Source organism: Triticum aestivum, chromosome 4B (assembly GCF_018294505.1).
Source record: "Triticum aestivum cultivar Chinese Spring chromosome 4B, IWGSC CS RefSeq v2.1, whole genome shotgun sequence".
Lineage (NCBI taxonomy): Eukaryota > Viridiplantae > Streptophyta > Magnoliopsida > Poales > Poaceae > Triticum > Triticum aestivum.
In genome coordinates, this window is record NC_057804.1 from 84,357,515 (window position 1) to 84,428,982 (window position 71,468).

At 43.5% G+C, this 71,468-nt stretch overlaps 3 protein-coding genes across 10 annotated transcripts; 2 read left to right on the forward strand and 1 right to left on the reverse strand.

Moving 5' to 3' along the window:
* The first annotated feature begins 25,289 nt into the window (after positions 1-25,289).
* Positions 25,290-28,716, forward strand: LOC123094519 (pre-mRNA-processing protein 40A). Of its 5 annotated transcripts, XM_044516506.1 has the most exons (10): positions 25,293-25,490; positions 26,016-26,057; positions 26,138-26,189; positions 26,500-26,756; positions 26,870-26,950; positions 27,100-27,161; positions 27,263-27,332; positions 27,906-27,958; positions 28,058-28,115; positions 28,205-28,716. In XM_044516506.1, exons 4-10 carry the CDS (start codon positions 26,553-26,555, stop codon positions 28,361-28,363), a joined length of 687 nt encoding a protein of 228 aa, XP_044372441.1. In that variant the 5' UTR covers positions 25,293-25,490; positions 26,016-26,057; positions 26,138-26,189; positions 26,500-26,552; the 3' UTR covers positions 28,364-28,716. The 5 variants fall into 5 exon arrangements, with proteins under 5 accessions (XP_044372439.1, XP_044372441.1, XP_044372442.1 ...); XM_044516507.1 differs by lacking the exon at positions 26,138-26,189 and having other exon boundaries at positions 26,006-26,057; XM_044516505.1 differs by lacking the exon at positions 26,138-26,189.
* Positions 28,717-30,534: 1,818 nt separating this feature from the next.
* On the reverse strand, positions 30,535-32,338 carry LOC123091157 (40S ribosomal protein S27). The gene is made up of 3 exons (XM_044512568.1): positions 32,097-32,338; positions 31,576-31,604; positions 30,535-30,910 (listed from the first exon to the last, which is right to left on the reverse strand). The coding sequence occupies exons 1-3, from the start codon at positions 32,199-32,201 to the stop codon at positions 30,784-30,786; spliced, it is 261 nt and encodes an 86-aa protein (XP_044368503.1). The 5' UTR covers positions 32,202-32,338; the 3' UTR covers positions 30,535-30,783.
* A 3,727-nt stretch (positions 32,339-36,065) lies between these two features.
* Positions 36,066-48,710, forward strand: LOC123091159 (exocyst complex component SEC3A). Of its 4 annotated transcripts, none has more exons than XM_044512570.1 (26): positions 36,066-36,352; positions 36,423-36,493; positions 36,611-36,691; positions 36,787-36,854; positions 36,935-37,037; positions 37,987-38,132; positions 38,239-38,356; positions 39,106-39,210; positions 40,636-40,737; positions 40,825-40,962; positions 41,688-41,816; positions 41,900-41,980; positions 42,077-42,151; positions 45,003-45,170; positions 45,274-45,388; positions 45,496-45,563; positions 45,696-45,866; positions 45,968-46,047; positions 46,164-46,242; positions 46,436-46,533; positions 46,694-46,802; positions 46,921-46,989; positions 47,466-47,531; positions 47,633-47,722; positions 48,009-48,148; positions 48,355-48,710. In XM_044512570.1, the coding sequence occupies exons 1-25, from the start codon at positions 36,148-36,150 to the stop codon at positions 48,117-48,119; spliced, it is 2,646 nt and encodes an 881-aa protein (XP_044368505.1). In that variant the 5' UTR covers positions 36,066-36,147; the 3' UTR covers positions 48,120-48,148; positions 48,355-48,710. The 4 variants fall into 4 exon arrangements, 3 of the variants coding, with proteins under 3 accessions (XP_044368505.1, XP_044368506.1, XP_044368504.1); XM_044512571.1 differs by having other exon boundaries at positions 45,992-46,047; positions 48,341-48,710; XM_044512569.1 differs by having other exon boundaries at positions 36,067-36,352; positions 48,341-48,710.
* The last annotated feature ends 22,758 nt before the right edge of the window (positions 48,711-71,468 follow it).

Genomic DNA, 71,468 nt, shown 5'->3' on the forward strand with positions numbered 1-71,468 from the left:
CAAGTTGATGGAGCGGCCTCTGATCATCCTGTGATCTCCTGATTTGGGCAAGAAGGTGCGCCTCAGAATGGTGTTCATGGTGGCCAATCCCGACATCAAATAGTACACTGAGCCTAGCTTATGTGTCTCCAAGGCTTTGTCAGGTATCTCCTTGTTACATGTTGGCCATGGAGTTGTGATCCTTCTTCTTCTCAGTATAAACATCAATGTCTTTTTCAGCTTCTTCAGGGGCATTAATGAGCTTGGCCCACTCAACAACAGAAGATTGGTACCTAGTACCTTCAGACATCCAGACAATCTTGCCATCAGGATAGAAATGAGCTGTTGAATAGAACTATATAATGAGTTCATCATTCCACTTGGTCAATTTCTAACCCACAAACTTGTCAACTCCATTGAGTCTGAAGCTTTCACGCACTCCTGGAAAATGATCTTCATTAGCATCAATGTATTTCCAGTCTACCCACTTCATGTCACACACAATGGGCTTCTTATCAAGGAGCACAGTCTCATAGAAGTCTTGTTGTTCCTTGGTGTGAAATTTGTAGTCCACATTAGTTCTTCTCCTCACAGCATAGGGATCTGCTTGTCTCCATAGTTTGAGACCTGCATCATTTCTCTCCTTCATGTTCTCTGCCACTAGATGATTGTCATTATGATCTGGTATCTTTTGCTTTAATTTTCTGAGCACTTGGGGAAGGCTAGAGATCAAGATTCTTGTGGTTGGAATGGAAAGTCTTGGTCTCAACACATGAGTAGGTGGTTCTCTCTCAGAAAATGAATGATGGAAGTGTAGGCACGTTCTGATGGCTCTCTCCATGAATGAAGAATGGGTGGAGGGGTATATATAGCCTCCACAGAAAATCTAACCATTACAAACAGATTCCCAAACTCGGTGAGACCGAATGGTGAAACTCGGTCAGACCGATTCAGGTCAAAATGTGAATGCTAGAGTTTTTGGTGGGACCGACATGAGTTGGTGGGACCGATGAGCTAGGGTTAGGGCATAACTTGATCTCGGTGAGACCGATCACATGAACTTGGTGGGACCGATTTCAGTAATAGGCACACAGGGAGTTGTTCGCTCATTTCGGTGGGACCAAAACGTTACGAAAAGGAAACAGGGAGTTTGCATTGCGAACTTGGTGGTACCGATCGCTCATTCGGTGAGACCGAAATGTTACGAAGGGAAACAGAGAGTTTGCAATCCCATCTTGGTGAGACCGAGATCTCTATCGTTGAAACCAAACAGATAAGTGTTTGTGGTAGTGGCTATGTCAAATGAACTCGGTGGCCCCGGATAGATCAAATCGGTGGGGACGAGTTTGACTTTTAGGTTTAGGACATATGTGGAAATGAGAAAGTGGTTGAGGGTTTTGGAGCATATCACTAAGCATTTTGAGTAAGTAAGCCATTAAGCAACACCTCGTCCCCTTCTAATAGTATTGGCTTTCCTATGGACTCAATGTGCTCTTGGATCACTAAAAAGAAAATGTAGAGTCTTGATCTTGTTGCCAATATATGTCCTTAGAATTTTGAGGGGTCCACATCTCTAGTCCATGCCATGCCAATCATTGAACTTTCTGAAATGATCATCTTGAAAGAGCATTGGTTCAATGAGCTATATGTTGTTAAGAATTACCAAAACCACCCAGGGATTAGTTGCACTTTCAATCTCCCCCTTTTTGGTAATTGATGACAACATATAGATCAAAGCTTCGGCAAATGATAATAAGAGTGAAAAACATCGTCGCTTTGAGAAGTATGTGATAAGCAAGAGCTCCCCCTAAATTTCTCCATTATTTAATATTTGCTTTCGAATGCAAATGCATAACCAATTAGGATCATGGGTTACTCTTCCATGTCACATACATCTTGGTGGAGCGCTCAAAATGGTAGAAATAGGAACAAGCACTCATCACCAAGGCAAAATGAATGATCATACAAAGTATCTCACACACACAATCATAAAGTATCAACCAAGCAAGCAAGAAAATAAGTAGAAAAAGAAGCAAAGCTCTCTCTCTCTCTCTCTCTCTCTCTCTCTCTCTCTCTCTCTTGAAGCCTATGATCTATACACTTTCTCCCCCTTTGGCAACAAGTTACCAAACAAGTTGAAAATGCATACTGCTATGCGGCTCTCTAAGCTTGATCTTCAGGAGGTGGCGTTGAGAGGACTCCAAGGATGAATGCATCTGTTGAAGTTGATGGAGCTGGCGGAGTTGCCACTGGAGGGGCAACTAAAGCTGTGGCTGCAGGCGCTGATGTAGTAGCTCTAGTGTCTGTCACTAGCACTGCTGCAGACCTCTGTGCCCTGGGCACTCTCTAAAACACTTCAGTGGTTGCTTTCCCTATGCTCTCTTCACCTTCTTCTTGGAGCTGCTCAACTGTTGTTTGTATTTCTGTCACCTTCAAGTCAAGATCATAGAACTTTGTTTCAATGATCCTCTCCAGGCTCTCTTGATTTTGAGTCAGGGTGGCCAATCCTTTCTCAATACTCAAGGTAGCTTGAATAAGATATCCAAGTTGGTCTTTCTTTGACTTGAGGAAAACTTGTGAAACCTCTTCAGCACTTGGCATCTTTGATGCCTTCTCAGCTTTTGCTTTCTGCCTCTTCTCTTGAGCCTCAGCTGGTGTGGGATCTTCAGCATTCATGACAACTGTGTTGTCCTCAAAGTCAGGCCTCAAGGGAAGGTGCTCTTTGTCCAACAAATACACTCCTTTGTTCATCTTGGAATTTATCAACATCTGGATGTGTGGAGCATACCCACATGACCTCTTCTGGTCAGCAGCTGTTCTCTTGATGGTCTCAATAATCAAACTCATCACTTTGAACTTCTGGGGCAAATCAAAGAGCTGAAGCAAGTTGATGGAGCGGCCTCTGATCATCCTGTGATCTCCTGATTTGGGCAACAAGGTGCGCCTCAGAATGGTGTTCATGGTGGCCAATCCCAACATCAAATAGTACACTGAGCCTAGCTTATGTGTCTCCAAGGCTTTGTCAGGTATCTCCTTGTACATGTTGGCCATGGAGTTGTGATCCTTCTTCTTCTCAGCATAAACATCAATGTCTTTTTCAGCTTCTTCAGGGGCATTAATGAGCTTGGCCCACTCAACAACAGAAGATTGGTACCTAGTACCTTCAGACATCCAGACAATCTTGCCATCAGGATAGAAATGAGCCGTTGAATAGAACTACATAATGAGTTCATCATTCCACTTGGTCAATTTCTAACCCACAAACTTGTCAACTCCATTGAGTCTGAAGCTTTCACGCACTCCTGGAAAATGATCTTCATTAGCATCAATGTATTTCCAGTCTACCCACTTCATGTCACACACAATGGGCTTCTTATCAAGGAGCACAGTCTCATAGAAGTCTTGTTGTTCCTTGGTGTGAAATTTGTAGTCCACATTAGTTCTTCTCCTCACAGCATAGGGATCTGCTTGTCTCCACAGTTTGAGACCTGCATCATTTCTCTCCTTCGTGTTCTCTGCCACTAGATGATTGTCATTATGATCTGGTATCTTTTGCTTTAATTTTCTGAGCACTTGGGCTTCATCTTCTTCTTCTTCAATCTCACGCACTAGGACCTTCTCTTCTCTGCAGCAGGAATGTTCCTAGTGCTTCTCTTTGGTGCAGACTTGGAAGGTTGAGCTGGAGCTTTGGGGGCAGTCTTGGGCTTTGAAGGTGCATCCCCAGACTTGATGGCATCCCCCATCAGCTGTTGAGTCTTGGGTGCTGGTGCATCATCCTCTTCTTCCTCTTCTTCCTGATCAAAGGAATGCTTCTCAAATTCTTCCATGGGATCTACTTTCTTGCACCATCTCCCTCTCTTTCTTTCCTTCTTCTTGCCCTCACCAGCAGCCTCTCCAACAGTTGATTTGGAAGTTTCAAGAGTTGAGGCTCTGGCCTTAGACATGGGCACTCTCTTGGCAGGAGCTTTCTTGTTCTGACCTAGCTTGGTGGTAGCAGCAACACCATATTCCTTCTTGAGGACCCTCTTCTTTGATGTCACTTCCTCAACTTCAAAATCCTCATCCTCCGAATCTGAGGTTTTCTTCTTTCTCTGCCTAGTTGTTGCCTTAGGTAGGTTGCTGGGAGTGCTCTTGCTCCCCTCATCATAGCTGCTAGAGGGACTAGTGCCCTCACTCAGATCCATCTGCTCCTCAGACTTATTCTGGATGTCACTCTGATTAGACATATTGTCACTGCAATCTGAGAGCTGACCCTGTGAATATTTATAGATGAGATAGAGTGGATGAGCATCACAAAGTGCAGAGTTTTTGAAAAACAAATGAGTCAAAAAATTAGTTTTATTTTTCAACAAAAAGCATTTTGGAGCTACTGATTTGTTAAACTCGGTGACACCGAAGCAACTTTGGAGTCTAAACTAGTGGAATCGGTCAGACCGAGACACAGCTCGGTGGCTCCAAGATTGCTAGGGTTACACTGAGAGTCGAACTCGGTCACACAGATTTGCAAGTTTCGGTCAGACTGAAAATTACAAGTGCAATGGCCTAAGCCAAATCGGTGAGACCGATTTCCACAATTCGGTCGATCTGAGATAAATTCGGCAGAAACCTAACCCTAAATTTTGAATCAAAACTAATCTAAAGGAAGTTTTCTCTGGATAAATTGATCTCATACTTGGTAAGAAACATTGCATTGTCTTTGTGCTAAGAATCAAAGGTAAAAGATTGCACAAAGTGTCGAACTCATACCCTGACCTGCCGATGAGCTTGCTACGGTGGCAACGGAGGTGAAGATTTCTGTTGACGGCGGCGGAGACCAGCGGCGGGAGGTCGTTGGCGACAAGAGGACGATCTGGAGACATGAGTCAGCAGAGTAGGACACGCGCGGACGAATAGGTTTCGGAGAAATTTCCAAATTTTGACCCGTCGGTATATATATCCTGACCCTATCAGTGTGACCGAGTGGAACAACTCAATGGCACCGAGATGCAGAATCGCAAGCGGTTACTGCAACTCGGTGTGACCGAATAGTTCCAATCGGTTGCACCGAGATTGAAAACCTAGATCAACTCAGTGAACTCGGTATGACCAAAAGGGATGAAACGGTCAGACCGAAATGCATAGAGAGGTTTTGGAAGTTTAAGTCTATGACAAATCGGTGACTCCGAGTGCTCCTCACCCAGAGGGTTCGAATCTGACTTGTTCAAACTTTGTGATGTAGCATGAATAGAGTTTGAGACGAGAAAAGCATAGATAGCTAGAGGAAGTTCTTAGGTATTCGTGTCCATCCATTTGGCAAAAGAAGAAGAACCAAACAATCAAAGCAACAAATGGATGTCCTCGAATGAGAAAAGTATGCATTCAACATGCTCACACAATAAAATGGCAAATGAAATGTGTGGCAAAGCATGCACAATCACTCTAGCATCTATCGAGCAATTGGCGATGACTAGGTCATCCATATATGAGTATATTGACTTAGGTGTCAAATGAGAACATTTCATAGGTCATACTCATTGTTTAAGCACAAGTGGGGTTACCACCTTTACATAAAGCATTGTTGTGTTCACACCACTAGAGTTGCTTTAGCTCAATTCTTAGAGTAAAGCTCCCCCTAGATGTGATATCCCCCCTAAGAGGGATGAACTAACCTTGGGTTTTGTCGATGATGACTTCATGTAGGTGTTGAAGATGTGGATGCTCATTGTTGATGTATATCATTTGGAGCAATCCATTGGAGTGATTTGAACTTTCAATACCTACATGGGTTAGTCCCAGAAGGAACAAACAAGGATGTCCATAGACATAGAGTGAAGCACACACATGATGATGTCCATGAAAGCATTAGATTACCTTGTCCCTTGTCTTACCAACAAGAGGGTTTGTGACTCCTTGAACTAGTGCAAGATGTGGAAGTTGTTTGCACTTGTCCTTGCCAAAATGAATATGAGTGAAGTATGTTGGTGGAGTCACCCTCAAGAACTCTCTAGTTCTTCTTCTTCGGGATCCACATCATCTTGATGGTAATCCTTGGGGTTGTAGATGTACTTGATGAAGTTGAACTTGATGTAGTCTTGGGAACCCACTTGACCAAGGCCTTTGGAGCATATTCAAATGCATCAATCTCCTCTTGAAGCTTGTCCTTGCCTTTTAGCTTGTGGTCTTGTGGTGGAAGATCATCTTGAGCTTGTGTTCCCTTGAAGGAAGTAGGATCATACTTCTCTTGTTGAGGAACAAACTTCGTCTTGGGGTATTGATCTTCTTCCCGCTCAACTCCATTGGCATTGAACTTTCGTTGAAAACCAACACCTTGATTCTTCCGATGCCTTCCTTGATTGCGTACAATTTCCTCAAATTGTTTACTTCTGGCAAGGCTCTTGTAAACACCTTTCTCTATAATTCCCTTCAATAAGCTATTTTCTTGCTCAAGTGTAACTTGGCTAAGAGAAGCATTAGTGGAATCAAGAGAACTACTAGAAGCAACAATATTGGATTTAGCATGATTATTGTTACTACTAGAAGAAGAATCTTTCTTACTCTTGTTGCTAGATTTTACTTGTGGCATGTAAGTGGACAAGAGTAAACGCTTGGCAATGTAAGAAGAACTTTTCTTCCGAAGATCATCATTGATGGCCTTTAAGAACCCATGTTCTTGCTCAATCTTGAGCTTCTCAAAGCGTAGCTTCTCATGAGTTTTTAAAAGTTCTCGATGATCTTCTAAAGTAGTTTCATGAGCTAACTTAAGAGTGTTTAGTTCTTTAGTTATATGCTCAATCTCCTCCTTATCATTGTCATTCGTTTCATCTTGATTAGCATGATTAATAGCATTTCCATCATAGTATTCATCACTAGAGTTGTCAACAAGTAAATCATCATCACCTAGCAAATCATCTTCATCACTATTGAAATCAACATACTCGGGGTGTGATACCTTGGGGACTTTAGCCATGAAGCATCTTCCAATTCCTTCATTTGGTGACTCAAATATGTCATAGGAGTTGGTTGACACAAGTGCTAGACCGGCAACACCTTCATCTTGAGTATATTTGGAGTCAGAGTGATAACTTCTCTCGGAGTGGTGGTCGGAGTCGGAACCGGATACCCATTCACCAACATGAGCTTGATGTCTTCGTTTTGTGTAGCTCCTTGATGACTTGTCCTTCCTTTCCGAATCCTTGCTTCTTCGAGAGGTTCTTCGTTCATAGCGATCATCTCTACTCCTTCTCTCCCTCGGAGGTGATTTTTCCCTTTTGCTTCTCCTTTTAGGTGAGTCTTCTCTTCTTTTGTATGGAGCCGTACACTTACCTATGGTCCTATGTACATAATTACATGCTAGGTTACATAATTACAAGGGGCCAACTAGGGCAAAGAATTAATCCAAAGCAACAGCAGTGGTTTTAAACTAGGCTTGAATCTGTGTGACAGCAATGTAATATCATGGATGAAATTCCTCCTCCATGCTGCAAAGGAATGCCTCTCATTCCTGAAGATTCTGCCATTCCTCAATAACCAGACATTCCAGGCAGCAAGATAAACAACCTCATTGAAGAAAGGCTGACCAAAGCTCTGCTTGGCAGCAATCAAACACTTTGATGGAGACAGATCAGCTAGCCACTCAATTTGCAAATAATTCCAGACCCTAGAGCTAAATTGGCAGGTGAAGAAGAGATGATCTCTGTCTTCATAAGCTTGAGCTGTTGAGCATGACACAATGGGCAAGTGTTGTCCTCCTGAGGTGATCTCCAGTGTCTCCTAACCAGCAAATCTCTAGTGTTGAGCCTATCATTAAGCATTAACCACGCAAAAACCTTGATTTTCATTGTTGACCTGCTTTCCCAAATCCCTTTGGCTGGCATATCAATAGGAATATGAGCATGCATCACTGTATAGTAGCTCTTGGTAGAATACTTTCCCTTTCCTGGTGTCCAAGACCAGGAGTCATTGATACTGTCATCAATATTCATGTCAAGCAAGCCATTCTGTACAGTGATCATTTCCTCCATTGCTTCTGGTGACAAGGGCAGGTGGAAGAGTTCTAACATATCCAGAGTGTTGAGAACATCTCTTACAGATACCTTATCATCAATGGCAAAGGAGAAAAGCCTAGGAAACCTGTCCCTGAGGGGAACAGATGATCCCAAGAAGATCCAAGCATCAGACCAGAAAAGGACAGAGTCTCCCCTATTTATAGTAACCTCACAGTGTAGCATGAAAGCTTCATTAAGTTTAATGATATCCTTCCACCAAAAAGAACCACACAACATTGTTCCATGAGGTACAACTCCATCGTAATAAGTGTTCCAAATGAGGGACACCCAAGGAATATCTGCTTTGTTATAAAACTTAGACAACTGCTTGGTAAGGAGGGCTCTGTTCTGGATGCTCAGATAAATAATCCCCATGCCACCTTTATCTTTAGACTAGACTTGTTGTAGCAATTTCTCTCACGACTAGAAGATCTTTTGCCATTGTAGGACCTTGACTTGGAACTTCTTTCCTTGATTCTACTCTTGTAGAATTTGTTGAAGTTCTTCACCATTAAGAGCAATTCTTCATTGAAGGCTTGTTTCTCACTTGATGATGTAGGAGCATCACATGAGGCTTTGTAAGCACCAATAGACTTGTTGTGAAGCTCTTCTTTATCCTTGAGTGACATCTCATGAGCAACAATCCTTCCAATGACTTCGATTGGCTTGAGATCTTTATAATTTGGCATCATTTGGATCAAAGTGCACACGGTATCATATTTTCCATCCAAGTCTCTTATGATCTTCTTGATGATGAATTTGTTGGTCATCTATTCTCTTCCTAAGCTGGCAATCTCATTTGTGATGAGAGCAAGCCTAGAGTACATTTCAGCGACACCTTCACCATCCTTCATTTTGAACTTGTCAAGTTGACTTTGAAGCACATCCAACTTGGATTCCTTGACGGAGTCGGTACCTTCGTGCATATCAATCAAAGTATCCCAAATTTCCTTTGAATTCTCAAGATGGCTGATTTTGTTGAATTCTTCGGGGCACAATCTGTTGAAGAGGATATCGCAAGCTTGAGCATTGTATTGCAACATCTTCAATTCTTCCGCGGTAGCTTCACGATTCGGTTCTCTCCCATCAAAGAGTTCACCTTGCAAACCAATACACACAATAGCCCAAACGGCGGGGTTATGTCCAAGAATATGATTTTCATCTTATGTTTCCAATTAGCAAAATTAGTACCATCAAAGTAAGGACCTCTATGGTGGTAATTTCGCTTGCTAGACGACATACTCTCCTAGGTTGTGAAACCAAGGCTATGATCACCAAAGCTATGGAAATCAAGGAAAATGGAGACCAAAGCTCTGATACCACTTGTAGGATCGAAAGTATGTCTAGAGGGGGTGATTAGACTACTTGGCCAATAAAAACCTAGTCTTTTCCCAATTTTAATTCTTGGCAGATTTTAGACACTTAGCACTAGTCAAGCAATCAACCTACACATGCAAATCAGAGAGTATAGTAGAAGAATGTAAATCATTGCTTATGAAGGAAAAGGGGAGGAGTTTGGAGGGAGCAAACGCAATGTTGACACGGAGATTTTTGGCGTGGTTCCGATAGGTGGTGCTATCATACATCCATGTTGATGGAGACTTCAACCCACGAAGGGTAACGATTGCGCGAATCCACAGAGGGCTCCACCCACGAAGGGTCCACGAAGAAGAAACCTTTTCTATCCCACCATGGCCATCACCCATGAAGGACTTGCCTCACTTGGGTAGACCTTCCCGAAGTAGGCAATCTCCTTGCCCTTACAAACTCCTTGGTTCAACTCCACAATCTTGACGGAGGCTCCCAATTGACACCTAACCAATCTAGGAGACACCACTCTCCAAAAGGTAATAGATGGTGTGTTGATGATGAACTCCTTGCTCTTGTGCTTCAAATGATAGTCTCCCCAACACTCAACTCTCTCACACAGATTTGGCTATGGTGGAAAGATGATTTGAGTGGAAAGCAACTTGGGGAAGGCTAGAGATCAAGATTCTTGTGGTTTGAATGGAATGTCTTAGTCTCAACACATGAGTAGGTGGTTCTCTCTCAGAAAATGAATGGTGGAAGTGTAGGCACGTTCTGATGGCTCTCTCCATGAATAAAGAATGGGTGGAGGGGTATATATAGCCTCCACACAAAATCTAACCGTTACACACAGATTCCCAAACTCGGTGAGACTGAATGGTGAAACTCGGTCAGACTGATTCAGGTCAAAATGTGAATGTTAGAGTTTTCGGTGGGACCGACATGATCAACTCGGTGGGACCGATGCGCTAGGGTTAGGGCATAACTAGATCTCGGTGAGACCGATCACATGAACTCGGTGGGACAGATTTCAGTAATAGGCACATAGGGAGTTGGTCAGGCAAACTCGATGGGACCGATTCACTCATTTTGGTGGGACCGAAACATTACAAAAAGGAAATAGGGAGTTTGCATTGCGAACTCGGTGGGACGGATCGCTCATTTCGGTGGGACCGAAACGTTACGAAGGGAAACACAGAGTTTGCAATCCCATCTTGGTGAGACCGAGATCCCTATCGGTGAAACCGAACAGATTAGGGTTTGTGGCAGTGGCTATGTCAAATGAACTCGGTGGCGCCAGATAGATCAAATCGGTAGGGCCGAGTTTGACTTCTAGGTTTAGGACATATGTGGAAATGAGAAATTAGTTGAGGGTTTTGGAGCATATCACTAAGCATTTCGAGCAAGTAAGCCATTAAGCAACACCTCATCCCCTTTTAATAGTATTGGCTTTCTGATGGACTCAATGTGATCTTGGATCACTAAAATGAAAATGTAGAGTCTTAAGGTTGTTGCCAATATATGTCCTTAGCATTTTGAGGGGTCCACATCTCTAGTCCATGCCATGCCAATCATTGAACTTTCTGAAATGATCATCTTGAAAGAGAATTAGTTCAATGAGCTATATGTTGGTAAGAATTACCAAAACCACCCAAGGATTAGTTGCACTTTCAAATTGGCATCAACTGTTGGCATCCAAGCAGGCTTACCCCCAAGTGCTGGTGATACTTTTCCACACTTGCCTTGCTAGCACACACCAATAATAGATGGTCGATAGTCTCTGGGGCTTGATCACATAAGGGGCATGTCGGTGGGTGCGGCAACTGTCGGTGTTGCAATCTATCGGTTGTCCAACATCGGTTCCTCAGCGCTAACCAAGTAAAAAACTTGCAGGTTGCCGGCGCCCGAGACCGCCATATCTGGGTTTCCACTATGCCCGCAAAGCATGCCCTATAAGCCGATCGGGTGGAGAATTGGCCCGTGTTTTCCCAAGCCCAAGTGATGTTATCCTCCATGCCTTCTAGCAATACTAGGTTTTGGGTCATGTCCACCAGGGATATGAATTTGAGTAGGGCGTGGGTGCTCATGTCAGGGAAGATGTCTTGCCACCAACCATCTGTGATCGCCTGCTTGACTGTCTTCTACCATGTCGTTTTTTTTACCATTTCATAGAGGTGATCTGGGACGACCGGATTGGCGATCACCAAATCTGGCTTGGGTGAGAACTCAAGGTCGCAGTCAAGATAGATGAGCTTGTGAAGTATACTGACTTAAGGATCCTTAACCCAAGAGATTCTGGGTGTTGAAGAATATGCCAACACTACTAGGGAAAAGCTTATACACAGAACCTTACCAACATCGCGGTTTAAAATAAGTCGCTACTGCTACTTAGCAGTAGCGCATGACAAAAAACCATGCTACTGATATCCACGTAGCAGTAGCGCGTCTGGGCAAAAGAGCGCTACTACTATAGTTGGCACGAGGTTGCCGCCAGACTAGGTGTAGTAGTAGCGCGTTTTGTGAAAGCATGTTGTTGATATTGTACTTAGCAGTAGCACTGTTCACCAACCCTCACTGCTGCTAAGTTTAGTCCCCTCCTGGGAACTAAATTTAGTCCCACCTTGCTCCGTGAATAGGGTGTTTACCACCTTAAATATGTTACTTCTCAAACTATCACAACCACTTGGTCTTCATTGAACTCTATGTGTAGGATTTGTTGCCGCAATATGAATCCTCACCGGTTCCTAAACCGGTGAGCATTCATACTGACAATTTAGATTCCACACAAAAAGATCATTGATGACCAATGTATTTTTTTACATTCTTAGCCTTAGCAGTAGCATGCTCCCTGGGCCGGCGCTACTGCTATGGGTGCCTTATCCCAAGTTCTATCCCCGCGCTCAACCTTCTTCTTCCTCCCCTTACTCTCCCTTCGCTATCGCCGCATTGTCGTCGCCACCGCATTGCTGCCGCTGTCCTTCCTCCTCCTTCCTTGGTATGCCCTCCTCCCTCCTCTCCCTCCTCCTCCCATCGCCCTCCTCCCTCGTCCTCTGGCCAAGCCCTTCTCCCTCCTCTCCTCCGCCCAAGCCCTCCTTGTTGGAAATATGCCCTAGAGGCAATAATAAAAGGATTATTATTATATTTCTTTGTTCATGATAGTTGTCTTTTATTCATGCTATAATTGTATTATCCGGATATCGTAATACATGTGTGAATACTTAGACCACAACATGTCCCTAGTGAGCCTCTAGTTGACTAGCTCGTTGATCAACAGATAGTCATGGTTTCCTGACTATGGACATTGGATGTCGTTCATAACGAGATCACATAATTAGGAGAATGATGTGATGGACAAGACCCAATCCTAAGCATAGCACAAGATCGTGTAGTTCATTTTGCTAGAGCTTTTCCAATGTCAAGTATCTCTTCCTTAGACCATGAGATCGTGTAACTCCCGGATACCGTAGGAGTGCTTTGGGTGTACCAAATGTCACAACATAACTGGGTGACTATAAAGGTATGCTACGGGTATCTCCGAAAGTGTCTGTTGGGTTGACATGGATTGATACTGGGATTTGTCACTCCGTATTACGGAGAGGTATCACTGGGCCCACTCAGTAGTGCATCATCATAATGAGCTCAAAGTGACCAAGTGTCTGGTCAGGGGATCATGCATTACGGTACGAGTAAAGTGACTTGCCGGTAACGAGATTGAACGAGGTATTAGGATACCGACGATCGAATCTTGGGCAAGTAACATACCGTTTGACAAAGGGAATTGTATACGGGGTTGCTTGAATCCTCGACATCGTGGTTCATCTGATGAGATCATCGAGGAGCATGTGGGAGCCAACATGGGTATCCAGATCCCGCTATTGGTTATTGACCGGAGAGCCGTCTCGGTCATGTCTACATGTCTCCCGAACCCGTAGGGTCTACACACATAAGGTTCGGTGACGCTAGGGTTGTATGAATATGAGTATGCAGAAAACCAAAAGTTGTTCGGAATCCCGGATGAGATCCCGGACATCACGAGGAGTTCCGGAATGGTCCGGAGGTAAAGAATTATATATGGGAAGTCGAGTTTCGGCCATCGGGAAAGTTTCGGGACCCGGTATTGTACCGGGGCCACCGGAAGGGTCCCGGGGGTCCACCGGGTGGGGCCACCTATCCCGGAGGGCCCCATGGGCTTAAGTGGGAGGGGAACCAGCCCTGGTGGGCTGGTGCGCCCCCCCCCTGGTCCCCCCTCTGTGCCTAGGGTTGGGAACCCTAGGGGAGGGGGTGCCTCCACTTGCCTTGGGGGGCAAGTTTCCCCCCTTGGCCGCCGCCCCCCCTAGAGATCCCATCTCAAGGGCCGACGCCCCCCTGGGGTCCCTATATAAAGAGGGGGGTGGGAGGGCAGCCGCACCCAACACCCTGGCGCCTCCCTCCCCTCCCTGCTACACCTCTCCCACCCGTAGTTGCTTGGCGAAGCCCTGCCGGAGCCCTGCTGCATCCACCACCATGCCGTCGTGCTGCTGGATCTTCATCAACCTCTCCTTCCCCCTTGCTGGATCAAGAAGTAGGAGACGTCACTCTGACTGTACGTGTGTTGAACGCGGAGGTGCCGTCCGTTCGGTGCTAGGATCTCCGGTGATTTGGATCACGACAAGAACGACTCCCTCAACCCCGTTCTCTTGAACGCTTCCGCACGCGATCTACAAGGGTATGTAGATGCACTCTTCTCTCTCGTTTCTAGATGGACTCATAGATTGATCTTGGTGAACGTAGGAAATTTTTTATTTTATGCAACGTTCCCTAACAGTGGCATCATGAGCTAGGTCTATGCGTAGTTCTCTATTGCACGAGTAGAACACAAATCTGTTGTGGGCGTAGATCTTGTCAACTTGCTTGCCACTACTAGTCTTATTTTGCTTCAGCGGTATTGTGGGATGAAGTGGCCCGGACCGACCTTACACGTACGCTTACGTGAGACAGGTTCCACCGACTGACATGCACTAGTTGCATAAGGTGGCTAGGGGGTGCCTGTCTCTCCCACTTTAGTTGGAGCGGATTCGATGAAAAGGGTCCTTATGAAGGGTAAATAGAAGTTGACAAAATCACGTTGTGATTATTCGTAGGTAAGAAAACGTTCTTGCTAGAACCCAATTGCAGCCATGTAAAAGATGCAACAACAATTAGAAGACGTCTAACTTGTTTTTGCAGCAATTGCTATGTGATGTGATATGGCCAAAAGTTGTGATGAATGATGAATGATATATTGTGATGTATGAGATCATGTTCTTGTAATAGGAATCACGACTTGCATGTCGATGAGTATGACAATCGGCAGGAGCCATAGGAGTTGTCTTAATTATTGTATGACCTGTGTGTCAATGATTTAACGCCATGTAATTACTTTACTTTATTGCTAAACCGTTAGCCATAGTAGTAGAAGTAATAGTTGGCGAGCAACTTCATGGAGACACGATGATGGAGATCATGGTGTCATGCCGGTGACGAAGATGATCATGGAGCCCCGAAGATGGAGATCAAAGGAGCTATATGATATTGGCCATATCATGTCACTACTATATATAATTGCATGTGATGTTTATTATGTTTATGCATCTTGTTTACTTAGAACGGCGGTAGTAAATAAGATGATCCCTCATAATAATTTCAAGAAGGTGTTCCCCCTAACTGTGCGCCATTGCTAAAGTTCGTCGTTTCGAAGCACCACGTGATGATCGGGTGTGATAGATTCCTACGTTCACATACAACGGGTGTAAGACAGTTTTACACATGCAAAAACACTTAGGTTAACTTGACGAGCCTAGCATGTACAGACATGGCCTCAGAACACAGAGACCGAAAGGTCGAACATGAGTCGTATGGAAGATACGATCGACATGGAGATGTTCACCGATGATGACTAGTCCGTCTCACATGATGATCGGACACGGCCTAGTCGACTCGGATCGTGTAACACTTAGATGACTAGAGGGATGTCAAATCTGAGTGGGAGTTCATTAAATAATTTGATTAGATGAACTTAATTATCATGAACTTAGTCTAAAATCTTTGCAAAATATGTCTTGTAGATCAAATGGCCAACGCTCATGTCAACATGAACTTCAACGCGTTCCTAGAGAAAACCAAGCTGAAAGATGATGGGAGCAACTATACGGACTGGGTCCGGAACCTGAGGATCATCCTCATAGCTGCCAAGAAAGCATATGTCCTAGAAGGACCGCTAGGTGAAGCACCCATCCCAGAGAACCAAGACGTTATGAACGCTTGGCAGTCACGTGCTGATGATTACTCCCTCGTTCAGTGCGGCATGCTTTATAGCTTAGAACCGGGGCTCCAAAAGCGTTTTGAGCAACACGGAGCATATGAGATGTTCGAGGAGCTGAAAATGGTTTTTCAAGCTCATGCCCGGGTTGAGAGATATGAAGTCTCCGACAAGTTCTATAGTTGTAAGATGGAGGAAAATAGTTCTGTCAGTGAGCACATACTCAAAATGTCTGGGTTGCACAACCGCCTGTCCTAGCTGGACATTAACCTCCCGGACAAGGCGGTCATTGACAGAATCCTTCAGTCGCTCCCACCGACCTACAAGAGCTTTCTGATGAACTACAATATGCAGGGGATGGTAAAGACTATTCCTGAAGTATTTTCAATGATGAAGTCAGCAGAGGTTGAAATCAAGAAAGAACATCAAGTGTTGATGGTCAATAAAACCACTAAGTTCAAGAAGGGCAAGGGTAAGAAGAACTTCAAGAAGGACGGCAAAGATGTTGTCACGCCCGGTAAGCCAGTTGCCGGGAAGAAGTCAAAGAATGGACCCAAGCCTGAGACTGAGTGCTTTTAATGCAAAGGGAAGGGTCACTGGAAGCGGAACTGCCCCAAATACTTAGCGGACAAGAAGGCCGGCAACACTAAAGGTATATGTGATATACATGTAATTGGTGTGTACCTTACCAGTACTCGTAGTAACTCCTAGGTATTTGATACCGGTGCCGTTGCTCATATTTGTAACTCACAGCAGGAGCTGCGGAATAAGCGGAGACTGGCGAAGGACGAGGTGACGATGCGCGTCGGGAATGGTTCCAAGGTCGATGTGATCGCCGTCGTCACGCTACCTCTACATTTACCCACGGGATTAGTTATGAACCTCAATAATTGTTATTTAGTGCCAAGTTTGAGCATGAACATTGTATCTGGATATCGTTTAATATGAGATGGCTACTCATTTAAATCCGAGAATAATGGTTGTTCTATTTATATGAGAGATATGTTTTATGGTCATGCCCCGATGGTCAATGGTTTATTCTTAATGAATTTCGAACGTAATGTTACACATATTCATAATGTGAATACCAAAAGATGTAAAGTTGATAACGATAGTCCCACATACTTGTGGCACTGCCGCCTTGGTCACATTGGTGTCAAGCGCATGAAGAAGCTCCATGTTGATGGACTTTTAGAGTTGCTCGATTATAAATCATTTGACACATGCGAACCATGCCTCATGGGCAAAATGACCAAGACTCCGTTCTCCGGAACAATGGAGCGAGCAACCAACTTATTGGAAATCATACATACAGATGTGTGTGGTCCAATGAGCGTTGAGGCTCGCGGAGGATATCGTTATGTTCTCACTCTCACTGATGACTTAAGTAGATATGGGTATGTCTACTTGATGAAACACAAGTCTCGGACCTTTGAAAAGTTCAAGGAATTTCATAATGAAGTAGAGAATCAACGTGACCGAAAGATAAAATTCTTACGATCAGATCATGGAGGAGAATATTTAAGTCATGAATTTGGTATGCACTTAAGGAAATGTGGAATCGTTTCACAACTCACGCCGCCTGGAACACCTCAACGTAACGGTGTGTCCGAACGTCGTAATCGAACTCTATTGGATATGGTGCGATCTATGATGTCTCTTACCGATTTACCGCTATCATTGTGGGGATACGCTCTAGAGACAGCTACATTCACTTTAAATAGGGCACCGTCTAAATCTGTTGAGACGACACCGTATGAATTATGGTTTGGGAAGAAACCTAAGTTGTCGTTTCTAAAAGTTTGGGGATGCGATGCTTATGTCAAGAAACTTCAACCTGAAAAGCTCGAACCCAAGTCAGAAAAATGCGTCTTCATAGGATACCCCAAGGAAACCATTGGGTATACCTTATACCTTAGATCCGAAGGCAAGATCTTTGTTGCCAAGAACGGATCCTTTCTGGAAAAAGAGTTTCTCTCGAAAGAAGTAAGTGGGAGGAAAGTAGAACTCGATGAAGTACTATCTCTTGAGCGGGATAGTAGTGCAGCTCAGGAAGATGTTCATGTGATGCCTACACCAACTGAAGAGGAAAATAATGATGATGATCAAGGTACTTCGGATCAAGTTGCTACTGAACTTCGTAGGTCCACAAGGACACGTTCCGCACCAGAGTGGTACGGCAACCCTGTCCTGGAAATCATGTTGTTAGACAACGGTGAACCTTCGAACTATGAAGAAGTGATGGCGGGCCCAGATTCCAACAAGTGGCTAGAAGCCATGAAATCCGAGATAGAATCCATGTATGAAAACAAAGTATGGACTTTGACTGACTTGCCCGATGATCGGTGAGCGATAGAAAACAAATGGATCTTTAAGAAGAAGACGGACGTGGATGGTAATATTACCATCTATAAAGCTCGACTTGTCGCTAAGGGTTATCGGCAAGTTCAAGGGATTGACTACGATGAGACTTTCTCTCCCGTAGCGAAGCTCAAGTCCGTCCGAATCATGTTAGCAATTTCCGCATACTATGATTATGAGATATGGCAGATGGACGTCAAAATGGCATTCCTTAACGGTTATCTTAAGGAAGAGCTGTATATGATGCAGCCGGAAGGTTTTGTCGATCCTAAGAACGCTAACAAAGTATGCAAGCTCCAGCGATCCATTTATGGGCTAGTGCAAGCATCTCGGAGTTGGAACATTCGCTTTGATGAGATGATCAAAGCGTTTGGGTTTATGCAGACTTATGGAGAAGCCTGCGTTTACAAGAAAGTGAGTGGGAGCTCTGTAGCATTTCTCATATTATATGTAGATGACATACTTTTGATGGGAAATGATATAGAATTCTTGGACAGCATTAAGGCCTACTTGAATAAGTGTTTTTCAATGAAGGACCTTGGAGAAGCTGCTTATATATTAGGCATCAAGATCTATATAATAGATCGAGACGCCTCATAGGTCTTTCACAAAGCACATACCTTGATAAGATTTGAAGAAGTTTAAAATGGATCAGTCCAAGAAGGGGTTCTTGCCTGTATTGCAAGGTGTGAGATTGAGCTCGGCTCAATGCCCGACCATGGCAAAAAGATAAAGAAGAGATGAGTGGCACCCCCTATGCTTCAGCCATAGGATCTATTATGTATGCCATGCTGTGTACCAGACCTGATGTAAACCTTGCCGTAAGTTTGGTAGGAAGGTACCAAAGTAATCCCGGCAAGGAACACTGGACAGCGGTCAAGAATATCCTGAAGTACCTGAAAAGGACAAAGGACATGTTTCTCGTTTATGGAGGTGACGAAGAGCTCGTCGTAAAGGGTTACGTCGACGCTAGCTTCGACACAGATCTGGATGACTCTAAGTCACAAACCGGATACGTGTATATGTTGAATCGTGGAGCAGTAAGCTGGTGCAGTTGCAAGCAGAGCGTCGTGGCGGGACATGTGAAGCGGAGTACATGGCAGCCTCGGAGGCAGCGCATGAAGCAATATGGATGGAGGAGTTCATCACCGACCTAGGAGTCATACCCAATGCATCGGGGCCGATCACTCTCTTCTGTGACAACATTGGAGCTATTGCCCTTGCCAAGGAGCCCAGGTTTCACAAGAAGACCAGGCACATCAAGCGTCGTTTCAACTCCATCCGTGAAAATGTTCAAGATGGAGACATAGATATTTGCAAAGTACATACGGATCTAAATGTCGCAGATCCGTTGACTAAACCTCTTCCGCGAGCAAAACATGATCAACACCAGAACTCTATGGGTGTTCGATACATCACAATGTAACTGGATTATTGACTCTAGTGCAAGTGGGAGACTGTTGGAAATATGCCCTAGAGGCAATAATAAAAGGATTATTATTATATTTCTTTGTTCATGATAGTTGTCTTTTATTCATGCTATAATTTTATTATCCGGAAATCGTAATACACGTGTGAATACTTAGACCACAACATGTCCCTAGTGAGCCTCTAGTTGACTAGCTCGTTGATCAACAGATAGTCATGGTTTCCTGACTATGGACATTGGATGTCGTTGATAACGAGATCACATCATTAGGAGAATGATGTGATGGACAAGACCCAATCCTAAGCATAGCACAAGATCGTGTAGTTCATTTTGCTAGAGGTTTTCCAATGTCAAGTATCTCTTCCTTAGACCATGAGATCGTGTAACTCCCGGATACCGTAGGAGTGCTTTGGGTGTACCAAACGTCACAACGTAACTGGGTGACTATAAAGGTATGCTACGGGTATCTCCGAAAGTGTCTGTTGGGTTGACACGGATCGAGACTAGGATTTGTCACTCCGTATTACGGAGAGGTATCACTGGGCCCACTCAGTAGTGCATCATCATAATGAGCTCAAAGTGACAAAGTGTCTGGTCACGGGATCATGCATTACGGTACGAGTAAAGTGACATGCCGGTAACGAGATTGAACGAGGTATTGGGATACCGACGATCGAATCTCGGGCAAGTAACATACCGTTTGACAAAGGGAATTGTATACGGGGTTGCTTGAATCCTCAACATCGTGGTTCATCCGATGAGATCATCGAGGAGCATGTGGGAGCCAACATGGGTATCCAGATCCCGCTGTTGGTTATTGACCGGAGAGCCGTCTCGGTCATGTCTACATGTCTCCCGAACCCGTAGGATCTACACACTTAAGGTTCGGTGACGCTAGGGTTGTATGAATATGAGTATGCAGCAAACCGAAAGTTGTTCGGAGTCCCGGATGAGATCCTGGACGTCACGAGGAGTTCCGGAATGGTCCGTAGGTAAAGAATTATATATGGGAAGTCGAGTTTCGGCCATCGGGAAAGTTTCGGGGTCACCCGGTATTGTACCGGGACCACCGGAAGGGTCCCGGGGGTCCACCGGGTGGGGCCACCTATCCCGGAGGGCCCCATGGGCTGAAGTGGGAGGGGAACCAGCCCCTGGTGGGCTGGTGCGCCCCCCCCCCCTGGGCCCCCCTCTACGCCTAGGGTTGGGAACCCTAGGGAAGGGGGCGCCTCCACTTGCCTTGGGGGGCAAGTTTCCCCCCTTGGCCGCCCCCCCCCCCCTAGAGATCCCATCTCTAGGGCCGGCTCCCCCCCTGGGGTCCCTATATAAAGAGGGGGGTGGGAGGGCAGCCGCACCCAACACCCTGGCGCCTCCCTCCCCTCCCTGCTACACCTCTCCCTCCCGTAGTTGCTTGGCGAAGCCCTGCCGGAGCCCTGCTGCATCCACCACCACGCCGTCGTGCTGCTGGATCTTCATCAACCTCTCCTTCCCCCTTGCTGGATCAAGAAGGAGGAGACGTCACGCTGACCGTACATGTGTTGAACGCGGAGGTGCCATCCGTTCGGCGCTAGGATCTCCGGTGATTTGGATCACGACGAGAACGACTCCCTCAACCCCGTTCTCTTGAACGCTTCCGCACGCGATCTACAAGGGTATGTAGATGCACTCCTCTCTCTCGTTGCTAGATGAACTCATAGATTGATCTTGGTGAGCGTAGGAATTTTTTTATTTTATGCAACGTTCCCCAACACTCCTCATCCTCCACCAAGCCCTCTTCCTCCCCCTCTCCTCCGCCCAAGCCCTCCTCCTCCTCCGGCCAAGCCCTCCTCCCACTCCTCTCTCCTCCCTCCTCCTTCCTCCTCCCACCCCCTCCCTCCCCTCTCCTCCCCTCTCCTCCCTCCTCTGATCCTCCTCCCTCCTTCGACCCCCCTGCTCCCTCCTCCCTCCCTCATCTCTCCTCACTCCGTTCTTGCATTATGTAGTTTTTTAATACAATAGAATGTAGATGATTTGCACTCAATAGAATGGAGATTATTTCAATGTAGTTCTTTTGAATAGAGTATATTTTTTTAGTAAATGTAGGTCTTTTGGATAGATAAGAAAATTAGTAAATGTAGGTCTTTTGAAATGAATATTTTCAATGCAGGTGTTTAAATAGAGTAGATTTTTTTAGTAAATGTAGGTGTTTCAATAGAGTAGATTTTTTAGTAAATTAGTAAAAATTCAAACATAGTTAATAGATTTAGTTGATATGTAACACTTTGATTGTAGAATGTAGGTTTTGTGAATAGTACAGATAGGTAGAACTTTTTGTGGAAGGTAGATATAAATTGTTTTTGTTTATATTTTGTTTTTGCATGAATCAAGGAGCCCTGCATCATCCCCGCCGTCGTCCCCATCACCTACCCCCTCCAACTTCGAGGTGAGATCAGTCAAATCCCCATGTTGATGATGATGTAGATGTTTTGATAGATGTAGTAGAGTAGTGGATGAGTAGCTATGATAATTTACATGGATGAGTAGCTGTGACATATCATATGTAGTGTTGTGTACTACTAGTGCTTGCCCAAGTGGCCTATGTTTGCAGGGAACACCTCAGAGTGGCCTATGTTTTACCGGAGTGTTGATTAATTTTTATTCCAGCAAATTTCAGGCGCTCGATATGTCCTTTTTAGCAAAGGTCATGCCGGATTTTTCCGTGAATTTTGGCATGTCTTGTGCTATAATATAGGAAACATCGAGTGCATTGGATTTGCTGGAAAGAGCATTAAACGACATTTTGGGTTGACTTTAAGTCTGCTGTGGCTGCATATATGACAGTCAAAAAACAGTGAGGGAGTGTCCACCATATATGAGAGAAGAAGAATGCCGATTGTTGTCGTGGGGGTCGTTCTTCCTCTTCTTTCTCGTGATAGACCTTTTGGTAATGCACGGGAAGGAAGAGAAGAACGACCATCACCGACGGTCGCAAATGTCAGAGAGGAATCAGTGAGGGAGAGTCTCCACCATATATGAGAGGACGAAGAATCCCGACTGTTGTCGTGTGGGTAGCTTCTTCTTCATTCCAAGGTGCTATTTTGGTGTAATGCAATTTGGAATGACAGGAGTAGCTACCATCGCCGACGGTCACAAATGTCAGAGATTGGTGTAATGCACTCGGGGACGAAGGGAGGAGCGACCATCACCGACGGCCGAATATATCAGAGTGGGAGTTCCCGCCATATACACCACGTGAGATGAGAGTTTTCAAGGAAGACTCGACAGACCGAAAATCCCCGTGATGAATATTCAGAAGATTAATCTTTGAATTATGAACACAACAGATGTCTGATGACGATAGGATCCCGGAGTGCCATTACTGCTACGATGACCAGGGTTTGTGCGACAGGTTTCCTCACCTGCAAGATGATAGGTTTTTCACCGTGAAGCTGGACGAGACCTTTGATGTTTGTACGATATGCAACGACAAGCATTTCATCGTAATTAATATCATCACTTGTTATTCTTTTGTTCAATGTGTAATTTCTTGATTTTTTTCAATTCGATTAGTACATCCCATGCCATGCAAGACCATATGTATTGCAGAAGCTCGGTTTCAAAGACTTTGAGAATATGGAGACGAGGAGGGCTCACTTAAGAACTAAACATGGTTATGCGTTTCGGGTTAAGCTGTACAATGTGATCAATCACTCCCCTTTCGGTTGCTCTAATTGGGAAGCTCTCTGCAAGGCATATGGATTTGACAAGGGTATGCAAATAACATTTGATATTCGTCCCAAAGATGATGATGATGATAATATCGACATCTGGGTGGATGTGGATACGCCTCCAGTTTTTCCTAAATGTGACTTTGTCAAACTAATTTGTTAAGTTAAGTAACTTATATTGTTAATTTAAAAATATTTGGTGTTCATCGGTACTAAACATCTTTATTTATAATTGTCAGCTTATTTCTTATCTTCCAAAAATACTTGTAAGGCTATAGACAGGACATACTACAGCTATGACTCCGAGCTTAATTATGAGGAGAAAGGTTATCTTGTCTCATTCATAGATGATGTTGAGGCCTTTAAAACCAATCATTCTATCCTCCCAAATTTTACTGGATACGTGCCACTAGTCCATAAATTGCATGATGGTAACTTCATTACCAAAAACTTGGTAAAATTTTGTTAATGATGGTAACTTTATTGCATACATTTTTCTTAAGTATATAAACTACATTGCTAACTAGATATGCTACTATTAGGGTTTTCAACAGAGGCTCCCGAAGGAGGTTGTGCCTTACATGCTGTTTACCAAAGGTTATATGCATATGGTTAGCTTACAACCAACTCCTTCGAAGGCTTACCATACTACATACTCGATTTCTTCAAAGGATGGAAGTCTCAATATCAAAGAATGGAGCAAAGTGATGAATGCGCACACAGAACTAATTGGAGACAACATGAATGTGCGCAAGCCACAAGTTGGACATAGGTGTATCTCCATTCTCCATTATGGAGATGGACCGGTTTATCTGTTTTATGGTATTTTATCTAGGAGAGAGGAATAGATCCTAGGTATTAAGAAAAATTAGTTAGTGTTGATTATGACTATGATGATGATGATGAAAATTAGTTAGTGTTGATTATGACTATGATGATGATGAGAAGTTGTTATCATGGACGAAAATGATAATGAGGAGGAGCTGTTATATGACAATGATGTATTATGATGATAAGTTGTTAATGATATGATGATGATGATGATGATGATGATGATGATGATGATGATGACGGTGACGATGATGAGTTATTACATCACTTGGTGAAAGAACCGTGGATTAGTTTCAAGTGGATGGGTCTACAGTTCTTTCACCAAGTGATGTAATAACTCATTATGATGTAAAAACAATCTCTAAATTGCTACTGTATAAAACTTGTACAATGGTGTATGAATACGACATAAAATAAAAAAGAAATATAATATGTAATAATAGTAGTAGCGTGGATGGAGAGGCGCGCTGCTAGTAACTACCAGTAGCGCGTTCTTTATAAAGCGCTACTGCTAAGTAGGTATAGCAGTAACGTTGGTTAACCAACGCTACTGCTAACATTTAGCTATAGCGTCGTAGCAGTAGCCCCCCCCCCCCCCCCCCCCCGCGCGCCACTGCTAGCCCAAAAACAAGCGCTACTGCTAGGCTTTTTTCTAGTAGTGCAAGATAGTCTAGCCAACGTGGCTAGCTTAAAATTTTCAAAGTCCTTGAACCCCAACCCCTCCATAGCTTATGGTTGTGCCATTGACTCCTAAGAGATCCAACTGGGTTTTCTATGATCATCCTTGCTGCCCCACCAGAATTTCCGAATCAACATGTTCATGTGTTCAGGAAGACCTCTGGGTAATTTGAAACAAGACATAGAGAATACCGGTACTGCTTGTGCCACTGATTCAACCAAGCCTTCCTTCCCTGCAGTGGACATGATCATTTCAATCCATCCCTGCACTTTGCTCCATAGCCTATCTTTAATAAGGTATTTAAAATTCTCCATTCTTTGAAGGGCCATTATCAGAATTCAAAAGGCATCCTTAAGTATTTCTCGTTTAGAGTTTCATTAGGAGCATTTAGAATACCTTTTATTCTCACATTCTCCAAACAACCCTTGTTGAAATAAATAGATGGCTTTACATAATTGATCATAGTTGATCCTTTGGCACCCCTCAAAAAAAAAGTTAATCCTTTGGCCTGATGACTGACAATATGCCAACAATTGGTTGAGTGTATGTTTTCTTGAGCGGTATGCGAGCATCTGTCTTTGTACTGCGTTGAAAAAAAAATTAAAATGGGCCGGGTTAGTTCAGTCCAGTGCGGCATGTCGACAATTTTTGCCGCGACGAGCGGCCAATAGGAGGAATTGCCACATAGCAGCGGCCCCGCAAAACTGCAGATACGTGTCGAATCCACGCGGCCCAGCTCTCCTCTCCTCTTTCGCCAATCCCTAGGCGCACCACCCTAAGCCACCGCAGGACCGCTGCGGCTTTGCCACCGGAGTTCGTCGGACCACCGTGCGGATCCCGGTCCGTCGCCGCAGGCGAGGGCCTCCGACGCCGATCGAAGTGCTGCTGCTGCTGTTTGGTTAGTTTTTGGGCCTCCTCAATTTGCAATTCATCCGTGCGGGGTCATGGTAATTCGGTAGTTTCGGTCCAGCTGATTACAGTACAGGGGCGCTTTGCAACAGTCGCATCAGGGGATAGTTAGATGTGCTGCATTGAGTAATTTGGTCGGTTTATTATAGGCAAGAGAGTTTCGGTAGCTTTGGTCTAGTTGCTCCCCCGGCTCCCCGCCAATCTATCTGCCAGGAGAACCGATTCTCACATGTATTTGAAGAAAAAGGAATGTTTTTTATGAGTAATTATGATAGCACGGCAAGACTAATCATTACTAATGCTTTGTTCCCTTGCCGCTAATCAATCAGTGAGCTGCATTGGACAGACCCAGTGCTAGAAGCTCCCACACGAGGTGGGGTTGGGGAAGGATTAGTGAGCTGCATTGGCAGATGATTAAATCCAATAATATGCCTAAAGATGCAATTGATTATTACTTTTTTTTGTGGTGAATTAATAAGTAACAGTCATTGTTTGCACTTGGAGACATGTGTAGGTGCAGTAGCCATAAAGGAGATTGTGGGCCAGTGATTTCTTGGTGAGTGTCTCCAAGTAACCTTTTTCCTATCACCTGTAAAACTGAAGCGTGAACAACCACATACCTGTTTTAATCGACAGGTCTGCTTCTGCAACATAGATATTTTGGTGATAGAGTGGCGGTGATAACAGAGTAAGCAGGAATTGGTTTTGCACGACTATAGGAATGTTGTTTGTTTTGTTTTACTGAGTGGGCATGGTTTGCTTAGATGGTCAGGCGGCTCAGCCTGAGCAGAGCTGGCAATGCATCGTTCTGCTCGAGAGATAGAGGCGCATGCATGACGAACCACTGTTTCTATATGGTTGCCCATTGTGGCATTATTTGTGGATATATCTCTTTTTGTATGATTCAGCATCTTTGTGTTAGTTGAATATAGTTGAGTTCGGACTTATATATCTCCTTATGTTAGGTTGCTTATTGCTATTTTGTGCTCTGTTTTCAGTTTAGCCTGGTTGATCCTCGACAACACACTCTTCAACTTGTTCAGTTCATGCAATGCAACCTGTGCGGCAACCGTTTCAACTTGTTGATCAGGACATGCCAGAAGCTAACATGGGGATGTCAGAGCAGATGCCACATTTCCCACAACTTGGGCACCATATGCCTCACTCTGGCCTTGTTCTACCTGCACCACGAGCTGTGCTACCTGGTGGATATATGCCAAACATGGGTGCCCCTATGCAGCCTCCGTTTTATACTGTATGTGTTTCACTGTCTTACTTCGATGTATGCATATGGAAGGCTTCTCCCTCGCAGTAGTATATATCTAGAATGTTTTTCTTTGCTGACAAGTTATTAATTCTACATTTCAGTATCAACAAATGTGGGTTCCTGTTCTAGTTCACCCCCTGGGTTCAACTCAGCATCACACCATGTCTGCTTGGTTGCCCTCAGTAAGTAGCATGACCTTGGGTTCATTTGCATCAGTTGATTTTTGTCTGCAACATATAATTAAGATGTTTGCCACTTCATTCCATTCTTGTCTACTACATAAAATTGAAAAAGCTTTTCCCATGCATAAACTCAGTCTGCAAACTTGCAGGTTAGCTCATCTGACCCTAGCCCTTTGGATTGGCAAGAGCACTTTTCACATGAAGGGAAAAAGTAAGTTGTCTTTGAATTATTTTTTAACTAATAAGTTCCCTTGTGATGTATGGCAGCATGATTCAATGTTACATGCTTTGGTATATCTTATATTTACCTAGGTACTATTACAATAGGAGGACAAAGCAATCAAGTTGGTACAAACCTGCCGAGTTGATGACACCTTTGGAGGTCAGTTGTGATGTGTTCTTATTTGTTGGCTTTCCTACTGTTGTCTTTGTTCTCATGAAGTCTTGACTATAGTTTCATTTTCTATTTTCAGCATATTGTTATTATTTTATCAACCTGTAGATTTCCATGGTTGTTTGTCTTGTACAACGCACCTGTGATATTGCTACTTTCGGTTTACATGGAAAAAAGGAACTTCAGAACTTTGCTTGTATAAGGTGACTATTTATCTGCATTAGTAGCAGTGGCAACTTCTGCAATGCGTGCCCGTGTTTTATGCACTGCTTACATTTTTCACATGACTGATATCTAAATTTAAAAAGTTGATGGACACAATGGATCACATGACCTCATGATTATGCTCTCTTTCATCAACACATCCGTACAATTGCTTTCTTCCCATTTTACTTACCTTTGTTCTATTTCTATATCATAAATATCTTGCAATTATTGTCGAAGATTCTTTGTTTTTATTCCTCAAGAGGGCAGTGCAATTTCACTTCAGTGTTTGCTTTTGTTCTTCTGTTTATATTAATGAGCTGTTACGGCTTTTACATACCTTCGGTGATATAACAGAGGGCTGATGCGACTACTGCTTGGAATGAATATACTACGGATGAAGGACGGAAGTAAGTTCGTACTGAATTTATTTCGCCACTGGTGTTTTCTTATTTGGTCGGAATCATGGATTTTCCTTATTCCAAAGTCTCACTATTCTACTATTCCAGGTACTACCACAACAGAGTGACGAAGAAATCTCAATGGACTATTCCTGAGGAGCTGAAGGTTGCTCTTTTTACATGACATCCAGAACTACTGTTTTATTATAAAAAAGATTGGAATGCTTTTACAATTTCATTTTGATTTGTGTTTAGATTGCACGTGAACTAGCAGAGAAGGCGTCAAGCCAACGGCCTGATCAGGACGCTCAAACCACTGCTGGCGCCTATGTTGGATCCTCTTATGCTGCTTCAAGCACACACGATGCAGTGGCGGTCGTTTCTGAAAGAATAGATCAAGAGTTGAGGATTTGAGTCTTGGCCCATGGTAGCAACAGTTGCTTCAGGCTTCAGGCACACATGGTGCTGTAGGTAGCGGTCAGTCATCTGTGGTCTGTTGAACATTAGATCAAAAGTTGTTGATTTGAGGAAAAAGTTCTTAAGATTTTACCGAAGTTGTTATAAGGTACCCGTTCCAGAGTTGCTATACCGTAGTTGCTACTCCTTTGGGTATAAGCTACCCTGAGTTGTGGTTTTTAGTAGTAATATTTACTCCTTTGGGTATGTTTACACGGCCAGTAGCCAACTTGTTTTGCACGTTATTGAGCTGGTTACTGGCGAGTGGGGGTGGTTTTAACCTTTTCCTGAACATCATTGGGTTGGTTTTTTTTTTTTGCATGGTAATACGTGTCTCATTCATATCATAAAGAACAAAGTACAAGTCACGTAAAGACCAACATGACAAAACTGAAAAGATAGCAAAACATTTCTGAGCTTGACACCAACGCATGTCACCTGCCTCCGGCACCACCACAGTAGCCACCGAAGAAAAGAATGACGAATCACCTTCTCACCCGAGCTCGACGCGGCTCCATCGCTGATATGCAGCTTTGCGGACCTCCAAGGTGGCTCACCAAAAGTAAAGCCCTTACCGTTGAACGAATCAGACCGGGGCAACACCCCGGACACGCCATCGAACTCCAGATCTAGCATCCCACCACGACCAAAACGCCGAAGGAGGAAACCATATCTGCCATCCACGAACCACGAGCCCAGCACATGCTCCGTCTTCCAGATGTCGTCGATGCAGACCACAATCTGCATCCGCTCCTGGACTACCTCCCAAGCTCCGCGCCGACGCTGAAGCAAACGCCGTCGCAACGGCGGAGCTCGAGGACACAGGTCCACCACGACGATGCCACCGCCGCCACGCCATCCTTGCTTGAACAGACTGGTTTCCAAATCCATCCCCAACAATAGGACCGACGGCCTCGTTAGGAAAGGATCCGAAGAATCTTTATTCAGCGTTGTCATCGTCACCGCCGAAGCAAAGACGATGAACAACCTAAAAACCTAGACTACGAGAGAGTAAAAACGATCCACACGCGTGGATCCGGTGACCTCCCTCACCACCGACGACCGAGGTCGCCGGCGGAGGGGAGCCGCCGGAGAGCGGCGTTGGAAGACCGGCCTCCCCTGGCGGCGGCTAGGGTTCCAGCCGCCAAGGACGAGAGGAAAACTGGGAACCGTGATGAGGATGTTGGTCCGTCCATCATTGGGTTGTTTTGGGGGCAACTATAATCTAATGTACTTCCTCCGTTTCTAAATATACGGATGTATATAGACGTATTTGTAAATTCACTCATTTGGCTTCGTAGTATTTGTAGGATGTATATAGACGTATTTGTAAATTCACTCATTTGGCATCGTAGTATTTGTAGTACTACCTCTGTCCTGGTTTATTAGCCCCCTTCGCATTTTGTGCTAAATTTTGACATTAGATATATATCCAAAAATAGTGTTTAAATACAAATCCAATGATATGATTTTTGGTGACTTGCATTATTATTTTCATAGCTAAATCTATCATTATAGTTTGGCCCAAAATATTAAGGTGGGGGCAACTATAATCTAATGTACTTCCTCCGTTTCTAAATATACGGATGTATATAGACGTATTTGTAAATTCACTCATTTGGCTTCGTAGTATTTGTAGGATGTATATAGACGTATTTGTAAATTCACTCATTTGGCATCGTAGTATTTGTAGTACTACCTCTGTCCTGGTTTATTAGCCCCCTTCGCATTTTGTGCTAAATTTTGACATTAGATATATATCCAAAAATAGTGTTTAAATACAAATCCAATGATATGATTTTTGGTGACTTGCACTATTATTTTCATAGCTAAATCTATCATTATAGTTTGGCCCAAAATATTAAGGGGACCAATAAATATTAAGGGGGCCAATAAACCAGGACGGAGGTAGTGCTCCATGTCTAAAAGGTCTCAAGAGTAATCTGTATTGGTGCATACCATTCAGAAGGGCAGGACATCCCCGGCCTTTACCGATCAGGAGCGCGCCGATCAGGAGAGCTGTAGCACTACCATATGTCGTAGACACGGAGCCAAGCGCTACCATTCATGACACAAAGGCAAACAAACACAAACAGAACATACAAGCAACAAACGATTCAAGAGTCATATACCAGCAAGGGCAAGCAGCATCATTAGAAACAACAATTCATCAGACCCACCATATTACCTGGCAGGTACAACTAGTCTGATCTCACAGCCCAAACGGAACATAGTACAGTGTCATAGTAATATTGCTCGAGCTAGATACCAAATTACCAAAGATGGATTCAATTTGCCGACATTGCAAAATTTTCGACCAACACCCCTGAAAAACTAAAGAGTTCAACAACGGCTTGCTTTTTAAGATAGCCTTCCATTTAGTCGCCCTTGCGGCGGAAGGAGCAACCCTCAGTGAGCCTGGCCTTACCACCCGTTGGCTGGCAGAGAACTGTTTGGCAGCCTGGGCACACCACGACGGTCTGGGAGTGGCTGAACACCGTAGTGCTGCAATCACAGAAAAGAGTTGTTCAGCAATCAATCGTTAAAAAACAAAATCACAGGTGTAACCAAGGGCATGTTGAAGTTGTGATCTACAAAGATCAAACAAAGTAAATCATGGCAAGTAGACTGACTTAATGGTCCGAATAAGATGATAAATGATTGATACATGATGTTCAAATGTATTGCATAGTAAAGTACTTAAAATAACTTTGTAAAATGGCATGGTAAACTGATGATTCAAGTTACACTTGTGGAACAATTACAGCACTAGGTTTGCAGTGATTTACAAGGATTATGTTTGAACTAGCATCTTACTGCTACATGCAACTAGGCTTTGGTATCTGAGTGAAGTATACAATGCAGGACCAAAACAAATACAGAATCATGTTTGAAAAAATGCATCCTCCACCCTTTTTATTTAAAATATAAAGCATACGCTGTCACAGAAAGCAGTACTGAAGAGCAAAACACAAAGCAGTAGAATAAACTATGCACATGTACTTGGTAGCAGCCCACTCACATTACCAGTTTACTTGCAAAAAGAGTAGGAACGTTTTTAAAGCATGACAGTGTCCTGTTATCAAATGAACATCTAAGGCTAATCAGTAGCAAATGATCCCTACTGAACTATGAAGTTGCAAAGAAGACAAATGGTGAAGAAAAATTACATGTTGAAGCAGCCTTGGCACTTGACGTCCTGCAACAGTTAACACATGACCATTAGAACCACCACAATCCAAACAGAGAAACAAAAATGCCAAACTTAAGCATAAGGAATGCACCAAACCGATTGCGGTCATGTTATAAAAGGGACGTGGCACTAAATTACACGGGATTATACAATTCTATGATCACAGAAACAACTCAGATCAGAACAACACTTTCTATAGTGTTCACTCACACATTTGTTCTAGCATAGAGATTTTCAGTACCTAGTAGAACATGTGGCAACACGGGTTGACATATATGCAAGGGTATGTAATTTTTTGACAGAACTAACGCGTGCTTCAAGATTAATCACAGGCAATCACGATCGGCCGCGTAATCTACCACGAACCCGGTGGTAACATGCACAATTACTCAGCTAAACCAAGAGCCTACCGAAGCACGAAGACCACTGAGAATGGTGCCGTAAAGGAGAAGATGCACGCACGGAGAGAGGATTCTAAGGGGAGGGGGAATATTTTACCATGAAGAAGGAGTTGGGGGACTGGACGAGGCGCTTCTTCTTGTGCTTGAGCTTCTCGAGCTCCGCCGGCGGGTTCAGCAGGTCGATGTCATTCTGCAGCACCATCGTGGGAGGCTAGGGTTTGCTCGGGCACCGCGCTCTCTGGTCTCCGGCAGGGACACAATCCGAAGAGGAGGCGGCGGCGGCGAGGGGTAGAGAAACTGGAGAAGGTTAGGGTTGGGGCAGTATTTATAGACAAGGGTGAGGGGATCGGAATTATAGCGATCCGTATGCAGCAGTGGTCGCCCGTCTCGCAAGTTAACTGGGCCAAGCCCAGCACGCACAGTTACACGCGTGTCCGCGCTTCACGCTCTTTTTTTCTCTTCCCTTTTTCTTGGGTTTTCTCTTCCTTTTTCTTGGGAGCAACTAATAAACGAGCGCTCCTTCGGAAGCCTCGCAACAATCAGCATCACTTGACGCGCTCTCAGCCATTCGACACGTGTCGCGTTTTGGGCGCTCCCTTTGATTTTTTTTTTCGCATGCGTTTTTGGCTTTTCAAACAATTTTTCCATTTTTTTTACGTGTTTTGGTTTTTTGCCGGTCTTCCCCAGGATTTCAACCAAAAAAAATTCAAAAAAAAAAATTTTGCGCAAAAAACACATTTTTTTTTCACGAGAGGCACAGTTGTGCTTTTGCGAGAGGCACGGCCGTGCCTCTTGGAAATGGGAAAAAACGCGTTTTTTGTTTTTTCCAAGAGGCACGGTTTTGATTCCGCTAGAGGCACGGCTGTGCTTTCGCGAGAGTCACGGCCGTGCCTCTTGGAAACGAAAAAAACACATGTTTTTTTTCTTTCGCGAGAGGCACGGTTTTGCTTCCGCGAGAGGCACGGTTGTGCTTTCGCGAGAGTCACGGCCGTGCCTCCTCGGAAACGGAAAAAAATGCATTTTTTTTGTTTTTTTCTTTCGTGAGAGGCGCGGTTTTGCTTCCGCGAGAGGCACAATTGTGATTTCGTCAGAGGCACGGCCGTGCCTCTTTCGGCAAGTGAAAAAATCCGTGCTCCCGGTTCGGTTTTTTCGTCCGGGTTTTTTCGTGAAAAAAAAAAGTTCATCAAAACCTATAAACATGTGATCTAGTTTTGAAGATCTCGACGCGTGGAATCCAACGGCGAAAGCGGTTCGAGATTTGGACGCACGGTTTAAGAGATAAAACGTTTCGAATAAACGGATTTACGAAAAAAGGGAAAACTCCCAGGTTACGACAAGTGACGCGCGCCACTTGTCGCAACATGGGGAGTTGGAGTGATCTCCGCAAGGAGTACTCGTGATTTCGCTTTTTCTTTCTTTCAGTTTTTCCTTCATATTTTGGTGCTTCACTTTTATAGATTCCGGAGCCTTTTTATTTCGGTTGATTTTATTTTTATTTGAAAGTGTTACTGAATTCAAACATGTTTGATAGTTAAAAAAAACATTCTGAAAAATGTCCACGAGTTTCGAAAACATGTTTGCAGACTTAAAGAATGTTCACAGATTCAAAAACTGTTCAAGAATTGAAATAAAATGTGAATTTAAAAAAAATTCATGAGTTAAAAAAATATGACAAATTCAAAAATGTTTGTGACAACAAAATAATGTTCACAAAGTAACTTTTTGTGTGAATTCAATACATGAATTTGGAAATGTTCGTAGATTTGAAAAAATGTTCATGAAATTCAAAAAAAAAGTTAATTTTAAAAGAATGTTTGCAAAATTTAAAAATGATCACGGATATGAGGTCGCAAATTTAAAACTAATCAAATATTTAAAAATTATAAATTGAAAAAAAACATGAATTTGGAAAGTTCATGAGTTCAAAAGTGTTCACAAATTTAAAAATGTGTATACAAGGTCTTCACGTAGCCATGTTGCTTATCACAAACCAGCGCGTGCGTTTCGGGATCCCAATCGTCCACTCAGCAAGGATGGCGGGATCCTTCTGTGCGGCCTCCTCCTCATCAAGCATATGTTCCTCCTCCTCCGAGAGCGGCTTAGTTTGGACGAAGGAGAAGTGACACGGTGAAAGTGAAAGAGGGAGGTGAATGCGAGCCAACATTGGTCTGGGACAGTCTTTTCATAGTGGCGGGTGGCAGGAAAAAATGGTGGCAAAGGGCGAGCAATTGGGTACACAATGGCTGCCATTAAATTGGCTCGCTTCTCGATGCCATAGGCGTCAGTAGGGAGAGAAATGGACCACGTCAGAGGATGAGCAGGGAGGTGAAACTTTCCTCTTGCGCGCGCTTGAAGATGGAGCACGCCCCAAAGCAACGCTCCATGACTTCCAAATATGATGACTCACCGCTCGATTTGGAGCAACCTCCATAATAAAATTGATGAACGGATGATAACTCTACTAGAGCGGCATTTCGATCGAAATCACCAAACAAGCGGTTATTATGGCAATCAGAAAGTGCCTCTCCGACGTGCGACTGACGCGATGGTAATTTGTGATGGCCGAGGACGATAATTTTAGTTAGTGATCAAGTATGGCGGCTCTGCTTTTTCTCACAAAATTGCCGTGCTTATAAACTAAAATTGATATCTGGCTGTGACAATGTAAATTGACATCAAAATGTGAGTGTGCATATGTGCGAAGGTGTGTCTGTACTATGTTCAATTTTTTTTTGCAATTGCATCCCTCCCAGCAACGTCAGCCGAAGGTTGTGATTGAGTAATGCAAGTATTTCCCAGCAACGACACTGCTACTGCTTTTTGGCTTGACGTGTGGTTGACTGACAATACACTTGCTGCTCGATTCCCTGCTATTTTCTCTCACTCTACTAGGCCGAATGCTTCAGTGGCTAGGGTTCTAGGTGCCCCGGTTTTGTGTTTGGACCTCCGCCCTAGGATTTCCTCGATTGCGGAACAGGAACTTGCCGCGTTGCACGTTACGATTGCCACTGTAACTCTAACCCCTTTAGTGGCTGACCGTCGTGTTGGACGCATCGACAACAAGCCGATCTCGGCAAGATCGGCATATGCTTTTGTGTTTGCAGCTAGGCCGGAGGACAGGTGCGCCATAGCTACTTGGAAGAACTATGCTCCAAATAGGTGTCGATTGTTCACTTGGCTAGCCTTTCGGAACAGACTATTTACAAACAATCGGCGTTTCCGGCATGGGATGTCAAGCTCCAATACTTGCCCATTTTGCGATGAGCTAGAAACCACAAGTCACTTGCTATTGAACTGCCACTCCATCAAGCTGCTTTGGGACAATCTTCTTCGTCGTCGTCCTCCAGAAGTCGAACATATTCAAGATATTTGGTCTAACTCTTCAATTGATAAAGTTCGCTCTACAGGCATCATTGCCATTCTTTGGTCTATTTGGAAGCGGAGAAATGCTATGGTCTTCCGTGCTCACGATGAGGATCTGTATGTCACTCTACGACGATCTGGAGAGGATCTAGTGTTCTGGTCTAATCGCTGCAAAAATGCTGTCAAGCAGGCCCTTCTAAAGGACCGGGGCACCATGTTGTATCATTTATCTGCGAGAATTTAGCTTTCATCTGCTATTTGTCAGGGGCTAACCCCTTGTAATTTTTCTTTTTCTTCACCCTATGTAACTACCTGAATGTTGTCATCTCTCCCTGGCTAATATAAATTCAGGCTGGCGTTCCCCGTCAAAAAAATGCAAGTATTTCATCCGGAAAAGTAAAACGTCAGCCGAATGGCATTATCGGTATATTTTTTTCGAAAAATAATCTATCCTGCATGATCGGTAACAAGATCTCTCATCATGTCTCCTGAAAAAATGGCGAGAGCCAGAAATAGAGAAACAGAAGAGAAGGAAACGGGAAAGGCGGCATCATGAGCCACGGATCGAGGCATCGATCACCGCCAGCACCATTCCGCACCGGCCCGAGAGAGAGAGAGAGAGAGAGAGAGAGAGAGAGAGAGAGAGAGAGAGAGAGAGAGAGAGAGAGAGAGAGAGAGAGAGAGAGAGAGAGAGAGAGAGAGAGAGAGAGAGAGAGAGAGAGAGAGAGAGAGAGAGAGAGAGAGAGAGAGAGAGAGAGAGAGAGAGATCCTCCCCGCCGTCGGCCATGGCGCGTTCGAGCGCGGACGACATGGAGCTGAAGCGCGCGTGCGAGGCGGGCATCCTGAGCAAGGAGAAGGCCCCCGAGAAGGTGGTGATGTGCATGCGCGTGGCCAAGGGCCGCAGCAGCGGCGGCACCTGGGCCGGGAAGGCCGGCAAGCTCGCCTCCCGCCACAGCAACATGGCCAAGGCCCGCGTCCTCGCCGTCACCAGTCAGCACCTCCGTCCGCCCATCCATCCTTCTCTCTTTCATATGCATCTTGTTTGATTCCCCTGTGGCAGCCAAGCCGAAAGGGCAGAAGACCAAGGCGTTCTTGCGAGTCCTCAAGTACTCCAATGGCGGAATCCTCGAGGTGATTTCTCACAACAACCTAATCAATCAATCAATCAATTGGTTCGATTTACCGAGCTGCAGGAATGTCCGACCGATTTCTGACATGACCCCCCGTTGATCGATCATCACTCATCAGCCGGCGAAGGTGTACAAGATCAAGCATCTCCACAAGGTGGAGGTCGCCTCGAATGATCCCAGCGGATGCACCTTCATCTTGGTACGCGTCATCATCATTCCTCACGATTAATTACTTGCTCCCTACCTGTCTATCTGTCGACCTCTTGCTTTCACTAAAAAACTGTGCGTATGCAGGGGTTTGATAACCTGAGGAGCCAGAGTGTTTCCCCTCCTCAGTGGACGATGCGCAACAAGGACGACAGGTGACGCGTCGGCCAGTTCGTGTATATGTTCACCATTCTCTCTAGTTTTCCATCCAGTCATTCGTGTCTAAGTCTTGCAGGAACCGTCTGCTGATGTGCGTTCTCAACCTGTGCAAAGAGCTGCTGGGTGGCATCCCCAAAGTGGTTGGCATGGACATCGTCGAGATGGCTATCTGGGCCAAGGTATGCTGCATGGAGATGATCAATTTCTTACTCGACTCACAAGTCCACTAGCATGTAGAACCAATTGACCACGTTTTTGTTGAGCTTCTGTATGATGGCCTTGACTTGTACTAGTATTTCAATGAGAGAAATAAATAAACTCAGTTTTTTTTTTGCGGGATGACAATAAATTCAGTTAGTCGTGCTAAGTTTTGCTGACGACCTGATTTCCTAGAGAGAGAGACAGAGAGAGAGAGAGAGAGAGAGAGAGAGAGAGAGCATTTGCTGCTTTCGTGTCCAAGATCTGGAGTCCAAACAAGTCCTAAACACCCCAAAGAGCAGGCTCACGCATCCGAGCTCCCGCTGCAGTCGAGCTCATTTTCGCTATCCAACGCGGCCATGGCAACGGCGCCAGGGCAGAGCGGAGTTCCGCTCGTCGCGTGCTGGCCTGCTGGGCTTCCCCTAGCCGCCGCCAACCAAGGCTGTGTGAGCCATGGGAGCCTCGTGCCTTCCCTGTTGCCACTGCCTTCAAGCTGTTCGGCGAAATGCCCAGGAGATGAAAGCAATGGAACGACTGATTGAGTCGCATCTTGCAGACTTTGGGAGTCATACAGAGGTCATATTCACCCGGTCGAAGCCCGTTGACCTTTTTCCAGTGCTTCTTTTTCACACAACTTTTCGTGTGCTACATTTTGAATTTTGAAAAAAAAAATTATACTGTGTTTTATCATGAATAATTAAGTGTTGGACTAGTCTAGCCTGCTTTAGACTGCACATATGTTTGAAGTTACCTAAGACACATCATCCATGGTCCTCATGTTCAGGGCAAATAGATCAACACAGTCTTGTATATTAACCGGTACCATGACTGTTTTGCCCGTTCAACTCTATCGAGCACCTAACGTTTCAGACTTGGAGCTTCCTGTATGATATTGTATAACACGAGTTACAATATTAAACTGCAACGCAGGAGAACACTACAACAAAGGCCACGCAGGTGGCCTCGAAAGATGGCCTCTTTGACTCAACTGTGCTAGAGCCTGACTCGCAAGTTGCTGTAGAAAATGACCTGGTTTCGCAAGCAGAGGAAGAGGACATTGAGGCTCTCCTTGGCACGTAAGTTGCCGAACTGGTAGCGCCATGCTTGGACATCTACAGCGCACAACAAACTTCTATGTTGCATGAAAACTATGATACTGATGCCAACATTTTATCGGCGCAGCTATGTCATGGCCATTGGCGAAGCAGAGGCGTTTTCAGAAAGGATGAAGCGTGAACTTGTAGCTCTCGAATCTGCAAATGTTTATGCCCTTATGGAAACAGAATCTGTTGTGGAAGAGGTATGTGAGCATTTTCCGCTATTCTGTAAATGCACTCTCATCATCTGCATCCCAATTGGAGCATTGCTGTTCATGCAACGTCAATTCAGCATCTGAGTTTTTTTTGTGGTACAAAAAAAAAACTCAGATGCTGAATTGACGTTGCATGAATAGCAAAAATTCAGCATCTGAGTTTTGGCTAGTTTAACCTCGTATTGATATGAACTTGCACATTTTGCTATGTCTCCCATTATCATGAGGTTCCTACCAAAATTTTAGTTATTTTTAATTCCGCATCTACTTTCAGCTTATCCTTCCTTGGAGGACCAAATTAGTTAGCCGTATACACACCTCCTAAAAGTAGTAATGCTATTTTTCCATCATCTCATTAGTAGATAAAGCTCATCCTGATTTGCTTCAAAAGATTGTTCACAGCAGGTTATTTGACATGGCAATGATGCATACAGTAATTGCCTATTTTAGCATTACATATATCGCCAGATAAGTGTGCTCAGAAAATTAACCTGGGAAACATAACAAGTGCTCATACTGTTTTTCACCCTTCGGTTTAAACTTCTTTCAGGAGAATAGATTAAATTTTTTACATCCAAGGATTAACTATTTTATTTATTTTACCAATCATTTCCATATGATTATTGTTAGAAGCCACATTTGCAAGTCTTAGTTCTAAACTATTTTTTATGCATTGTTACACATATTACGAATCAGAGAAATTTGATGCCTTACAACTTCAAGTTTGGGTTCTACAGGTATTGCAGGGCTTAGAAGTAGCTACCATATGTGTTGAAGATATGGATGAGTGGCTTGGCATTTTCAATATCAAGCTCAGGCATATGAGGGAGGATATACAATCTGTAATTTTTCTTACCTCTAATAGTCCATTTAATTTCATAATTACCATAAGCTAAAATTTAATTATATTCACAGATCTGCATGTTCACAGCTTTGTTTATCATACTCACCTATAGTAGCATGAATTTTAACCGTCAGTACCTAATTACCTATATGATAGAGTTTCTTTTTTGCCTTAAAAAGTAAATATCAAGGAACCACAACCATTGGGACGAAGGTTTCAGAAAACCAAAACTATTGGGCTAACAGATAAAACCCACCCAAAATGCCCGGTTCAGCTCAGTTGACAGGGAATCTGACCTGCGGGGCCCACCATCCAGTGCAACATGGTGAAAAGAAGGCTCTTGGGAGGACGGGCTCACCGGCGCGGGGTTGGAGTTATTCAAGGACGAGCCCAACGAGCCGTCGATGGTGCTAGTGAAGGACAACATGATTCTGACGTATCACTAGGTCATGTTCGTCGCTCCTAATGGAGGACATGCTGACCACCCACCGATGAGAGGCCGCTGTTGCTCCTGGCGCAACCACTTTTCCCATAATTGGCTCCTCCGCTTGCTGATGCAGCGGCTGCGGCAGAGGCAAGGGTGCCTCTCGCACTCGAGCTTGTGGGTTGTGGCCGTGGTCTTCTTCATCAACTTGGCTGACTAAGGTGTCGGGCTTGTCATTTATGTGCTGCACACCTGCACTGGGTGGCCACCACCGACTACCGGGCCAGTTCCAATCTGACCCAGCTGTTCGACCTTGTCTGACTCAGCGCGTGACAAGGCAGAATCAGCTCACTCTTCTCCCCACGTATGCACTGACCGGTAGCCGGTAGGCTCCATGGGTTAGATTCCTTGTTAACTGAGCTGAACCGGGCGAGTTGAGTGGGCTCTCAAACCTTCATCCCAATAGTTGTGGTTCCTTGATATTACTCTTGAAAAACAATAATGTGGTTTTCTTTTCACATATATATTTGGCACTAGAATTTTGAAGTCATATTTAGCAGCAAAGCTACTGAAGATAATTAGACTGGATTATAATATCCAATTGTTGTTTGAGAGTGAGTTGTGTTAAGCTTTATGCACTAGCCAACACAACCAAAAGTACGAAGTGACGGAAAGGACTAGGCTAGGCAATCTACATATACACTTCAACACCCCCTCTCACATGTGATTAGAGGTATGGCTCAAGAGGTCTATACGTGGACAGAAAGGGGGGCAGCAACAATTTTTAGATAAATTGCGAAAGCCAAGACTTGAACTCAAGACCTTAGCTCCGATACCATGTTAAGCTTCAAGCACCAGCCAACACAACCAAAAATCCAAACTGATGGAAAGGGCTAGACAATCCACATATACACTTCAACAAGTTGAAGTGAATGATTTGAATATTTCTTTCATCAACTTGAGTATAAGCTTCACTATTTCCTTTGTTCGATTTTCCAGATAGAATGGCGTAATAACAAGTTGGAAATGCAATCTGTAAGTAATGTGGCATTAGGCGAGGAGCTAGACAGATTGCTTGTACTCTTGCAGATTCCACCTGAGGTGGGCACTGAATAAGCTTGTTACTCTTGCACTATATCCATCTACAGTTTGGTGATTACAATATTCATGTGATTAATCATGTTGTAGTATGAGGTGTCATTGACTGGAGGCTCATTCGATGAGGGAAATATGGTCAAGAATATAGAAGCCTGTGAATGGTTAACCAATGCTATAAAGAACCTAGAAGCGTCCAATCTGGATCCATGCTATGCAAAACTGCGTGCTGTATGTTTCTCTTTTCCTTGTGTCATAATTTTCTGTCTTGATGATTATCTTGTCAGGTTTTTCTTTTATAGTTATATTTCATTATTATTCAGATTAAACCGAAAATTGTCATATGAAATAAGTCCACTGTCTGGTAACCTCCCACTGATCTGGAGCACATGAAATACATCTAGCAGAGACTAGGAGAAACTTACAGCAAACAAGCTGACCTCTTTGAAATGGAAGGTTCCTGAAATGATATTTACTGCAAAGAAAACTACGCGAACATTTTAGAACCGCTTCAAAAGCTGCGCTGTATATATTTTTTCCTTATCAGAGTAGATACAGTGTTCGGAAACTAGGCCTGTTGAGTCTGGTATTCAGTTCCTTTACAAGTCAAATACCTTTCTTAACTTGTTAGTTAATTTTGCCATGAATCTAGGGAAACAGCCTCTTGCAGAAATGTAGGGAAAGGCTGTGTACTATAGACCCAAAGTGGTCGGACCCTTCCCCGGACCCTGCACAAGCGGGAGCTACGTGCACCGGTCTGCCCTTTTCTTAGTTAACTTTGCCATGAATCTCCAGTAGCGATTGTACATTCTATCAACATGAAAAGTAGCTGAGGGTTTACCGATCCATGGTTTTTGAGTTATACATAATTGACAAGGTGCAATGTCTCCAGTTTTAAAGATTACCAAAACTAATATTTCTCAGCCAATGTGCATTTTCTGTTGAAATTCATACAGGTTAGAGAAAAACGTGCAGAATTTGTACTTCTAAAGTGCACATTCGTTCGGCGAGCATCAGAATTTTTAAGGAATTACTTTCCAGGTTTGATTGATTCTATGCTAAATGATAAAGACAACTTCACTCAGGTAAAACCACATCCAATAATTGCAATGAGTTTAAATTTTGGATCAAAAGAGGACTTGTATGAAAATTTTATAGACACTTGCAGAAAGGGCAACTGCAGAGGCCTGACCATGCTGACATGAGGTACAAATGCAGGACCTATGCTCGTCTTCTACAGTTCATCAAGGTTACTTGCATGTTATCTTGGTGTGATATTATAATCCTTCTGCAAATAAGGAATAATTAGTTTACTTCATGCTCACTTTATACTACATTTTTGTAGAGTCTGGACAAAAGTTGTATGATTCCTTTACGGAAAGCTTACTGCCATTCTCTGAACTTGCTAATTCGACGGGAGGTAAGGTTCTTTCTGTACTTTCTCAAGTTGTTACGTGATTATATTTCAAGACACCGATGCGTTGATTTGGTTGCTATGACCATGCAAAAATAACAACTCTGTTTAGCCATTTTGATAAATAAATTTGACTGTTGATCTTCTGAGAGGTGTTATCAAGTAACAATCAAGACTTTTCCATCGAGACTCGTTCTGGGCACGCCACACGCTGCTTGGCACTTGGGGCCCTTAACCACGTCTGCAAGACCTTAACTTAGCCAATTAATGCATGCAACACTTGACTCGTTTTCAATTAGCCATGCATGCTACGTACATTAACAGAAAGGGATGGAGTACGAGGGGTTACAGGGGTTAATCGGGGCTAGAACACGTGCTCCTCCTTGGTTATAGCGTTTTGCTGCTCCTGCCTAACAAAGCGAAAGGGATGGAGTACGATGAGCAACACACTCATCCTAAAAAAATGATCAACTCATGACCATCGGTGCATGGAGGGTTCGACATTCAGCCCACCCCAGAGGGTGCAGGACACTGCTTCCCCTATAGCACGTATGTCAGCAATAACATTTTGATTACTTCTTCAACTAGAAGATACCCCGCGCGTTGCTGCGGGAACTTGTTGTGATTTTTCTTAGCAGTAGATAGGAAAAATATGAACATTATCACAGTACATTATTATGCCAAACTACTTCAAGAGACAATATTTAAACCTATAAGGCTTCTGGGCGACCCATCTTCGCGAGCGTCCCTCGATTTTGCGGCGTTGCTTGCATTCGATGATGCCTGGTTGGGTCAACGCTGCAGTTCTGCCGTTTGATTAGCAAGGAGAAGAAAGCATGCAATAGGGGTACATTGCGAAAGCTTCTGAAATTGTCCATACAATTAACTTTTCCGTTGTGCGTGCAAACAAATTCCCTACCCTATTTCAGAATCATCGTTCTTTTCAGGGTCCATTCTAATTACTATGAATGGCTATATAGTAAAGAAGGTCTTCACTTGTCAACTACCCGGAACAACAAAAATATGAAATGACTAAAAATATTTGAACTTAGCTATTGAGCAAAGTCACATGCAAATACCATGAGGAAACCATAAATATGTCATCTTGAAAAATCTGCAGTCAAAGGAAAATAGCATGTTTTGACGACAATATTTATCAAAGTAGTTGACACATTGTTATGCAATTGTAAAAATTGTGATGAGACAAATATGTGTACTTTTACACATGCAAAGATGACAACTGGATCAGTCAGAAGTTATTAGTTGGTTAAGTGTAATTTTTATTAAAGGTACATGCTACTGTACTACTTTTTGTCAGATACATGAATTAGACTTGATGCAATAGTTTTTGGATGCAAATTGTGTGATCGTCTTACCCGCAAAAAATTAAAATTTGTGCGACCGTGAAAATTTTATTCACATCAGCTGAAACATTAATGTTAATGAAAAAAATATCATAATAACCTGGGATTACCTATTGTGAGCCATGTGTCGGATCCCCTATTGCACTGCCATGTCTTTTGGATAACCTGCAATATCTCATCATGGTTTAAACCTGCAATCTTTTGGATAACCTGCAATGAAGATAAATATGGTTTAAACCATGCACTTTTTTTCCTGACTGTGCCAAAACAGAATACGAGTCACAATCCAAAAAGACAGTGTCAGAATGCAGAGCATAATTGTCAATTAGATATACCCAGAACATTGACTGAGAAAAAAAATCGGCAGCTCAATTAACTGCTAGATAGTGTGGCGGTAAAGCAGCTAGACAACATATAGGAGTATTGCGAAGAGGGGGATTTGGACGAAACCTGATACAGTAGGCGAATTGAAACCAGACTTCTGCGATGGATAGGCCTCGAGAATCATCCCATCAATCATGCGTGGTACCGTGAGTGGGCGACCGAGGCAGCAAATTCATCCTATCAAGGAAGAAACCTGTGAATCAGAAATTATGCTCGGGGTGGAGACAGACCCCATAGAGAAGATAGAGACAACACGTTGACTTGCCGAGGGAGAAACCTGGGAAGGGTGGAGACAGATGCAATAGAAAAGGTGGAGAAGAAGAAGGGGGTGGCTCACCGGGGATGATAGGTTGAGATTTCAATCGAGGGGGGATGGTTGCAGCCAGCAGTTGCCGCGGAGACGATGGTAGGGGCTGCTCCATGTACCACTGCTTGAAGGCGAGCAGAGCTACTATAACGAATCCATCTGCTACTCTTGCTTGGAGAATATGTAGAGGATGGAGCAAATTCATCAATCCTTTTAGTACTTGAGTGGACATCGGAGAAGATGAAGAGGAAGGGTATCAAACTAATAATGGGGAAGACAAAGTGAAGCGTACAGGAGAAGAAGGGTCCGTGGAGATGGGAAAAATCACGGGAGATTATTAGCAGTGACATGGTAGACCGGAATCAGACTGATTGGTTGGTTTTGTAAACTGAACGCTGATGTGGCACCATGCTGATGTGGACATTGTGCATGTTGAGAGAATTGCTAGTAGTGGGGACCAACTTCTTAAGAATGTAAGATTGGTGCAACATGCCGCGAGAATCCGTGTCCATGGGTACGGGACTGCCTGCAAATGCCTGCAGTGCATCCTTTCTCTATGTTCTACCAAAAATACTGAGCCTCAAAGTTTCTGTAACTTCATTAGCAATGCTAACAATGCTGAAAGAACAATCGACTAACTCGGTGACCACTCACACATCTCAGTAGCAAATAGCCTATGGGCAGTTAAGCTCCAGAAAAGCAAGCTTCTTCTGTAAATGCAAAGTGCAATCTTAGTTCTTTTTCTGGGTACCTTACCGAGAAAATTTAAAAAATGGACATGACATGTGCATTCTTTTTGTAGACCCGTGAATATTCTAATGAGCTCCGAAATAGTTCAAAAGCGTCAAAGAGCAGCACACCATCGTTTGAAGGTCCTGCAGGTGTAAATCAGCCAGCTGGTATTGCAGATAGTCCTGCAGAAGCGTACTCCAAAATGATTACTGCCTTTATTCCTCTTCTTGTCGACGAGGTGTCTCTATTTCTAGGCATTTTATGTGAAATTTCAAAGTAAGTCCTGTCATATTATTAGAATTCACATGTAATATTTTTCATCATGGATGTCTATGATGTAGAGCTTGTTCTTGGCACATTTTATGTGCTTCGAAGTTCCTACATCGGATGGTTCAGATAGTGATGAAGATAGTACTCCGAAAACTTCTGGATCCTCTGGGAGTAGTGCCAAACCAAGTTAATGAATCACCGACACTCAAGTTCAACAATGTTTTCACGATGATAAAATTGTTCTTGCTTTTTGCATGATATAAAACTATCATCTTACTAAAATAATTTTCCAGGTAACAACAGTTCAGCCGATTTGGGAGTGCTAAACGAGTGCGTACAGGAGATGCTAGATGGTATTCAGGTTGATTTTCTTGTCCTTTTCTCTTGTAAACATTGGCGACATGGTTTTTACAAAAAAATGAGGAACATAAAGCTGAAAGTTGAGCTATTCCAAGCGTGCAGGCTTCACATGTTTTACATGCCATACTTTCAGGAGGACTTCTATGCTATAGTTGACTGGGCATTCAAGCTAGATCCACTGAGTTGTATACCAATGCACGGCATAACAGATCGTTATATTGCTGGTCAGAAGGCAGAGGTTGCAGGATATGTTTCGGTGCTGCTTGATGACTTGGAGACAAGAATAACCATTTTGTTTAGCAGGGTCTGACACTTTGACTCTATCTCTAGGCAGAGATCTGTTGTGCTCCCACTTTGGAGCCTCTACTTTGTTCTTTACTGTTTCAATTTTCTTGGGCAGCACAGTTCGTTGATGATGCCTGTTTCCAGATCGAAAAGTATGAGCGTAATGTAAAACAAGTTGGAGTTGTGCCATATATTCCCAGGTACATTGTTATTTGTTTCATAATACTTGTAGAATCCAGGACCACTGGCTTGCTCAACATGATGCATAGCTTAAGCCTATGATATCCATGTAGTTTCATTGTTTCCTTTTATATAGGTTTTCTCAACTTGCAGCACGAATGGAGCAGTATATCACTGGATCCAGGGATCTAGTTGATCAGGCATATACGAAAATTGTAAGTCCTTACTGCAATGCGGAGCATGTATTTCTTAACGAACAAAAAGAAAATTTATCCATGTACAAACTCTGTTAGATGATAATCAATGTTGCATCTTTTCAACATACGCCAATATTCTACTAGTCAGGGCTGCAGTTACGCTATCAACCATGTTCCTGGTTTACGTAATATGTTGATGTTTCTGAAATAGGTGACCATTATGTTTGTGACTCTGGAGAAGATTGCTCAAGTGGAGCCCAAATATGTTGATATTGTACTCTTGGAGAATTATGCAGCTTTCCAGCACAGGTTCTTCTCCCCTTTTTTTTCCTTAATTGGTGCGCCTTCAACGTACAACATTTCTCAAGAGTTTACACTTTTATTGGGATGCTTGATATCTACTCATGATTATCCAATACATGGTGGTATCAACAACTGATTAACTTGTCATATTTGATCTGATATACAGTCTATATGATTTAGCGAATGTTGTGCCAACACTAGCCAAATATTATCATCAAGCCAGTGAAGCTTATGAACAAGCTTGCTCGCGCCATATTAATCTTGTCATATATATTGTAAGTTGTTTGCAACTTCTTTTGGTCCCATAATACCTTTGGCTATGTAATACACTGAGGCATTTATACTACCACATTCCAAAAAAAATTCATTTTTTTGCATATTTGTTTCTTTCAGCACTTCGAAAAATTATTCCAATTTGCTCGGAAAATCGAGGAACTGATGTACAACATGAGTCCTGAGGAGGTAAGTAGTGCCATTTGGCCCTTCACTTCAGTTTGAATTTAATATCATTTATTTATCATAATTTCCAAGCTGCATTTTCTCTGGACCTAATTCGACATTGCTAATATTGTTCTGTGCATGTCTTGATCAGTTATCTATTCTGGCCAGAAAACCAAAATAGTTATATGTCGCCACCAATAGTAACATGAAATTTAATTATGTTTTTAATATAAATAGGAACATAAAATATTAATTATTGATGCTTTCCAAGTGAAGCATTTTATTTTTCTAGATTCACGTACCAAGTTGTTATATCTAAAATATCTTATGTGCAAAATGTTGCTAACATGTGTTTGCTTCCGAGACATACACATACATTCCCTCACCTGAATATTTATAATGCTTAAAAATGTTTACATACTCAAGGTGTAGTGCACAATGATCCTTTTGCTAATATAATTTTTTCCATGGATCTCTCTTATGACATGATTGTACAGATAGCCTTCCAAGTTGGAATGTCGAAGGTAGATTTCCGCAAGATGATGAAGTCCAGCCTAACTGGTGTATGTAAAGAGTAGAATTGGTTTTCTTCTATTCCCTCTTAATTATCTGAAATCATTTCAAATATATTCTTTTGTTCATATTCCTTTTAATTTTATGACAGCTGGACAAAACAATCACTGCAATGTATAGGAAACTACAGAAAAATATAACTGCGGAAGAGTTGCTACCTTCTCTATGGGAAAAATGCAAGGTATTCCATCTTCTTAAATTTTAAACTAAAAGATGATCAGGGAATCTCTCCTCCACTGAAATTTGCAAAGTAGGAGAAACATGGTTCCTTTGGATAGATTGCTTGACTGAAATAATGAAAGTGTTGATCAGTGCCAATTCCATATTGATACACGTTAGTTCCATATGACCTGGTGCATTTGGTCACTGTTGGTAGTGAAGTTTAGCTAGGAAATCATGAGTAGTTCATTCCGATTAACTACGAGTAATATGTTGCTAATCTTTGCTCGGTGATCCGTTGGTTGCAGAAGGAGTTTCTCGATAAATACACAACCTTCCTCAAACTGATTGCCAAAATATATCCCAACGAAACGGTGACATCTGTGAATGAGATGAAAGACATCCTAGCTAATCTGTAGCAACTTTGCTCTTTTGTAAACTTTACAAGGTAACTTTGTGCACTTCGATTTTGGCTTTTGTATGCTGCTACTTATTGGTATTTTTTATGGAACTTATTGGTATTAGCTGTTCTTTTCTGTATGGAGTATGAATATTAGTAGTTTTTTTTCCTGGTTCAATGGATTAGATTTTCAGTTATCTCTCTCTTAGATATAACATGTAGAGTATATTTATTTTACAGAAACATTTGTCCAGGTGTTCCGGCTATTCGTTGTAGAGAGGAATGAGCGGATCTGGTTCGAGTCAGGGGCGATTGATGTTGGCCGACGGCATGCTTCACCAACCACTCAGTGCTATTTAAAAGTATGTCTAAATTAACCGCAAAAACGCTATTTTGTTTTGCCCAATGATCAAATGTAGTGCAGTGTTCCTACATTCTTGCACGTAAGTATGTAATAAGAATAATAGAAACAATACAACGTAGATTTTGAGAAATCGTAGGTGTCTGCATATATTTTGGTTTGCACATGAACATGGCACCCTCTGCATATGTCGGCGAATGCGCTTGCTGAATTATTTTCACAAATATGACCATATGTTACTCTGTGGTTGATGACCGACATATTGTGGTTGAAAGTTGTCCCTGAAAGAATATATCCTAGGTTGCTTATGGAAAAACACCAGTTATGTATTTCTGTGTAGCCAAAGATGGTTCGGAAGTTCTGAAAATGGCATGAGTTAAATGTTTAGTCACGAACAACACTCCAAGGCTTACCCTACCATCACTATCAGAAAAAAAAGGCTTGTCCTACCTTGACGCACGTAGGTAGCCACAAGAACAGGACCTTTTGGTAGCGCGCGAAAGCAATATGATAGAAAATGTTTTCATCATCGTAACCACATAGAAATTATGTCTGTTTTGAAAGCTTGAGCCCCGGGAACTTTGTCGTGAGATGCTTGGCCGGCATTGTCCCACATGCTTGCATTACTTTTCTTGGGACTGGCATGCCCGCCTCATCTCCAGGAAAGCGTCCCGGGAGAACGGCGAACCCTAGGGTTGCGGCCACATTTCCTCGCTTCCCTCATTGACACCAGGCAAAACTCACAACGCGATGAGCTAATGTAGGGCTCCTCCTTCGCTCGACACCAGCATGACGGAGCTGGATAGTGTAGCGCTCATGGCGGAGCATGGGCTCCGGGGCGGTGGCCTCGGGTTATTTCAGCGGCATTGTGTTGGGATTTAGTGTCGAAGGACTAGGGGTGGGGGTGAACAGTCCTATAAAAAAATACTACACCTTGTTTTAGTAGTTCACATTTTCTGAGCAACAACTTTCTAGTAGGTCCTTAGGAGCACTTAAAAAATCAACTTCAAAGTGTATGGCTGCGGGAAAAGTAACATGGGCTCAGCGATGTATTTCCCATGGTCGTATAGTTGGTGCTATACTAGTCCCATGTCGATGGAAGCTTCGAACCAATTGGTTCTAGGGTCACTCGGGGATCCCGGTTGTGTTGTGCGCCAAGGGCCCACTAAGCACAACCAACCTTCCACCATGGCATATCGACCTCCAGTGTCAAGCATCACTCAGGCGTAAATCTTAATGAAGTAGGCGATCTTCGAGTCTTTACAAACTCTTGATTCATTCACAATATAGTGGATGAAGGCTATCAAGTGACCCCCATGAACTCATAGGATCCCCCCCCCCTCTCTCTCTCTCACACACACACAGAGAGACGAAGGATGGGGTTGGTGCAAGAAGAGTGGAACACTCAGGAGTAGGTGTTCAAGAAATATGACTGTTACCTCGAGACTTCTTTTATTGTCTTCTTCCCTTGAGACTCTCTAGACTTGAACGAAGTGGTTGTCGAAAATGGAGTGAAATGGCATGCTAGTCTATTTGTAGAGCTCACCACAAATATGACCATTGACTTGAAAAAGTAACTAGCTCGAAGGCACTGGAGAAATAATCTTGGAACTACCACACACATTAAAAATTGAATGGTCAGAGCATATCTAGAAAGCATCACTTAAAACACAATACTCGGAAGTACTGGGTGAAAGAATAACAAAGGTTTCAGATAGCAAAAAGGTGACTCTTTTTTGCGAAAATGGAACTGACTCGAAAAAGCCAGGTAAAACCAACATCTAGATATTTTGTAGTAAATAGAGAAGTTCTCAAATGAAAAACATGGCACGAAAGCCAAGGTCACAGCTAGGAGATACGGGGAGGATTTTCTTGGGAGCACCAGCCCTATACTAGGACTCTACAAAAAAGAAAGCACGATAAGGCTTAGAAGCGCGGAGCTAACAGAGAAAGTTCCAAAGAAAACTTGGCTCAGAAGTATGGAAACAAAATGACGTGTAGTTCAGACATGGGAAAACATGGCGGTACCAAAAAGACATAGTTGAGTGGCTTGAGTGGACTCTTTTAGGATCTTTCGCTTGAGAGTTTGTCTTGGAGTTCACACCAAAGTACATTTTCTTATGCCCCTCTTGATAGTACGGGTGTCCTACACTCATCGTGAATCTTGGATTCAACTATGAACCTATAAATTACATTCTAAGAGCTTGATATAGACAACATATTGAGAAGTTGGAGGTAGGGGTGACCATTGACATTCCACTCAAAATATGAGGACTATTTTACGGAAATAGACTTGATAAAATGTCACCCAATATGGGTATTTAAGAGATACACTTTCAGAACGACGATCTAGATGGTGGTTAGGGATACAATATAAAGATGCTCTACAGGTATCTTCGAAGGTGTTTGTTGGGTTGGCATAAATCGAGATTAGGATTTGTCACTCAGAGTATCAGAGAGGTATCTTTGGGCCCTCTCGGTAATGCACATCATATGAAGCCTTGCAAGCAATGTGATTAATAAGTTAGTTGTGGGAGGATGCACTATGGAACGAGTAAAAAGACTTGCTGGTAATGAGATTGAACTAGGTATGAAGATACCAACGATCGAATCTCGGGCAAGTAACATACCGATGACAAGGGGAATAACGTATGTTGACATTGCAGTCCGACTGATAAAGATCTTCGTAGAATATGTGGGAACCAATATGAGCATCCAGGTTCCGCTATTGGTTATTGACCGGAAAGGTGTCTCGGTCATGTCTACATAGTTCTCGAACCCGTAGGGTCCGCACGCTTAACGTTCGATAACGATATGTATTATATGAGTTATGTGTTTTGGTGACCGAAGGTTGTTCGGAGTCCCGGATGAGATCACAGACATGACGAGGAGTCTCGAAATGGTCAAGAGGTAAAGATTGATATGTTGGAAGGTTATATTTGGACACTGGAATGGTTCCGGAGTGTTTCGGGGATTTTTCGGAGTACCGAGGTGTTACCGGAACCCCTCCGGGAAAGTTAATGGGCCTCATGGCCATAGGGAAGAGGAGGAGGCAGGCCACATGAGGTGCCCCCCCATAGGAGTCCGAATTGGACAAGTGGAGGGGGTGCGGCCCCCTTCTCCTTCTCCCTCTCTCTCTCCCTTCCCCCTTTTCCCCCTCCGGAAAGGAAGGGGGGTCTGAATTAGACTGGGAGTCCTAGTAGGACCCCCCCTTGGGGGCACGCCCTGGCCGGCCCTCGCCTCTCTCCCTCCTTTATATACGGGGGTAGGGGGCACCCCAAAGCACATCAATTGTCTCTTAGCCGTGTGCAGTGCCCCCTCCACCGTTTACTCCTCCGGTCATATTGTCGTAGTGCTTAGGCGAAGCCCTGCGCGGATCACTTCACCAACACCGTCATCACGCCGTCGTGCTGACGAAACTCATCAAATCCTTCGTGCCTCTACTGGATCAAGAGTTCGAGGGACGTCATCGAGCAGAACGTGTGTAGAACTCGGAGGTGTCGTATGTTCGGTACTTGATCAGTTGATTCGAGAAGACGTTCGACTACATCAAGCGCGTTAAGTTAACGCTTCTGCTTTCGGGCTATGAGGGTACGTGGACACACTGTCCCCTCTCATTGCTATGCATCTCCTACATAGATCTTGCATGAGCGTAGGATTTTTTTGAAATTGCATGCTACGTTTCCCAACAGTGGTATCAGAGCCAAGTCTATGTGTAGATGATATGCACAAGTAGAACACAAAGAGTTGTGGGCGGTGATCGTCATACTGCTTACCACCAATGTCTTATTTTGATTCGGCGGTATTGTTGGATGAAGCGGCCCGGACCAACCTTACATGCAACTAGTTTTGCATAAAGGTGGCTCGCGGGTGTCTGTTGCTCCAACTTTAGTTGAATCGAATTTGACTGCGGCTGGTCCTTGTGAAGGTTAAAACATCAAACTTGATAAATCACCGTTGTGGTTTTTGTGTCGTAGGTAAGTACGGTTCATGCTAGAAGCCCGTAGCAGCCACGTAAAACTTGCAACAAACAAAGTAGAGGACGTCTAGCTTATTTTTGCAGGGCATGTTGTGATGTGATATGGTCAAAGCATGATGTGATATAAATTGTTGTATGAGATGATCATGTTTTGTAACAAGTTATCGGCAACTGGCAGGAGCCATATGGTTGTTGCTTTATTGTATGAAATACAAGCGCTATGTAATTGCTTTACTTTATCACTAAGCAGTAGCGATAGTCGTAGAAGCAATGGTTGGTGAGACGACCACGACGCTACGATGGAGATCAAGGTGTCAAGCCGGTGACGATGGAGATCATGACGTTGCTTCGGTGATGGAGATCATGAGCACAAGATGATGATGGCCATATCATGTCACATATTTTGATTGCATGCGATGTTTATCTTTTATGCATCTTCTTTTGCTTAGTACAACGATAGCATTATAAGATGACCCCTCACAAAAATTTCAAGGTATAAGTGTTCTCCCCGAGTATGCACCGTTGCGAAAGTTCTTCGTGCTGAGACACCACGTGATGATCGGGTCTGATAGGCTCTACGTTCAAATACAACGGGTGCAAGCCAGATTTGCACACACAGAATACTCGGGTTAAACTTGACGAGCTAGCATATACAGATATGGCCTCAGAACACTAGAGATGGAAAGGTCGAACGTGAATCATATAGTAGATATGATCAACATAGCAATGCACACCATTGAAGACTACTCCATCTCACGTGATGATCGGACATGGTTTAGTTGATTTGGATCACGTATCATTTAGATGACTAGAGGGATGTCTATCTAAGTGGGAGTTCTGAAGTAATATGATTAATTGAACTTAATTTATCATGAACTTAGTCCTGATAGTTTTTTGCATATCTATGTTGTAGATCAATGGCCCGTGCTACCGTTCCTTTGAATTTTATGCGTTCTTAGAGAAAGCTAAGTTGAAAGATGATGGTAGCAACTACACGGAGGGGGTCTATAACTTGAGGATTATCCTCATTGCTGCACCGAAGAATTATGTCCTTGATGCACCACTAGGTGTACCACCTGCCCAAGCAACTGCAGACATTGTTGGGGAATGTAGTAATAATTCAAAAAAATTCCTACATGTCACCAAGTTCAATCTAGGAGATGCTAGAAAGGAGAGAGAGAGAAGGGAGTGCATCTTCATATCCTTGAAGATCGCTAAGCGGAAGCGTTACAAGAACGCGGTTGATGCAGTCGTACTCGCGGCGATTCAAATCGCGGAAGATCTGATCCAAGTGCCGAACGGACGGCACTTCTGCATTCAACACACGTACAACCCGGGGACGTCTCCTCCTTCTTGATCCAGCAATAGGAGAGGAGAAGTTGAGGGAGAACTCCGGCAGCACGACGACGTGGTGGTGGTGGAGCTCGTGTGGTTCTCCGGCAGGGCTTTGCCAAGCGCTACGGAGGAGGAAGAGGTGTAGGAAGGAGAGGAAGGGCAGCACCAGGGCGTGTAAAGATGCGGCTGCCCTCCCTCTCCCTCACTATATATAGGGGGAAGGGGGAGGAGGAGGCGCCTTAGGGTTTCCCCTAGGGAGGCGGCGGCTAGGGCAGATTGGATCTCCTTAGGGAAACCCTAGGGAGACTTACCCCCCCAAGCCAAGCAGGTGGAGGCACCCCACCTCCCCAAGCAACGTGGGAAAGGGTGTGGGGGCGCACAACCCCTTAGTGGGCTGGTTTGCCCCCTCCCCTTGGCCCATGAGGCCCTGCAACACTTGTCGCCCCCCCCCCCCCGAAAACACCTTTCCGTCATGCTGGCCATAGCCCGGTACCTCCGGAATACTTCCGGACTCCAATACTCTTCGTCCAATATATCGATCTTCACCTCCCGACCATTCCGGAGTTCCTCGTCACGTCCGGATCTCATCCGGGACTCTGAACAACCCTCGGTAACCACATACTATTCCCATTACAACTCTAGCATCACCGACCCTTAAGTGTGCAGACCCTACAGGTTCGGGAACCATGCAGACATGACCGAGATACCTCTCCGGCCAATAACCAATAGCGGGATCTGGATACCCATATTGGTTCCCACATGTTCCACGATGAGCTCATCGGTTGAACCACTATGTCGGGGATTCAATCAATCCCGTATACAATTCCCTTTGTCCATCGGTATGTTACATGCCCGAGATTTGATCGTCGGTATCCCGTACTGATAACCCACAAGTGTAGGGGATCGCAACAGCTTTCGAGGGTAGAGTATTCAACCCAAATTATCGATTCGACACAAGGGGAGCCAAAGAATATTCTTAAGTATTAGCAGTTGAGTTGTCAATTCAACCACACCTGGATAACTTAGTATCTGCAACAAAGTATTTAGTAGCAAAGTAGTATGATAGTAATGGTAACAGTGGCAAAAGTAAAGATAGCAGTATTGTAGTGATTGTAACAGTGGCAATGAAAAAGTAAATAAGCGAAGCACAATATATGAAAAGCTCGTAGGCATTGGATCAGTGATGGATAATTATGTCGGATGCGATTCCTCATGTAATAGTTATAACATAGGATGACACAGAACTAGCTCCAATTCATGAATGTAATGTAGGCATGTATTCCGAATATAGTCATACGTGCTTATGGAAAAGAACTTGCATGACATCTTTTGTCCTACCCTCCTGTGGCAACGGGGTCCTAGTGGAAACTAAGGGATATTAAGGCCTCCTTTTAATAGAGTATCGGACCAAAGCATTAACACATAGTGAATACATGAACTCCTCAAACTACGGTCATCACCGAGAAGTATCCTGATTATTGTCACTTCGGGGTTGTCGGATCATAACACATAATAGGTGACTATAGACTTGCAAGATAGGATCAAGGACTCACATATATTCATGAAAACATAATAGGTTCAGATCTGAAACCATGGCACTCGGGCCCTAGTGACAAGCATTAAGCATAGCAAAGTCATAGCAACATCAATCTCAGAACATAGTGGATACTAGGGATCGAACCCTAACAAAACTAACTTAATTACATGGTAAATATCATCCAACCCATCACCGTCCAGCAAGCCTACGATGGAATTACTCACGCACGGCGGTGAGCATCATGAAATTGGTGATGGAGGATGGTTGATGATGACGACGACGACGAATCCCCCTCTCCGGAGCCCCGAACGGACTCCAAATCAGCCCTCCCGAGAGAGATTAGGGCTTGGCGGCGGCTCCGGATCATAAAATGCGATGAAACTTCCTCTTTGATTTTTCTCTCCACGAAACGGAATATATGGAGTTGGAGTTGAGGTCGGTGGAGCAGCAGGGGCCCACAAGACAGGGGGCGCACCCAGGGGGAGGGGGCGCGCCCTCCACCCTCGTGGACAGGGTGTGGCCCTCCTGGCCTTCATCTTTTGCCAGTATTTTTTATATTTTCCAAAACTTATCTCCGTGGATTTTCAGGTCATTCCGAGAACTTTTGTTTCTGCACAAAAATAACACCATGATAGTTCTGCTGAAAATAGCGTCAGTCCGGGTTAGTTCCATTCAAATCATGCAAGTTAGAGTCCAAAACAAGGGAAAAAGTGTTTGGAAAAGTAGATACATTGGAGACGTATCAACTCGCCCAAGCTTAAACCTTTGCTTGTCCTTAAGCAATTCAGTTGATAAACTGAAAGTGATAAAGAAAAACTTTTACAAACTCTATTTGCTCTTGTTGTTGTAAATATGTAAAGCCAACATTCAAGGTTTCAGCAAAGATTTTGCACTAACCACATTCACAATAACACTTAGGTCTCATATTTACTCATATCAATAACATAATCAGCTAGCGAGCAATAATAATAAAACTCGGATGACAACACTTTCTGAAAACAACCATAATATGACATAACAAGATGGTATCTTGCTAGCCCTTTCTAAGACCGCAAAACATAAATGCAGAGCACCTTTAAAGATCAAGGACTCACTAAACATTGTAATTCATGGTAAAAGAGATCCAGTCAAGTCATACCCAATATAAACTAACAGTAATGCATACAAATGACAGTGTGCTCTCCAGCGGGTGCTTTTTAATAAGAGGGTGATGACTCAACATAAAAGTAAATAGATAGGCCCTTCGCATAGGGAAGCATAGATTTGTAGAGGTGCCAGAGCTCGATTTTAAAATAGAGAGATAAATAACATTTTAGCGGCATACTTTCACTACCAGCGCAACAACTATGAGATGGCGATATCTTCTATACTACATGCATTATAGGCGGTTCCCAAACAGAATGGTAAAAGTTTATACTCCCCCACCACCAACAAACATCAATCCATGGCTTGCTCGAAACAACGAGTGCCTCCAACTAACAACAATCCTGGGGGAGTTTTGTTTAATTATTTTGATTTGCTTTGATCTTTTTGATCTTGGGACTGGGCATCCCGGTTACCAGCCATTTTCTCGTGAATGAGGAGCAGAGTCCACTCCTCTTGAGAATAACCCACCTAGCATGGAAGATACACACACCCCTAGTTGATACATGAGCTGCTCGAGCATACAAAATAGAATTTCATTTGAAGGTTTGGAGTTTGGCACATACAAATTTACTTGGAACAACACGTAAATACCGCATATAGGAAGGTATAGTGGACTCATATGGAATAACTTTGGGGTTCATGGAGTTGGATGCACAAGCAGTATTCCCGCTTAGTACAGGTGAAGGCTAGCAAAAGACTGGGAAGCGACCAACTGAGAGAGCAACAACAGTCATGAACATGCATAAAAATTAATCGACACCAAGTGCAAGCATGAGTAGGATATAATCCACCATGAACATAAATATCGTGAAGGCTATGTTGATTTTGTTTCAACTACATGCGTGAACATGTGCCAAGTCGAGTCACTCAATTCATTCAAAGGAGGATACCATCTCATCAGACCACATCACAATCATTTAAATAGCATGTTGACACGCAAGGTAAACCATTATAACTCATAGCTAATTAAGCATGACATAAGCAACTATAATCTCTAAATGTCATTGCAAACATGTTCATTCATAATAGGCTGAATCAGGAACGATGAACTCATCATATTTACAAAAACAAGAGAGGTCGAGTTCATACCAGTTTTTCTCATCTCAACCAGTCCATTATATATTGTCATTATTGCCTTTCACTTGCACGACCGAACGGTGTGTATAATAATAAGAGTGCACGTGCATTGGACTAAGCTGGAATCTGCAAGCATTCAAATCAAGAGAGAAGATAAAGTAATATGGCTCTAAATTAAATCAACAATCATGCATATGAGAGCCGCTAAACATTTTCAATATGGTCTTCTACTCTCGACCCCCAAAGGAAAGAAAAGAAATAAAACTATTTACACGGGAAAGCTCCCAACAAGTAAAAGAAGAACGAGAAATCTTTTTGGGTTTTCTTTTTAATTATTACTACAGGCATGGGAATTAAACTAACTAATTTTCTTTTTTGGTTTTTTCATAAGGTTTATCAAACACACAAGAAGAAAACTAGAAAAAGAATTTAAACTAGCCTGGATAATACAATGAAAGAGTATGAGCACCGACGACTATAATAGTATGTGAACATGAACGTAAAGTCGGTGAGAAATACGTACTCCCCCAAGCTTAGGCTTTTGGCCTAAGTTGGTCTATGGCCATGGATAGCCTGATTGATATCCGTAATTGTAGCTGGGGTCGTACTGAGATGCATCAGCCATTGCCTCCTTAGCTGCTGCCTGACGGCGGGCTGCTTCCGCCCTCCTTTCATATTCATTTGCCTCCTCCCTGGTGACAACATACCTTCGTTTTGCCTGATAATCAAAAAGGATAGGAGCAGGGAGAGTAATATGGACAACACGACGTCTGTCAAAGATTAGTCGGTATTGGAGGAATTGGTCATTCCTCTCAAGAAATTGATGACTAAGCATAGCATTATGATCTAAAGAAGTGGGAGGCAATTCTGTATCATTTTCATGTATAGGTATCTCAAGATAATTAACCACACGGGTTGCATAAATTCCTCCGAAAAAGTTTCCAGCTAAACCATTATGATGCAACCTACGTGCAACAATTGCCCCCAAGTTGTATTGTTTATCACCTAATACAACACTCTTGAGAACACAGAGATCAGGGACACACATGTGACATGCTTCATCTTTACCATTAATGCATCTATCAATGAAAAGAGCAAAATAATGTATAGAAGGAAAATGAATGCTCCCTATGGTAGCTTGTGTTATTTCCCTAGATTCTCCCACAGTGATACTAGCAAGAAAATCTTTATATTCAGATTTACCAGGTTCATTAACACTTCCCCACTGCGGGAGTTTGCAAGCAGTAGTAAAATCTTCTAGGTCCATGGTATATGATTTATCATAAATATCAAACATGACATTTTGAGAATTGCGCGAGGACGTAAATTTAAACCTTCTCACAAATGAATCAGTTAAATATCGGTACTGCGGGCACTTATCTTGCATGAATGCCTCAAGGTCGGCATTACACACATATGCATCAAATTCATCCTTGATGCCCGCTGCAACCATAAACGGCTCTGACAGCCATTCACAAGGCCGCACATCAGCTTCCCTCGGTGGTTTGTCGTCTGGCTCACGTATCGCGAGCCTGGGTCCTTTCTTTCTTGAAGAACCACCTTGGTACATTTTCCTAAACATATCTCTTTTTCTGCAATATTTCTGAAATTTTTAGTAACTTCAAAATAAAAGTAAATCGAACCGAACAAGATTGATAGCAACTACTCCTACAAGTGCCTAGAGCCTATATCATGCATTAGAATTACTTGGGACCTCATAAATTTAACATGCAAGATCAAGAACAGGGTCACCAAGGTAGCAAGAATTTGCAATGAATAAAGCACTAGAACAAAAACTAATTGGACCAAAGGAGGAGTCACATACCAAGCAACAATCTCCCAAAGCAGTTTTGCAAATGGAGCTTTGAGCAAGGAGATCGAAAATCGCAGCAAAATGAGCTAGAACTCGTGCTTGAGCTGGATGGGGATTTTTTGGCAGGAAGATGGAGTGTGTGGGTGCAGGAATAAGTGGAGGGGGTCCATCGTGGGCCCACGAGATAGGGGGCGCGCCCTCCACCCTCGTGGCCAGGTGCTTGACCCCCCTGCAGTGTTCTCAGTGCCTAAAATCCTCAAATATTCCATAAACCATCATACTAAATTTACAGGGCATTTGGAGCACTTTTATTTTCGGGATATTTTTTATTGCATGGATAATTCAGAAAACAGAAAAAATATACTATTTCTACTTTATTATTCTAAGTAACAGAAAGTAAAGAGAGGGTACAGAAGGTTGTGCCTTCTAGTTTCATCCATCTCATGATCATCAAAAGAAATCCACTAACAAGGTTGATCTAGTCTTGTTAGCGAACTCATTCCGAATAACATGAAACCGGAGAAATTTCTAAGTGACACTAGGTTACCTCAACGGGGATATGAACATCCCCAATAATATAATTGATGGAATTTTCCCAATAGAGTTTATACTGTGAACTTGAGGTTGTTTCCTTGGAAAATGTACCGTGTGCTCATTTCCATTAACATGAAAGGTGACATTGCCTTTGTTGCAATCAATAACAGCACCTGCAGTATTTAAAAAGGGTCTACCAAGGATAATCGACATACTGTCGTCCTCAGGAATATCAAGAATGACAAAGTCTGTTAAGATAGTAACATTCGCAAAAACAACACGCACGTCCTCACAAATGCCGACAGGTATAGCAGTTGATTTGTCAGCCATTTTGCAAAGATATCTCAGTAGGTGTCAACTTACTTAATTCAAGTCTACGGTACAAGGAAAGAGGCATAACACTAACACCGGCTCCTAAATCACATAAGGTAGTTTTAACGTAATTTCTTTTTATGGAGCAAGGTATAGTGGGTACTCCGGGATCACCAAGTTTCTTAGGTATTCCACCCTTAAAGGTATAGTTGGCAAGCATGGTGGAGACTTCAGCTTTAGGTATTTTCCTCTTATTTGTAATGATATCGTTCATGTATTTAGCATAAGGGTTTGTTTTAAGCATATCAGTTAAGCGCATGCATAAGAAAATAGGTCTAATCATTTCAGCAAAGCGCTCAAAGTCCTCATCATCCTTTGTCTTGGATGGTTTAGGAGGAAAATGCATGGGTTTCTGAACCCATGGTTCTCTTTCCCTACCATGTTTCCTAGCAACAAAATCTCTCTTATCATGACATTGATTTCTTGATTGTGGGTTATCAAGATCAACAGCAGGTTCAACTTCTATATCATTGTTATTACTAGGTTGAGCATTTACATGAACATCATTATTAGCATTATCATTAGGTTCATGTTCATCTCCGGATTGTGTTTCAACATCAGAGATAGAAGTATCATTAGGATTCTCAGGTGTTTCCACATTAGGTTCACTAGAAGCATGCAAAGTCCTATCACTTTGCTTTTTCTTCTTCTTAGAGGAACTAGGAGCATCTAGATTATTATTCTGAGAATCTTGTTCAATTCTCTTAGGGTGGCCTTCAGGATACAAAGGTTCCTGAGTCATTTTACCAGTTCTAGTAGCCACTCTAATAGCAAAATCATGTTTATTATTTAGTTCATCTAGCAATTCATTCTGAGCCTTAAGTACTTGTTCAGCTTGAGTGGTAACCATAAAAGCATGTTTACTAGTGAGTTTAAGTTCACCCGTAACACTAGACATATAATCACTCAAGCGTCCTATCATATAAGCCTTATTTTTTAATTGTCTACTAACATAATCATTAAATTTGCTTGTTTATCCATAAGATCATCAAATTCATCTAAGCACTGACTAGCAAGTCTAGTAGATGGAATTTCAACTTTATCATATCTATAAAGAGAATTTACCTTCACTACATGTGTCGGGTTATCAAGACAATGTGTTTCTTCGACAAGCGGTATATTAAGATCATGTATTTCTTCAATAGGAGGTAAATTCTTAACATCTTCAGCTTTAATACCTTTTCCTTTCATTGATTTCTTTGCTTCTTGCATATCTTCGGGACTGAGAAATAGAACACCTCGCTTCTTCGGAGTAGGTTTAGGAATAGGCTCAGGAGTTGGCTCAATTGGTTCAGGAATTGCTTCGGGAATTGGCTTAGGAAGAGTCCAATTATTTTCATTTGTCAACATATTGTTCAATAATAATTCAGCTTGGTCGACTGTTCTTTCCCTGAAAACACAACCAGCACAACTATCCAAGTAGTCATTGGAAGCATCAGTTAGTCCATTATAAAAGATATCAAGTATTTCATTTTTCTTAAGAGGGTGATCAGGCAAAGCATTAAGTAATCAGAGAAGCCTCCCCAAGCTTGTGGGAGACTCTCTTCTTTGATTTGCACAAAATTATATATTCCCCGCAAGGCAGCTTGTTTCTTATGAGCAAGGAAATATTTAGCAGAGAAGTAATAAATCATATCTTGGGGACTGCGCACACAACCAGGATCAAGCGAATTAAACCAAGTTTTAGCATCACCCTTTAATGAGAACGGAAATATCTTAAGGATGTAATAATAGCGAGACTTCTCATCATTAGTAAACAGGGTGGCTAGATCATTCAACTTGGTAAGATGTGCCACAACAGTTTCAGATTCAGTGCCATAGAAAGGATCGAATTCAACTAAAGTAATAATCTCAGGATCAACAGAGAATTCATAGTCCTTATCGGTAACAAAGATAGGTGAAGCGGCAAAAGTAGGGTCATGTTTCATTCTAGCATTCAGAGTCTTTTGTTTCAGCTTAGCTAGTAGTTTCTTAAGATCTGATCTATCATTGCAAGCAAGAAAATCTCTAGTAGTTTCTTCATCCATAACATAACCCTCAGGAACAACAGGCAATTCATAATTAGGGGGAGAACCTTCATCATCGCTTTCATCAATAATTTCATTTTCAATAATTTCATTCTCCCTAACCCTAGCAATTTGTTCATCAAGATATTCACCTAATGGCACAGTAGTATCAAGCATAGAAGTAGTTTCATCATAAGTATCATGCATAGCAGAAGAGGCATCATCAATAACATGCGACATATCAGAATTCTTAGCAGTAGCAGGTTTAGGTGTCGCAAGCTTACTCATAACAGAAGGAGAATCTAGAGCTAGATGGTAGTTCCTTACCTTCCCTCATAGTTGAGGGATAAATTTTAGTTCTTCGATCTTTCAAGTTCTTCATAGTGATCAGCAGATATAAATCCCAAGTGACTCAAAGAATAGAGCTATGCTCCCCGGCAACGGCGCCAGAAATTAGTCTTGATAACCCACAAGTGTAGGGGATCGCAACAACTTTCGAGGGTAGAGTATTCAACCCAAATTTATCGATTCGACACAAGGGGAGCCAAAGAATATTCTTAAGTATTAGCAGTTGAGTTGTCAATTCAACCACACCTGGATAACTTAGTATCTGCAGCAAAGTATTTAGTAGCAAAGTAGTATGATAGTAATGGTAACAGTGGCGAAAGTAAAGATAGCAGTATTGTAGTGATTGTAACAGTGGCAATGGAAAAGTAAATAAGCGAAGCACAATATATGAAAAGCTCGTAGGCATTGGATCAGTGATGGATAATTATGTCGGATGCGATTCCTCATGTAATAGTTATAACATAGGGTGACACAGAACTAGCTCCAATTCATCAATGTAATGTAGGCATGTATTCCGAATATAGTCATACGTGCTTATGGAAAAGAACTTGCATGGCATCTTTTGTCCTACCCTCCCGTGGCAGCGGGGTCCTAGTGGAAACTAAGGGATATTAAGGCCTCCTTTTAATAGAGTACCAGACCAAAGCATTAACACATAGTGAATACATGAACTCCTCAAACTACGGTCATCACCGAGAAGTATCCCGATTATTGTCACTTCGGGGTTGTCGGATCATAACACATAATTGACTATAGACTTGCAAGATAGGATCAAGAACTCACATATATTCATGAAAACATAATAGGTTCAGATCTGAAACCATGGCACTCGGGCCCTAGTGACAAGCATTAAGCATAGCAAAGTCATAGCAACATCAATCTCGGAACATAGTGGATACTAGGGATCAAACCCTAACAAAACTAACTTAATTACATGGTAAATCTCATCCAACCCATCACCGTCCAGCAAGCCTATGATGGAATTACTCACGCACGGCGGTGAGCATCATGAAATTGGTGATGGTTGATGGTTGATGATGATGACGACGACGAATCCCCCTCCCCGGAGCCCCGAACGGACTCCAGATCATCCCTCCCGAGAGAGATTAGGGCTTGGCGGCGGCTCCATATCGTAAAATGCGATGAAACTTCCTCTTTGATTTTTTTCTCCGTGAAACAGAATATATGAGTTGAGGTCGGTGGAGCAGCAGGGGGCCCATGAGACAGGGGGCGCGCCCAGGGGGAGGGGGCGCGCCCCCCACCCTCGTGGACAGGGTGTGGGCCCGCTGGCCTTCATCTTTTGCCAGTATTTTCCAGAACTTATCTCCGTGGATTTTCAGGTCATTCCGAGAACTTTTGTTTCTGCACAAAAATAACACCATGGCAGTTCTGCTGAAAACAGCGTCAGTCCGGGTTAGTTCCATTCAAATCATGCAAGTTAGAGTCCAAAACAAGGGCAAATGTGTTTGGAAAAGTAGATACGTTGGAGACGTATCACGTACCTCATTCAATCTCGTTAACGGCAAGTCTCTTTACTCATTCCGTAACACGTGATCCCATGGCTAACTCCTTAGTCACACTGAGCTCATTATGATGATGCATTACCGAGTGGGCTCAGAGATACCTCTCCATCATAAGGAGTGACAAATCCCAGTCTCGGTTCGTGCCAACCCAACAGACTCTTTCGGAGATACTTGTAGTGCAACTTTATAGTCACCCAGTTACGTTGTGACATTTGATACACCCAAAGCATTCCTACAGTATCCGGGAGTTGCACAATCTCATGGTCTAAGGAAAGATACTTGACATTAGAAAATCTCTATCAAACGAACTACACGATCTTGTGCTATGCTTAGTATTGGGTCTTGTCCATCACATCATTCTCCTAATGATGTGATCCCGTTATCAATATCATATAATGTCCATGGCTAGGAAATCATAACCATCTATTGATCAATGAGCTAGTCAACTAGAGGCTCACCAGGGACATGTTGTGGTCTATGTATTCACACATGTATTGTGGTTTCTGGTTAATACAATTATAGCATGAATAATAGACAATTATCATGAACAAGGAAATATAATAATAACCATTTTATTATTGCCTCTAGGGCATATTTCCAACAGTCTCCCACTTTCACTAGTCTCAATAATCTAGTTACATTGTGATGAATCTAACACGCATAGAGTTCTGGTGCTGATCATGTTTTGCTCGTGGAAGAGGTTTAGTCAACGGATCTACAACATTCAGATCTGTATGTACTTTACAAATATCTATGTCTCCATCTTGAATATATTCACGAATGGAGTTGAAGCGACGCTTGATGTGCCTGGTCTTCTTGTGAAACTTGGGCTCCTTGGCAAGGCAATAGCTCTAGTGTTGTCACAAAAGAGAGTCATCGGGCCCGACGCATTGGGAATCACTCCTAGGTCGGTGATAAACTCCTTCATCCAGACTGCCTCCTGTGCTGCTTCCAAAGCAGCTATGTACTCCGCTTCACATGTAGAACTCGCCACAATGCTTTGCTTGCAACTGCACCAGCTAATTGCCCCACCATTCAAAATGTACACGTATCCGGTTTGTGACTTGGAGTCATCCGGATCTGTGTGAAAGCCGGCATCAACGTAACCCTTTACGACGAGCTCTTCGGCACCTCCATAAACGAGAAACATATCCTTAGTCCTTTTTAGGTACTTCAGGATATTCTTGACCGCTGTCTAGTGTTCCATTTCGGGATCACTTTGGTACCTCCATACCAAACTCATGGCAAGGTTCACATCAGGTCTGGTACACAGCATGGCATACATAATAGAGCCAATTGCTGAGGCATACGGGATGACGCTCATCTTTTCTCTATCTTTTGCCGAGGTTAGGCATTGAGCTGTGCTCAATCTCACACCTTGCAATATAGGCAAGAACCCCTTCTTAGACCGATCCATATTGAACTTCTTCAATATCTTGTCAAGATATGTGCTTTGTGAAAGACCAATGAGGCGTCTCGATCTATCTCCATAGATTTTGATGCCTAATATGTAAACAGCTTCTCCAAGGTCCTTCATTGAAAAACACTTATTCAAATAGGCCTTTATGTTTTCTGTCGGGGATATAACCCGCGGTATAAACCGCCGGATGTTTGACCCGGCTAGAGTTTGGCGATTCACTGGCGACCCACTTGGACCTGGCGGTTTACGATTCATTGGTAATCCGGCAGGCGGGTCAGAGGAGCGACAAGACCCGGTGGCCCAACGGGCGGTTTATGGAAGGCCGGATCATGCTATGGTGGGCCGGTTTATGAGGAAAGCACAAGGAATATTTTCCTACAAAGGAAGCAAGACTAGGACTCCACTTGTAATAGAGTAATCCTAATCCTACTAGGACTAGTCATGTAACCCGCCCCTTCAACTTATATAAGGAGGGGCAGGGCTCCCCAAAGGGGGACAAGCAAGAAGAAACAATATCTAGGGCTATACACAAAGAGCCGGTTTACGACGACTTCCTCGTGATGGTAATGAGACCTAGCCACAAACAGCATGTAGGGCTATTACCGGATGATGTTTCCCGTGGCCCGAAGCTGTCTAAATCCTTGTCTTGTGTGTTGATCTGCCCTGCGTCTCTCGTTCCACTCAACCCCTCTCAAGCTACCACATAGATGCGCTGGCCTCGCGACTAAGTCCTGACACTAAGGACATCTGCCGTGACAAAACCACGACAGTTGGCGCCCACCGTGGGGCCTGCGCACGATGGTGTTGAGTTCTTGGAGGGATCTTTCTAGGGTTCTAGAAGTTCGTAATTTTCCAGCTCAACAAGATTAGCCAGTTGAAGAAGGCTTGGTTCGAAAGGATCTACATCAGTTTTTGAGTTCATCAATTCAGATTTACGATTCAGGAGATTTAAGTTCTACTGAGACTAAAGTTGCGCTGTCCAATGTCGTCATATGGATGATTCAATTATTCCCGGGTCACCGAGACCAACAAGAATTTTGTTGAGCCGCCGAACACCGGGTTACTATGAAGAAGCTCGTGATTAACCAACACTAAAGTATCTACATCGACTTTGAGTTCATTGATTGAGATCAAAAAGGTTTTCGGTGGCAGCAAAAGAATAGATCAATCATCGGCGATTGTTTTTTCCCCTTGAAGTGGTGTTCACGACGTAGGAATACTATACAGATGCACAAGGCACGGAGAACGCCAAGTTCTAAATTGGCGACTACAGTCCGTGTGCCCTGCGTTGCTCATATTATATTGAAAGAAAAGGAAAAAGGAGTCCGGTACGAATTCAGGCAACCTACTGGGACCAGGAGGAAAAGAAAGTTATTTTATCTGTTAGAATCAGATGAAGCAAAATAAAAAAAAGGCCCGATTCAAAGACTGAAGACTTGGGCACTCAGAAGTTGTGTATGCAGATCAAGACAAAAGGACTGGCAGCAGGCGAGCCATGATCCCACGTCTCCACGTTAATTTCCCCAAAGGATTGTGGTGCACAGTGGGATGCCCCAAGAGCTCGTCACGTGGGGACTAAATACAAGTACATATAGTACTAATGCTACACAGATTTCAAAGTTTAATTGACATACAGTACAACCACATCTCTGCACTGCGCCGGCTCCTGGAAAGATACCATATCAGCATGCATGCAGTTTTGTTGGTCACCTCCACCGGCTCGCATCGCCGCTGCGGTCCGCCTCCACTGGCCGGCCTCTGCTGTGGCTAGTTACCTTCGAGCCGCCTGCTCCACGCTCCGTCTTGAGCTACCAGGACATATCACCGTCGGCCGCCCTTCGCCTCCGTTACACCGGGTGGCTTTGCTGTCTCAGCGGCCTCGTCTTTAAACTGCCGTTCTGAACCGTCGGCCGCCTTTTCACTTTTGCTGAGGCACCCATCTCGAGCTGGTCGTGCTGCCTTTCTAGTGCCGCGGCTGTGTCCTGCTCTGGCCTGTGCCGCCGCGGCAGCGCCATCTTGTTCTGGTCTCCTCCAGCTCGTCCCGCGTGTGGCCTGGCCATCCCGCCAGCTTGCCTTGCCTCCCCTTTGCCTTGGCCGTTGAGCCGTCCTGCCCTCTGCTCTCGTGCGCCTGACGCTGCCTAAAGGAGAGGGGAAGTGGGAAGTGTTGAAACTGCCTGGCCGGTTGTTAAAAAAGAAGAAGCCAAACTCAAGGGCCGAAGACATTACTAAAAGCTTTGCTCTCCAAAGACTTACTACTAGTGCTAATTGAAAAGCACAATGGCACAATCTCCAAGAAGGACCATCTATCATCACGTGAAAGACAAGACTAGTCAAAGCGACGAATCAATTACTCCATTACTGCTCCACAGCAACGACAAGCGGGAATGATCGCGCCCGGCTGCCAGAAAATTCATTCAACACCAGCATCCTCGTTTTATCTGACAAAAATACCAGGTGATATCTATCCTATTTATTTTTCAATAGATATTTATCCGGAAACAATTATTCTGGTCTGTGATATTTTTCCGCAGGACCATTACTCATTACAAAGGTGTCGCAAAAGGGGCGTGAGCAAATATTATTTTTTGCACTAGCGTTCGTCCTGCACAAGTTGCCACTCCCGCTACATCAACTTTGCCCGTCTGCGAGGCTGACCACGCCTGAGATTGACTCGATAGTCCGCACGGCTTACTGCGCATGTGATTGACTCGACTATCCGCGTGACTTACTGCGTCTGTGATTAACTCGCCCGTCCGCACTGGTTTATAGTGCCGCAGCCGACTCATCTGTTGTCCAGGCGAATCAGGTGATACTCATCCAAGTTTGTTTTATTAACACATACTATTTTTGTCAAAAAGCAGTTTATCTTTGCCTTGGTTTGCAATATTGCTTATGCAGGACATTTGTTCATCGCAAAAGCTATGGCCGTGTCATGGATGTATAGCTCGCACCATCATTATAATGCGCTAGCATCTGACCACACCATCAAGCTCGGTGAATGAACGTGAGCAAGTCGCCGTCTCTGTGGCCCGGTTTACATCAGCTGGCCGGGACCGCACCCGCGATTAGCTCGCCCGTCCGTGCCGGTTTACGACATCGGTGCCGATTTCCCCCGTCCGCACCGGCTTACAATGCCGCGGCCGGTTCATCTGTCCGAGCTGCCTCTGATGCTGCGGTCGTCTTTGTCGTCCGTCTCTCGCGGCCTGGTCTACATCATCATACCGGGTCGCACCTGTCCGCATGAAGCTGTTTATTGAGTATGAGCAAGTCACGGCTTGGGTAGCCCGGTTTTCTTTCAAACAAAATGGAGGCAAATTATCATATACTATCAACCGCCATCTGCACTGGATGGCTCAATGGGCAGACGCACAAGTCGCCGCCACTACATTTTGGTTAACTTCAAATCGCCAGTTTGAAGGAACCATTGGCCGAGTTGCTGACACGGCTCATACGGGATCATTTATAACCCGCCGCAGTCACCTCAACCTTCTGTGGATTCACACCCAACACCAATGATATACAAGTTATTCCGGTTTATATCACGGTCAACTATGGAGAATCTCAAGACAACTCCTCGAGTAGTCTTAAGACTCGGGGATTACGATGACATGACTCAGCAAATCTTACCGGTTTTAGCAAATTTAAGAACCCCAGGACGATGGAGGGAAAGATAACCCGGTCCCGGAGGCTACTATTATATTGATGAAAATTTAAAGGCCGTCAGAAAATTTCCGGCTTAGAAAGTATATGACAGTTACAAAGTCCCGGCTCAATGAAGAAGTTCCGGGTCATCAGAAAGGATTCCGGTTTACAATCCGGCTCAAGGGAAGTCAGTCTCACTGAAGCTCTCAGATATCCGGTTTACAATCCGGTTCAAGGGAAATCTATTCTCCCACAAATCTCTAAAGCTCTCAAATCCGGTTTAAGAATTTCTGGTTCAAAAAGGAATTAACTTCTCGCAAGTTTGAGTTTAAAGGCCGTCAGAAAATTTCCGGCTGAACATTAAGATTCCGGTTTAAAGTCCGGCTCAAGGGAAAGATGTCTCCCATAAAGCTTTGAAGCTCTCAATATCCGATTCAAAATCCCGGTTCAATAAGAATTTATCTCTTGCAAAAAGTTAAAGGTTGCCGAACAGGACCCGCTGCCCTGACGTGCGGTTCAAACATGGGTATCCTGCCTTATAGACTCATCTTCATATGATCACTTGGGGGCTTCCTGTTCAAACATAGGTATGTTCACCAAACAGAACATAGCATTACTACCCTCTTGATGCAGCTATCAAGCCAATATTATTATAAGGGGCCAAAGAGAGTTTGTAGCACAACACAACTCAAACATAGGCACCCGGCGAGCACAGCTAAAAATATAGCAAATGGGGGTTTCAGCTGACAAAGCAGAGTCCTGTCCATTAATCCGGCTATCACACCACAACATAGCTTGGGAGCTTCACACCCAAGGGGCCAAAGAGAGTATTGTTGCTAAAGCACAACTCAAACATAGGCACCCATTGAGCACAGCTCACAAAGTTACTTGGGGGCTCTTAGTGTAAAGTAACAAAGAGTTTGAAAGGATCCTTGTAATTGGGTATCGACCCACGGCTTGGAAGCCTGGTGTATTCACCTAAAACCCCCGGTTAACCTGCCTTCATCAAGTAAGCCACTCCTATCCAGGTAATCCTGGCATGACCCGTTGAACGTTTGACAACTAACTCTTATACAGACCCTAAACTTGTCAAAGTTAAAACAACGATTGGTTAGTTGGAGGCCCATCTTAAAAGGGTTTGTCAATGGTTTAACTCAGCGGCCTGGCAGCCCACAAAAAGCCTCGAATTTGGACCTGGCAACCCTTGAAAAGCCTCGACTACAAGTTTTTTTCATTTGCTTTTTGTCAAAGTTTCTTCTCCTTTGATAAGGTTTTAAGGTAAACCGGCGTCCATTGGCCCGGCCTGACTATAAGTCATTTCATCAGTCCAGCGTTTCTTAACCTGGCACAAGCTTTCAACTATCAGTTGTTAGTACAAAATCAATTGTAAACCGGAGTTTTCTTAGCCCGGTCTGGCGTTGACTATAAGTCGCCAGGATGATTATCCGGTGTTTATTACAACCCGACACGGTTTTATTACAAACCGGCAAAATATGAGGGGAGTTATCATACTCAAGATTTGGGTTATCACCCTTACTACAAAAAGTTGGTAAACCAACGATGTGATTCAATGTCACAAGTATGATATATTTCATATTTGATTATTCTTAAGTGCAGCCTTGGTTATAAACCCGGGTTATATGTTGGGCATTATGACCCGTCCGGCGGTAAACCGCCAGGACACTTTAAACTTGTTGTATGCAGAAACAGGTTGAATAAAGCGTAATTGCAAATCACCGGTGTTTATTAACTCGGCCTGGCTTTAAGACGATAAGTCGCCAGTGTATGATGAGAAATTATCCGGTGTTTGTTAACCCGGCCTGGCTTTGGATTATAAGTCGCCAGTATATATTTGGATTGCGCCATTGGAATCATGCGCTTAAAAATCATTGGGTATATTATTCAAGTCTTTAATAGCCAACATGGCTGGATTTTTATTATGGTTATCAGTAACCAGTATTATGATTAAAGGTTTTCAAAGTCGCTTTAGCGCAATGGCTATCATATTATCAATGAATATGATTTATTCAACAATGGAGGGAATAGTCCCGAGTAGCTGCAGGCTTATGACCCGGTACTTGGGGGCTACTTTATTAAAAGTTGAGATTATATCAAATATGTAAGTCTCATGTCGCTGCAAGCATGCACCATGACACTTGGGGGCTAATGCAAAGTCATCTTTTGCTCATCTTATTGAAGACCCGACTCATCACATTATAATGAGTCGGCCCTTGGGGGCTACCAATTGCTCCTATCAATGATTCAAGGTACACAA

Bases quoted from the DNA above. Each gene is read 5' to 3' on its own strand.
- LOC123094519 (XM_044516504.1), top strand. From the start codon at position 26,553: ATGCAACCTGTGCGGCAACCGTTTCAACTTGTTGATCAGGACATGCCA. The intron at 27,162-27,262 runs GTAAGTTGTCTT...ATATTTACCTAG, and splicing joins TTTTCACATGAAGGGAAAAA to GTACTATTACAATAGGAGGA. The intron at 27,333-27,905 runs GTCAGTTGTGAT...GTGATATAACAG, and splicing joins AGTTGATGACACCTTTGGAG to AGGGCTGATGCGACTACTGC.
- LOC123091157 (XM_044512568.1), bottom strand. From the start codon at position 32,201: ATGGTGCTGCAGAATGACATCGACCTGCTGAACCCGCCGGCGGAGCTC. The intron at 31,605-32,096 runs GTAAAATATTCC...TAACTGTTGCAG, and splicing joins CCCCCAACTCCTTCTTCATG to GACGTCAAGTGCCAAGGCTG. The intron at 30,911-31,575 runs GTAATTTTTCTT...CTGTGATTGCAG, and splicing joins TGCCAAGGCTGCTTCAACAT to CACTACGGTGTTCAGCCACT.
- LOC123091159 (XM_044512570.1), top strand. From the start codon at position 36,148: ATGGCGCGTTCGAGCGCGGACGACATGGAGCTGAAGCGCGCGTGCGAG. The intron at 42,152-45,002 runs GTAAGGTTCTTT...TTCTTTTTGTAG, and splicing joins ACTTGCTAATTCGACGGGAG to ACCCGTGAATATTCTAATGA. The intron at 47,532-47,632 runs GTATGTAAAGAG...ATTTTATGACAG, and splicing joins TGAAGTCCAGCCTAACTGGT to CTGGACAAAACAATCACTGC.